Genomic DNA, 72,089 nt, shown 5'->3' with positions numbered 1-72,089 from the left:
AATGATGATTTCTCTTCATATATGCATTTGAAAAATAGTGCTTATCTAGATAAAGTTCTCAAAGTTTTACCTTTCATCAAGCTTTCAATGGAAGCTGAATACAGAATTTGAGATTGTACTTCCTGATAGGGACTTGCTTTTTGAAGATTTTTATGCCAGATGTACAGTGGACATTCCATGATGAAAATTGAGACCCCCAGATAACATTACCTACATGAAACACTCCTTGATTTCTCCATGGGAGTGGGCCACATACACTCAAAGGTAAAGACAGTAACTCCGTTCAATAACAGAAACATGTGTCCAGTAGGTCAAATAAATTGACCTAGATCATATTATTAATATGTGGTAGAGTTGTACTTCTCTCAAAGTTCTGACTCTAGGATCAGACTCTCTTCTTTATCATCGCAGCAACATTGATAAAGATATAAGATATTTATATAAAAAAGATGTATGCCCGGAATAAGTTCACAAGCATATAATCATATGCATGTGATTTACATATGTGTGTATAGTATTAATAACAATTTGCCATTTCTCTTTTGTTTAAAATGTTAGTTATTGGCTTCCAGCAAGTTTCAAGTTCTTAAAATTCCTAAGTCCCTTTGAACCCATTTTACTCTATGGCATTTTGGGGGAGAAAATAATCAGAAAGGTGCACAGATTGTTCTGAAAAGCTGTTCCTTACTATGTAACCTAGAACATAGATTTTTGTTGAAAAATTGGAACTACTCTCTGTTTCTATGAGTTTGACTTTTTTAAGATTTTGCATGTAAGTGAGATCACGTATTTGCTGTTCTGTGTCTGGCTTATTTCACTTAGCATGATGCCCTCTAGATTCATCCATGTTGTAATGAATGGCAAGGTCTCTCTTTATAAAGGTTTAATACTACTCGTGTGTATGTGTGTGTGTATCACATTTTTAAAATTCATTTATCTGTTGACAGACACTAAGGTTGTTTCCATATTCTGTCTACTGTGAATAATGCTGTAATGAACATGGGGTGCAGATAGCATTTCAGGTTAGTGATTTCATTTCCTTTGAATATGTACCCAGAGCTGAGGTTGCTGAATCATATGGTACAACCATTTTTAATTTTTTGAGCAAACCTCATACTGTTTTCCATGACTGTACCAATTTATTGTACCACCAGTAGTGCACAAGGATTCCCTTTTCTGCATAGCCTGGTCAATACTTATTTTTGACTTTTTTTTTTTTTAAGATTTCATTCATTTATTCATGAGAGACACAGAGAGAGGCAGAGACACAGGCAGAGGGAGAAGCAGGCTCCCTGCATACCGGACCCTGGGATCATGCTCTGAGCCGAAGGCAGATGCTCAACTGCTGAGCCACTCAGGCTTCCCGATAATCTTGTGCTTTTGATTTGCATTTTTATAATGATCAGTGATGTCAAGTATCATTTCATATAACTGTTGGACATTTATAGGTCTTTGGGAAAATGTCTGTTTAAGTCATTTGCCCATTTTTAATCAAATTGTTTTGTTGCTATTGAGTTGCAGGAGTTCCTTCTGTATTTTGGATATTAACCCCTCATCTATATATAGTTTGCCAGTATTTCCTTCCATTCCGTAGACTGCCTATTCATTTTGTTGATGATTTTCTTTGCTCTGTAGCTTTAGTTTGATGTCATCCAACTTGTTTGTTTTTACTTTTACTTGTTTTTACTTGTTTACTTTTACTTTTACAAAAAGCTGCTTTTGCTTTTGGTGTTAGATTTAAAAAATCAGATTAAAAAAAAAAATCATCGTTAAGACCATGTCAAGGAGTTTACCACCTGTATCTTCTTCTAGAAATGTTATTGTGTCAGGTCTAATGTTCCAAGTCTTTAATCCATTTTGAGTTGGTTTTTGTCCAATTTCACTCTTTTGCATTTGGCTGGCAGCTTTCCCAACACCATTTACTGAAGAGACCCTCCTTTCCCCCTTTTCAGCATGTCTGATATTTGAATATAGTTGCAACTGAATTCGTGGTGCAGATTGGCCTTTTTAAAAACAACCACCACCACAAAGGACAAACATCTCAATCGGGGTTATTGGTTGAGAATAATAGAAACTAATTGGTTAAATTAAGGCCACAAGAATTTACTGGAGGAATATCTAGAAGTTGACAGAGTTGACTTGAAAGCTGGTAATCTAGGTGGGGGACACTTCTTTAAATGATCCACAGTTAATATCTTTCTGTGGAGAGATGTATTTGGAGAAAACAAGTAAGATGTGTTTGCTGATGAGAAGTCTCTCCACCTCTAGCCACCATTGTCTGCAGATTGTCCAGATGATCCCTATCCCCACAGCTTTCCTTGCTTTTTTTATTGCTTTCCATGTAGAGCTACTCACTAAGGTTACTACAGAAACTATTGGGTTCTCAAAGTCGAAAAAACCTTTTTATCAGGCTACTACTATTGGGCACATGCATATGCTCTGGTCATCAGTCTCCTAATCCCCATGATTCTACCCTTCCACTCCTTCCTCTCCCCCCTTTCCACAGCCAATCTCAATCTCAGCCATCTTTTCCTGCTAACAGAAACTTGTTTTACTTCTATTGCTATGTGCTTCAGGCAGACTGGGGTGAATTTAGATTATTATAACACCAAATGACAATTTTATTCACCTTGCAACTGATGATTCTAGTAACGAGCATGTGGTGTAACACAAAGATCACTGTCTTCTGGCCTGTGGATGATATGTGAGTCCCTGGTGTCTGGAGCTGCTACAGCCCTATTGAGGCCACAGGAAGTTGCCAACGCGCTGAGGATATAAGGACAGAAAATTGGAAAGAACATGTCTTTGATGATGTCAATTCTTTTTTTTTTTTTAAGATTTTATTTATTCATGAAAGACATAGAGAGAGGGGCAGAGACAGGCACAGGGAGAAGCAGGCTCCCCGCTGAGCAGGGAGCCCCATGCAGGACTCATCCTAAGACCCCGGGATCACGACCTGAGCTGAAAGCAGATGCTCAAACACTGAGCCACCCAGGTGCCTTGATATTGTTAATTCTTAATGGTATTTGAGTAGTAGATCATCTGCAATTCTGCTTCACATAATTATACAGTCCCTAAATTTCTAACATATGTATGATTCCCTTTGTATCGCAGCTAATTTTACTTTGTCAGTGCAATTTGTCTATCATGTTTTTTCCTAACATGTCCTCATCCCTCTCTATTGATTTAGTTTTAGTGGTAGATATGGGATCAAACCTAAGTCAATAAGCATCATTTCTGGCATTTGCAATACTGAATATTGAGAAAGAAAATTGTTTCTTCATTGACCATAGATGTAAAATGTTGAATTTGTTGACTACCATGTTCTCTACCCTATGATGGAAGGTGGACTGAATGTTTTTGTTTTAGAGAGGGAGAGATAGAGGGAGAGAGAATCTTAGGCTCCATGTCCAGTGTGGAGCCTGATGGAGGGCTCGATCCCACAACCCTGAGATCATAGCCTGAGCCGATATCTAGAGTGAGTTGCTTAACCCGCTGAGCCACCCAGGTACCCCAAAGCTGAGCTGATTTTAGAAAGAATAAAGTTGAAGGAGAATTAGAGGGAGGAGGAATATATGGAGGAAAACAGATATAAAGGAACAAAACTATGAGACAGCATCCTATTGGCCTTTGATTCTCTGATCCCAAGTGTTCCTGGAGTCCAAATGACACACTGTACTTCCCTTAGCATAGTTATTCAACCCTTTCTTCTATTAGAGAATAGCCTGGGCTCTTCCCATTGATTTCCTATATTCTACAGAGGCTCCGGGGATCCACAAAGCTTCTCAAATGCCTCTGAAAAAAGTCACTGAAGTAGCTGAGAGGGATCTTTTCTTCATGAGGCAGTTGAAGTCTCAGAAAAAGTTTGTCTTCTCTTTTTACTATCCTCAGCTGAAGGGAACTTAATTTCTTTTGTATTAAGTAGAAGTCCTTTTTCTTTTTTTTTTTTTAAGTATTTATTTGTTTATTCATGAAAGACAGAGAGAGAGGTACAGAGACACAGGCAGAGAGAGAAGCAGGCTCCATGCAGGGAGCCTGATGTGGGACTTGATCCCGGGTCTCCAGGATCATGCCCCGGACCAAAGGCGGCCGTAAACCACTGAGCCACCCAGGCTGCCCAGTAAAGTCCTTCAAAAACCAAAGTTTATCTCAGAATATTAGAATTGATGCAAAGTAAAACAACATATCAACAAAAAGTATTTTGGAGCAGTTCTCTTCAATTTAGGCTGTAGCAAAATCACCCAGGACAATGGGCTTAGAAAACTTTGGCTGTAATTTGAAATTAGTGGTGTGTGTGTGTGTGTGTGTGTGTGTGTGTGTGTGTGTGGTGTGACAATAAGGAGGAGAGGGAGAGTTTGGGATGGTAGCAGAGGGCACTAGGCAATAGGAAGAGGGAGTTCTGGTTTATTTATTTATTTATTTATTTAGGAAGATTCCATTTACTTATTTGAGAGCAAAAGAGAGTAGGAGCAGGGGCAGAAGGAGAGGGAGAAGCAGACTGCCCCCTGAGCAGGGAGCCCCACACAGGGTTTGATCCCAGGACCCTGGTATCCTGACCTGAGCTGAAGGCAGATGCTTAACGACTGAGCTACCCAGGGATCCCGGGAGCCCTGGTTTAATATGACAAATTATTATGCTTTCATACTTGAAGGAAACTGGACATCACTATTTACACAGTGAATAAAGGAGGCTTTTTATTTTTATTTATGTTTTAATTTTTTTAAAGGAAACTTTTAAAAATCCACACTCTGCTATATGAATTTTTTAAGGGAGGAGTTAGGACTATTTTGAGCTTTTCTGTCTCAACAGCTCCTTGCCAGAAACAGCTAAAGCAGGAAGGCATTTCCTAGGGATAAATCCCTGCCATTAGATCTGTTTGGATTTGTCACTGCTTTTTATTACAGCCAACCCACCACCCCCTGCCCCCAAGGTTATGGCAAATGGCTGAATACACATAACAAACCTATAGACCCTGCAGGAGTTTCTAGCTCTTTCACAACTCTTCATTGCCTATCAACACATCATCTCTCCCCACATCACCCCAGTCTGGTGTTAGCAACCCACCTTGATTGCATCACTGCACTCTGTATGTCTCAGGTTGGATGGCACAAGATTGGAGACAGGGATCGTGTGAGGCACGACTTCTGTAGGTGTAGATGACAGTGACATGCAGGTGGCAGTAGGAGAGAAATGACAATGGTGTTTCTAATTTACAATTATAAACCTGATTCCTCTGAGATCTGAACTGCTGGCACTGACATTGAGACAGATTATAGTTATTTCTTCCAAATTACATGATACTTTACAAAATACCCTTTGGTACAGTTTGTTTTATTGACTTGATAATGTTTTCAAACTGAATAAAATTAAAATAGAAGATTTTCACAATTACGGGTCTTACTTAAACTAATATTATTGTGTGTTTTAGATCTCAGAAATAATCCTTTTGGAGTGAACTCACGATGATCTTCTGAGAGCTGATACAGTGAAAAATATTTCCTGCTAGTGTATATTGAATTGCCATTGACTAAATTAAGCTCTGTATAGATAAAAACATAATCTTTATTTACTCTGATCCTGGGAGAGCAGGAAGTGGTAAGTTTTTCAGCTCAAATATTTAATGAATTAAATTGTTACTGCTTGCAGAACGTGTGAACTGGCAACCAAGTGATAAAGTTAACCCACTGTCTTGCTTTGCCTGAAGAAGCTATCCTTACCCAAAAAATTTCAAGCAGGAGGGAACCTGGGTTGAGATTTTTAAATTTCTCCTGAGTCAAATTTCTATCAAAATACTTCCTTTATTATTTAGTTAAAAGTTACAGCTATCCAGAATATCAGGTCTATCAATAATTAGATTTTATTTTTTAAATTTTTTAAAAGGACTTATTTATTTTAGAAAGAGCACAAGTGAGGGGAGTGATAGAAGGAGGGAGAGAGAGAGAGAGTATTTCAAGAAGACACCTTGCTGAACACAGAGCCCTACATGGGGCTAGATCTCAAGACCTGAGCCGAAATCAAGTGTGACTCTTACCCTTCAATAGTTAGATTTGTATACAAACACTAAAGCCTCATAAATTGCACATATTATTCTTTTAACAAATATTATTGAGGATCTCTGATAGCCCTCACAGTGTTCTGGATGCTGAGGAACAGTAATAAACCCTCTTTGTGTGGAGGTAACATTCTAGCAGAGCTCTAAAACAAATGATTGAAATGAGCTATTTCATGGAAACTTGTTCTGGTGTCCTGGATTTCCCCCATAAAGTCACAAACCTGACCAGTATAAATAATTCTCTCTGTTATGAAAGGCATCGCTATGCCACTTATTTAGGACTCATCAAATATATTATTTAGGATATTTATAGCTGCTATAGCAGCAGATTTTCAATGGCTTAACACAATAAAAGTTTGTGATAATTTTAGCAGTCTAGTGCATTTGTTTCTGGTCGATGGATAGTGTCCTTCATGTTGGGATCCAGAGCATCAGGCTCTTTCCATCTTGCTCATCTTGTTCCATCACTAGAATCACATCGCTGGCAATTGTGCTGCCTGGTTGGGAGAGCAGTGGTAGGAGAGAGAAAATGTTTTCAGACTATTGTCCACCAAGTTTAGTCCATGCACTGTATTCATTACTATGACAATAAATCACTGAGATAAATTGACAATTTTGCAAATAAAGGTAGTCCAGAGTTTTGTTGAGAGAGGCATGAGGACTGGGGAAATGCACCCAGGTAGTGCAACTAACAAATGTACTAGCCCTTGGGTCAAAATAAGCTTGGTGTGAAGGGAGGTGTAGTAGGAAGGAACCCATTCCAGGAACAGAAAAGATGTTTGTGAGGCTGGAGCTTGGACAGGAATGGTGGCAAGTGGGGGATACTTTCAATCAGATGCGTTGGCAGGGCCACATCTTGCAGGACCTCAGAGGGCAAGATAAGAGATTTTATTCCATGTGCAATTAGAAGCCACTAAAGAGTGGAAAGAGGGTAATGACTTGATCTAGTTTATATTTTTAAAACATGCTTCTGGCTGTTGTGTGGAGAATAAATTATAGGAGGCATGAATAGAAAAATGGTGACCCAGTAGAGACAGTCACCAGGATGAGAGCTGATAGTGGTTTTGACTGGGCTGTTAGGGCGGCAACAAAGAGAAGAGGACAGTATCCAGATCCAATGGTTAAAACAGTAACTTCAGAGAGACATGAAGTCATGGGAAATTGGAGCAATGATTTTTATGGAGGTGATGCCAGTGGGTGGACTCTACCCCTCAATAATATCCTTTAGTAACATCCCACTCCTTTAGTGAGCAGCTTGCTAGGAGAAAATAACATGTAATTAGTCAGTTAACACAGTGCTAGTCCCTGTGGATATTCTAGTTAACAAAACCAGTATGGATTTTTATCTTTTTCAAAATATGAATGTCTGTTATAAAATAAATACAAATAAGATTTCAGATAGGTTTCTACTATCACATTTTTTGTTCAAGTATTTATTTACCCTACAGTCAGAAATTAAAGTAAATAAAGTCTTCAGCACTGGAAAAGCTATAATAAAGGCTCCTAATTTAGAATATTCATGTAAGCAATTTATTAACTAAACTCTTTGTCTTCTTCATATTCCAAAATTCTTATTTGGTCCTATTCTTTCTGGTTATCTTGAATTGTTAATATGTAAGACTTTGATAGGTAAATAGAAAGTAGGCTTGGGTCCCCTGCGTGGCTCAGTTGGCTAATCATACCACTTTTGGTTTCAGCTCATGTCATGATCTCAGAGTCATGAGATCAAGCCCCAGACTCAGCAGAGAGTCAGTTTGAGTTTCTGTCAGTCTCTGTCCCTCCCTTTGTCCCTCCTCTTCTCAAAGTAAATCTTTAAAAAAAAAAACAAAAGTAGGTTTGACATTTCTTCCAATCTCCGATCAAGGGGATATTTAAAGATAAAATGTTGAACTGTTGGGATTGTTTCAGGATTAAAACATAAATTTGAAGAGAACATTTTCATAAAAAAGATCTCTAGGTATTAACATAATTCACATAAGCATTTATTGTGCTTCTAAGAGTGTTAGAATATATGAATATAAACTCCCCAAGAGTGTTAGGGCAAACACTGAATTGGGCACAATGTATAAGACACAGACTTGAAGTAAAGTATGGGCTTCATTTTGTTGTTCTTGGTGTTCTCTAGAACAGTATTCAGAAAAAATATAATGGCAGTCATATCTGTAAGTTCAAATTTTCTAGTAGCTACATTTAGAAGTAAAAATTAACCAGTGAAATTGAATTCAAGAATATTTTATTTAACTCACCATAAAAATATTATTTCCGTGTGTAACCAATTCTAAAAAATTATTCTTGAGATGTTTTACATTCCTATTTCATATTATGTCTGTAATTCAGTGTGTATTTAGACTTACACCTCAATTTAGACTGTAAATATTTCAAGTGCTAAGAACTGCTATGAAATAAACTGAGGCATATTAAAATTTCTAAGTTTATTCGAGCAAAAATTGATTTGAATCAGGCAGCAGCCAATCTAGCAGATAGAAAGAAGCTCTGAGGAGTTGTACAAAACGAGACTTACAGGCAGAAGGGAACCAAAGAAGTTACAGCAGGGAAAAAAGTCAGGTGAGTTCCTGTGAGGTTACTTTCTTTCCTTTAGGGGATGGCAGGGGCCTATCAGGCAGGTTACCTAACTAGCCCCATCAGGCAGTTCATGATTGACTGGTCTAAGATTCCATTTCTGTAAGAGCCAAAACCATAAATGAGTTTTGCTTCGGGGACATGGGGCTTTCATATAAGGATTGCAGTGGGCCTCTTGTCTTGTTTTCAGCAGAGCACATGGCTACAGTGTTGGATACCACGTCCTTACTATTGATCTTTATCAATTACAAAGACAAAAGAGTTCCTAAATGTAAGTCTTCTGTTTATTTTTTAATTTTAATTTTATTTTATTCAAAGATTTTATTTATTTATTCATGAGAGACAGAGAGAGAGAGGCAGAGACATAGGCAGAAGGAGAAGCAGAGGGAGCCTAATGTGGGACTCGATCCAGGGACTCTGGGATCATGACCTGAGCCAAAGGCAGCCGCTCAACCACTGAGCCACCCAGGGGACCCCTGTTTATTTTTTTAGAGTCAGTGTATTGTCTCCAGTTTCTGTACTAAGGCCCACATGCAAAATTCAAAGGGATTCTCCTGCCTTGCTCAACTTGAACCTATAATTACTTTTCTTGATGGCTATGCAAGTTGCTGATAATAATTTAGAATGCAAATAATGGCTCTTTGATCATTTAGTACTAATGCCAGTCAAGTGAGTTCAATTCCTTTCAATCATCTGGATGGATAATACAATTGAATGTTTTGTAAAGATCTGTACTTTTTTTTTTAGAGATTTTATTTATTCGTTGAGAGAGAGCAGAGGGAAGGGCAGAGGGAGAAGCAGACTCCCTGCTGAGTGGGGGATCAATGATGCCATCAGGGCTCAAAGCCAGGGCTCTATGGGGCGAGCCCTGGGATCATGACCTGAGCCGAAGGCAGACGCTTAACCAACTGAGCCACCCAGGTGCCCCAAGATCTGTATATTTTAATCCCTGAATTAATTTTCAATCCCTGAAAGACAGGTATTCTGTTCAAATCAGGAAACTGGTTTATGCAGGCTTTCTGACTGAGTTCTATATTGTTGTTTTATTAGGAGAAAAAGCCAAGTATAAAAACACATTTGATTCATTTATCCAATATTCATAGGGCATTTTCTGGCTATTTTAGGGATAAGATACATTTTTCTGAATATACACTAGAATTTTTAAGGAAAATAAAGATTTAGAAAGGGAAGAAAATCTTTATGGAACTCTAAGTGATAAAATATTGGGATATTCCTTTCTTAAACCAAAATATTTTGAAAAGTTATTGTAATTTTCCTTTGTGTTATATGCCATAATTTTTTAAACATGTAATTTTTAATTAGAAATGACTTTTCTAGTGACCTCTAAAGTCATTGTTAAATTATCAGAGGGAAACAGGGTTTCATATAGCTTTGTTTAATTTCATAACAATAATAGACATAATATTTTTAGTGCAAAAATGATTAGGTTCTTCTTTAGAAAAAAAATCCCCCCTTAGTTTAATTAGTTGAAGTGAATATTAAGCAAGCAGAAATTTTCAAAGAAAGATTCTCTTTTCAAAAATAAGATTATTATGGAATATAGTTTATTCAGCCTTACAATATGCTCCTTGATTGGAATTTTCATAGAAAATGAATAAAGGGAAATCAGTTATATCTTTAATTTGTCTCTGTAGCTTGCTTTTAAAACAGTCATTATTCTAAAGCCTTTACCTGTTTTCCCAAAATTGTTCTCACTATTACGTATCCCAATGAGAGGTGGCACTCTCTCTGACATTTGCCAGCTAGGTGTGATATTCAGGTGGTCCATGCTGATAACTGCTGTTAATTATTGTTGTTTATCAGTGGCAACTGGTTTCTGTGTCAGTGTCCACCGACCAATCATTATTCTGAATACAACTCTTGTCCTGACCATCTATATCCAATTGAATCACTGTCTCTGGAATTCATCTACTTTTGTCTATGCTGCCATTACCTAATTTCACATTCTCATAGTCAGGGTCTTGTACTCGACCTCTCTTCCATTCAGCATTCATTATATTCTTTCAAAATAATCCATCTGATGATGAGGGTCTCCTAAAATATTGCAGTGGTTTTGCATCGCTTTTGGGGTAATCATCAAACTCTTTCATATACCCTAGAAGGTCCTGAACATAAAATCTTTAGTGTCTACACTCCAGCCACAAGGGCCATTTTTGAGTTCCTCTTAGGAATGAATGTTCTTTCTCTCTCTGCTCTACCTTTCCCTGCTCCCTGCTATTTTTTTGTCTACTATTTTTTAGAAGTCCATTCCCCAAGTGTAGGCCATTTCTAACTAATTCCCAGCTTCTTATGTCAAATGTTCCCTGTTGTATGCTCTCATGCCAGCGGGCTCTTTGTTGTAATTTACTACTGCTATGGGTAAATAATTACAATTATAGTTAAGTTAATCATTTTGTTTCTTTTGGTAATATGCAAACTTCACTAATGTAGGGAAGATCATGCCTATCCATTCGATTTGCCCTATTCTGAATGTCTATTGCAACACCTACACGGTTACACATTCAATAAATATTTACTGAAGAAACAAATAAGTGAAATATATTTTAAATAATACTTAATTATAATTTATTACATGTCCACAGCATGGTTATGTAACATTTATCATCCTATCAGAGTGCAATTTACATGTAATTAGCAAAGTGGTAAACTAGCAGGAAATAAATGTGAAACACCAAAAGCAGTTTTGTCATAGGTGAAAATTCCAATTTGCTTTTCTAGTGATTTAGAATTCTTTGTTAAAAAGTTTTAAACAAGGTGGAGTAGCATAAAGATTTCTAGCCTGGGAATAAAGGGACTTGGGTTTTAATCTAGCAGGGGCACAAACAACCTGTGTGAACATTAAGTCACACTAATTTACCTCATTTAACCAAAAAAGGGATTAAAGGAGGGTGCAAGTGTTAAGACAGGCAGTGTAAATGTGCCTTCTAGCTGAGAGTAAACCAAGCAGTGGTGGTGACTTCCCAGACCTCTAGAGGACCAGGCTGGTCCAGTGTCATTCAAAATAAACCCCCTGGGGTGGGGGGGGAGGCAACATAATTAAAATCCATTTGAGGGCCAATTTGGACCTTCTAGCTGGTAGTTTATCACTTAAATGATTTTCATACATAACAGGTTTTTTTTTTTTTAAGATTTTATTTATTTATTCATGAGAGACATAGAAAGAGAGGCAGAGACACAGGCAGAGGGAGAAGCAGGCTCCATGTAGGGAGCCTGACACAGGACTTGATCCCAGGACTCCGGGATTCCACCCCAGGCTGAAGGCAGCACTAAACTGCTGAGCCACCAGAGCTGCCCCATACATAGCAGTTTTAAGATTATGACTGATCAGAGAGTGCCCAAGTGGGTATTGCCCTGTTTCCAAGTTGACATGAAGTAGTGGAAAGGGAGAAACAGACCCCCAAGGCCTGGCATCCTGTCCTGAGGTGAATGTGTTACCATGTGACTCTAACTTTGTTGTTGTTTTTGAAGATTTTATTTATTTCAGAGAGAGTGCAAACATGAGCAGGGAGCCCGGCAGGGAGCTTGATCCCAGGACCCTGGGATTATGACCTGACCTGAGTCGAAGACAGATGCTTACCCCACTGAGCCACCCAGGCACCCTTGACTCTAACTTTAACATGGCACTTAGGACTTCTGGAATTAGGTCTTCTAGTCTGCAAAATGAGAAAACAGCACAGGGACAGCTTCATCTATTTTTCTTACTTTTATTGATTTGGCTCACTTCAATAAAAAATTCTTGTATTTAACTCTTTACAATGCAGAGAAACAAGAGACCTCAGCCTTTTTCACTAGTGCTCAAAATACTTGGAGGAAAACAGAAATGTAAAATAATGACAAGACTAAATCATAGCAAAAGCTACAAGTATTACTTGTACAACTGGAGTGCAATGGGAGTGTTAAAGAGGAAGAGTCAAATTTGTCTGGCTAGGAAAATCCTAGACTCTTAATTTTTTTCAAAATAGTTAAAGATAAACTTATATACAAAAAACATACCTGAAACAGAAATGTGTCATTTAACCATGACCCTAAGAAATAGAACATTACCCAGGTGTCTTTCTCATGCATAAACCCCTATCACCTTGATTTTGCCTTTTATGTTAACCAGATACCTACTTTTCAGATAATTTTAGAACCAAATGATATATATCTAAGTAGTATAGTTTACTAGTGTATGTTTTCTTAATTCATTTAATTGGAATCTTTATAGCAGCACTATGTTGTCAAGACTCAACCATGTTATTATATGCAGCTGTAGTTTTTTGATTTTCAGTGCAGTATAATAATCACTTTTAAGAATATGATGTTTGTTTATCCGCTCTACTGTTGCTGCACATTTGGATTGTTTCCACTTTCTGGCTCTTATATGTTCTTCAAGAGTTTTTCTAAGTATACACATTGCAGTGGAAATGTTGGGCCCAGACACTTTCTTATCTTGATCCTAACAAAGACAAAAATTTCCCTGTGAATATCAAGTGAGAAATGACAACTATACATCCTTTTTGTAATCTGCATGTATGTTTATCGTTGTAAACTGCATAAATTGTGAATGCTTTCTCACATGTTATGCATGTACTTTTGTTTTCTTAATTATGCTTCTCAAAGAGTAAAAGTTTTTAAGGTTAGTAAAAGTCCACTTTATCAATTTTGATGAAGGCCAATTTTTGATATAATTATTTTATTGTTAATGCTTTTGGGGTCCTTTCAAAGAAATCTTTGCCACCTGGAGAGCCAGGAAGATATTCTCCTGATTCCATTTAGGTATTCTATAATTTTAGCTTTTTCATTTGTCTATAATCCATGTTGGCTTTGTGTGCGTGGTTTAAGTTAGTTATTGAGGTTTTTTTGTTGTTGGTTTTGCATGCTTATTTATATCACAGCTATTCTAATATCATGTGTCCAAAAGGACTGCCTTTTCTCAGTTAAATTATGTTTGATCTTTGTCAAAAATCAATTGGCTGTAAATATGTCTAATTCTATAGCTTCTGGTATGCCATTAATTTGTACATGTAACTGCATTTTCTCAATTAATATACCACAGTCAGATAGTGTAACTTCTCCAGCTACTTAGTTGTTTTAAAATTCTTTGGATATTTTTCATTTTAATATAAGTTTTAGTTTCAGCTTATCAATTTCCACAAAATAATATTTGTTGATAATGTAACTGGGATACTTTGAATATATACATCAAATGGGGAGAATAAGCATCTTAGGAATATTATCTCCCACTCTCAGAACATGGTGTATTTTTCAATCTCCATACATCTTAGATTTCTCCCAGCAATCTCTCAGCAATTTTGAGTTTAGAGACATTGCATATTTTTTTATAATTCTTTACAAGTGTTTTAGAATTTTAGAGACCATTATGAAGAGCATTTTTAAAAATATTTTATTTATTTATTCATGGGACAGAGAGAGAGAGAGAGAGGCAGAGACACAGGCAGAGGGAGAAGCAGGCTCCATGCAGGGAGCCCGATGTGGGCCTCAGTCCCGGGTCTCCAGGATCACGCCCTGGGCTGAAGGCAGGTGCCAAACCACTGAGCCAACCAGGCTGCCCATGAAGAGCATTTTTAATTTCATTTTAAGCTCTTTGTTGCTAAAATACAGGAATGGAATGGATTTTTTTTTTTGGAATGGATTTTTATACATTGACCTTCTACTTAGCTAGTGATGTTGCTAAATTCACTTATATTTTCTAGCATTTCTCTTATAGATTTCTTAGGATCTTCTTTAAGGCAATCATGGCATTAATATGTAAGAAAAGTTTTTGTTCTTTTTTCAATCTTTAAGGCTTTTCTTCCTCCCTTCCTTCCTCCCTCCTTCCCTCTCTGTCTCTTTCTTTTATTCTAAGATTTATTTTTCTGAGAGAGAGAGAGAATTTTGAAGCTGGCTCCCTGCAGAGCATGGAGCGGGACTCCAGGCTTGATCTCACCACCCATGAGATGATGACCTGACCAGATGCTTAACCAATTGAGCCACACAGGCGTACCTCTATCATTCTTTTTTTGTCCTATTGTATTGAGTAGGACCTCAGCTATAAAATTGAATAGAAATGTTGAGTTTGGGTATTCTTATTTTATTTCTAAATCTTAGGGGGCATTTTCAATTTTCACTATTTAGTCATTATTGCTCTCTTACCAATCCCCACTTAACAATTGTCATTGGACAAATTACTTCTTAAATTTAATAACCTTATGTAAGTGTCATTTCCTTTGCCTGTCCCAACCTTTACAAATTTTCTGTCTTATTAGTTCATTGAGAATATTTCCAAAAATACTTTTCCTTCAAGTTCTAACATTGGCACCATTTGGGGTGTAGATACTGCTGCTTACTCTTTTTATCTTAATTGTAGAGAACAGTTTTCTTTCTTTTTTTTAAAGATTTTATTTATTTATTTATTTATTTATTTATTAGAGACACAAATTGAGAGGCAGAGACACAGGCAGAGAGAGAAGCAGGGTCCCTCTTGGGAGCCCAATGTGGGACTTGATCCCAAGACCCTGGGATCACTACCTGAGCCAAAGGCAGATGTTCAACCAGTGAGCCACCCAGGAGTTCCTGTTGTTGTTTATTTTTAAGATTTTATTTGTTTATTCATGAGAGACACACAGAGAAAGGCAGAGACACAGGCAGAGGGAGAAGCAGGCTTGGCGGGGCGGGGAGCCTGATGTGGAACTTGATCCCAGGACCCTGGAATCACCACCTGAGCCAAAGGCAGATGCTCAATTACTGAGCCACCCAGGCGCCCCTGACTGAATAATATCTAATAGGGAACTCATTCCCTTGTCTTCATGGGAAACATACTAGCTCTTGTTCCAGTAGGCACTCTGGTAGGCTGCTCTCTATGAACCTGTGTGCACATAGTTTTATACTTTACTTACAGTGCATCTTTGGAAAGCCCAAGGTGTTTACCAAGATGCTGTAACATCTGGGGACTTAAAGTTCCATGATGAGTTTACTATAGATCTTGTCACGGATTGGATTATAAGACAAATATAAACATTAATAAATGACTGAACAAATGTGCTCAAATGATTTTTGACAAAGGCGCAAAACCAATTTAATGGAAGAAAGCTACTTTTTTCAAAAAATGATGCTTGGGGCAATTGGAAATTCATAAACAAAAAGAGGAGTATCTCTACCTAGGTGTTACAATTTCCACAAAAATCAAATCAACAGATGACCAACTTTAATGTTAAACCCCAAATGATAAAATTCTTGATTAAAAAACAAAACAAAACAGGAAAAAAAAGGAATAAAATCTTCAGCACCTGTGTGTAGACAGAGTTCTAGATCTGACACAAAAAGCATGATTTAATAAATTGCACCTCATCAAAATTTTAAAAGTTGTTCTGAGAAAGACCCTGTTGAGTGTATAAAAAGACTGGGAGAAGGGATACCTGGGTGGCTCAGCAGTTAAGTGTCTGCTTCGGGCCAGGACTTGATCCTGGAGTCCCGGGATCGAGTCCCACATCAGGCTCCCTGCATGGAGCCTGCCCCTCTCTCTCTCTGTCTCTCATGAATAAGTAAATAAAATCTTAAAAAAAAAAGAAGACTTGGAGAAAATAATAATAAACCACATATCTGGAATGTATAAAGAACTCTTGAAAGTTAACAGTGAAAAATCAGACAATACAATTAGAAAAGTCAAAAATCTGAAAAATTTGAATAGATATTTCACTGAATGAGATCTACAAATGGTAAATAAGCACATGGAAATATATTTAACCTGTTATCCATTAGGGACGTGCAAATTAAAGCCATAATGAGATCTCACTATACACCTACAAGAACTAAAATCACTAAAATAAAAGATAAATTGTGTCAGCACCTGATGCTGGTGATGATGTGAAAAAAACAAACCACTCATACATTGCTGGTAGGAATGCAAAATATTATTAAACCTTTCTGAAAAAGTTTGGTAATTTCTTAAAAACTAAAAATGCAATTATCACAGAGTCTAGTAATTGTACCCTTTGGCACTTATCTTTAATAGCTGAAATGTATAAAAACACAAATACTTGTACATGAATGTTCATAGCAGCTTTATTTGTAATTGCCTAAAGGTGGAAACAATCCAGTGTCCTTGGCTGGTGAATGGGTAAACAAATTATGATAAATCCATACCATGTTATTACTACTCAGGAATAAAATAATGAGCTATTTATACAAGCAACAAAATGGATGAATATCAAGGGACTTATGCTGAGTATATAAAGCCAATTCCAACAGGTTGCATACTATATAATTACACTTATCTAACATTTTTGAAAATAAAGAATTTTAGAAATAAAGAACTGATTAAGCTGCCAGGGGTCAAGGATGGTGAGGTTGGGGGCGGGAAGGATGTGGGCTTCTTTTTGAAATGGCAACACACACACCTGCAAGCAAAAAGGAAATCTGAATAATAAGCTTATTGAATATTATATTAGTGTAAATGCCTGGTTATAAAAATGCATTATAGTTTTGCAAGATGTTACTATTGAGGAAAAACTGGTAAAAGATTATATCTGTTTCTATAACTTCATGCCAATCTACAATTTCTCAAAAATTTAATTAGAAAGTATTCTAGTGTTGACAAATTGTGTAGTGAAGGAGAGAAAAAAGACAGAGGAGGTATATATTAGGTTTTATCATTGCTTATGGTATGGAACTAAAAACACTCTAAAAAAGGGAATTAAGAGTACTCTGTTGGGGCACCTGGGTGGCTCAGAGGTTGAGCATCTGCCTTCGGCTCAGGTTGTGATCCCGGGTCCTGGGATCAAGTCCCCACAGGGAGTCTGCTTCTCCCTCTGCCTATGTCTCTGCCTCTCTCTCTGTGTCTCTCATGAATAAATAAATAAAATCTTTTTTAAAAAATAAGAATACTCTGTTAAGGTATGAATTTTTATTTTTGGTATGGAGAAGATTAATAACTAAAAACAAGCAAAAAATAAATTGGGTTTCCATGATAAAAATGTGTATGATATGATCTTAGGGATGTCAAGTGTGAATGTTTGTACTCAAAAAATGATTAATATATAAAGCAATGGTTACCCATATATAAATCACCATAAGCAAATTCATTAAAAAAGTCATGAATACTTAAGGTTAACTAAAGGACTTAGAATGTCTACAGTCAAGTAGAGCTCGAAAAGAATTCACCAAATTTCACACTATAGATTATCATGATCAATGTCTTAAAGGACTTAAAGGATATTTTCCCCTGGAGAATGAACTTGGTGAACGGAAGATTGGTTAAATTGCACATATGCTATGTAAAAATTGGAGAGAGGGGTAGTTTAAGAAGTTAAATTATGTGGTTATTATATGAAAGTCTATATCATATCTTTCTATCAGATCTCTAAATGAAGGCTAAAGAGACTTATTTCAAATATATCTGATTAACGTCCATGTCTAGTATATGAAGAGATTCCTGTGCAGGTTAATTCTTTCATTTGTCTCCAAACTTTTGCTTTAGTTTTTAGAACTTCCTTTATTTTGTGTTACTGATGATTCATTTTCTGTATCATTCCTGATTTATATGATATATACTCTTGGCCAACTTTTAAAAGGAAGACTTCAGGGGCTCCCCGGTGTCACAGTCAACTGAGCGACTGAGTCTTGGTTTTGACTCTTGGTTTTGGCTCAGGTCGTGATCTCGGGTTGTGGAATCAAGCCATGTTGGGGTCTGCACTCAGCACAGAGCCTGCTTGAGACATGTTCTCCATCTGCACCTCCACCCTGTGCTTGCGCGCGCTCACTCTCTAAAATAAATATTTTTAAAAAAGTTAAAAGGAAGACTTCATTATCTGAACAGAGGCAACATGAAGCTCAGTTAAAGCGCAGCGGTTTGGCGCCTGCCTTTGGCCCAGGGCGCGATCCTGGAGACCCGGGATCGAATCCCATATCGGGCTCCCGGTGCATGGAGCCTGCTTCTCCCTCTGCCTGTGTCTCTGCCTCTCTCTCTCTCTCTCTGTGACTATCATAAATAAATAAAAATTAAAAAAAAAAAAAATAAAATAAAACATGTCCTAATTCTACTGTTCCAACGGGAAGTAAAATTTTACTTCTAATTGGTAAAACTTGTTCTAGAAAAAGGAGGAATAAAACTCCACATACTACCTACATCTAGCCCTGCGAGCCCAGAAACCAGTGTTTCAGGTATTTGGAAAACATAAAATCATTAACTAGTTGGAGTTGTGTGTGTCATAATCCCAATATGAAAGAACTAAAATTACATCATTTTCTCGAAAGTTCTCTGCATGAAAATGAATTTTCTTTTTTCTAAAAAGTATAATAACACACAAATTCCTAAACCGTTCCCTGGAATTGCAGCTGAGTAATTTAATATGTGTCTGGAGTCTGCTACCTCACAAATCTTTCTCCTATTATAAGAAGGTAATGAACGTAAAAATTTTATATTTGTCACAAATACCTTACATTTGTTTGAAAATGTATAGGTCTTAAAATTTCTTCTGTAGCTTGTAAAATTCAATATATCTGTTTGTTTATGTATTTTTTTTTAAGATTTTATTCATCCATTCATGAGAGACACTGAGAGAGGTGGAGACATAGGCAGAGGGAGAAGCAGGCTTCCTGTGGGGAGCCTGATACGGGACTCCATCCCAGAGCCCTGGGATCATGACCCAAGCCAAAGGCAGATGCTCAAGCACTTACCCACCCAGGAGCCCCTGTTTGTTCATATTTTAAAATAGTATCTCAAACTTAATTTTTTTCAGTTTTCTAAATTTCAGCATTTTTTCAATGTCTTTATTTTTAAAATATCCTTATGTTAAAATCTGTACTCCTGTTCCACAAGATTAAATATACATGGTACAGTCTTTTCACAAAATATTATGAGAGATGGAAGCAATTTCTTTAAATAGGCAGAAATTCTTCCACATAGACCGTTGGAATACTTTGCTGGTTAAGCTATTCTTTGTTATAAGCAAGAGGAACATGTTGGACAGCTTATAAAGGAATGTTCTCTCATTGAACCAAAAAGACTCCATGTGAAAATGAAAGACACTTTGTGGAGTCACTGTGTGCAGTCATTATTTTACTTGTGTTTTGGGAAAAAGTTGACATAAATAGCAATAAACATGAATTAAAAAGTCCATCCACAAAAGTGGAGGAATGATCCATAGGTGAGCCATATACTAGACAAATACTCAAACATACTATATATAAACTAGTCACAGAAATTCAAAAGGCTTCATATTTGTATTTCCTGTATTAGAGCCATTTGTCATAAAATAGAATTGGGGAAGGATACCTTAGACAAGATAAACTTTTCACACATGATTTTTGTTTGTAAATTTTATCTTGCACGTTGTTTGCTCAAGATACTTAGGCATTTCTGGAATGATATAGTTAACATAAGGGAGATGGTCTGAGAATGAATTTACCGATTTTTGGCCATCTCATAAAACAATAACAAAATGTTTATTTACTTAATGAGTCTAATTTTTTAAAAAGATTTTTGTTTATTTATTCATGTGAGACACACAGAGAAAGGCAGAGACATAGGCAGTGGGAGAAGCAGGCTCCACCCTGAGTGGAAGGCAAATACTCAACCACTGAGCCACCAGGTGCCCTGAATTTAATATTTTTTTAAAAAGGATTATTTTGCTAGCATTAAAAATACTGTTAAGAAACTAATATTGTAATTAGTTTTGAAGTGACAATATTTTGGCAGATGGATATTTATTATAGAAGTTATTCATATAAAAACAGTTTAAATATATGATTTTGAGGGGCCTCTGGGTGGCTTAGTCAGTTAAGTGTCCGACTCTTGATTTAGGCTCAGGTCGATATCTCAGGGCTATGAGACCAAGCCCTGTGTTGGGCTCTGCAAAAAAAAAAAAAAAAAAAAAAGAGAGAGAGAGAGAGGGAGAGAGAGAGAGAGAGATGATTTAGATACTCATATTTAAACTTGGAAGAAGATTATATTGAAACTATATAATTTAGAAATTATTCTTACAAGTATGTTTGAGTTATTTACTTTGCAAGGTTTTTTTTAAAAAGTCTTATTTAAGTAATCCCAATGTGGGGCTTGAACTCACAACCCCAAGATCAAGTTTCACATGCTTTTCGACTGAGCCAGCCAGGTGCCCCTGTCTGACATTTCTTTAACTTTGTAGAGATTCATTTTACTTAATTAAAAGTTCAAAGTGGGTTTTGGTTTGTGTGTGTGTGTGTGTGTGTGTGTGTGTGTGTGCGCGCGATAAACAACACAACATTATAATTGCCATTGTTGAGCAGTTAGCTAAGTTACTCCATGCCTTTGCTTTCTCAGCGTCCATTCTCTTTGGCCAAACTGCCAATAGCCAATAGCCCCTTGTGCAAGTGCATGCCCTAGATAGCTGCTGGCAGAGTCTGAGGAAATGGAGGTTCTTAATAAGACTTTCCCAACAGTCCTTGTGATCAAGTGTCTTCCTCTTATATACCCCATGTATAAGATTCCCGTGGGGCTTACCAAAACACCGTTCTTTGGTTTGAGTTGGCCAATCCAGGCTTAGTCGGGAAACCTCAAAGCTCTACACCCATGAACCCATATTTAAGGCCTGTGCCCCATTCACTTCCAGTGTTATCTCTGTGGGCAGTCTGCCTTGACTACCTTGTTTGTGTAGCCTTTCGAGTGTGCCAGTTAGTTCCTGCAGGACCTGTGAGTAATAAAGGTCTCTTTCAATTCTTGTAGTCCGTTGTTGAACCACAGGCTCACCATCTGGCACCCTGTGCTCCACATAATAATTGTTAGTTTGACAAATCCCTAACAACTATCTTAACCATTTTCAAGTACACAGTTCAGTATTGATAAGTATATTTACATTGTTGTGCAACACAACTCTAGAATTTTTCATCTTATGAAACTGAAACTCTACATTTATTAAATATTCTCTTCCTCTAGCCCTTGGCAACATACCTTTCTACTTAGTTTCCATGATTTTGACTACTTTAGGTACTTCTATGAGTGGGGTCATAACGGTGTATATCCTTTTGTGACTGGCTTATTTCACTCAGTAATAATGTCCTTGTGGCTCATTCATGTAGCATAGGACAGGATTTTCATCTTTTTCAAAGGCTGCATAAAATTCCATTGTCTGCATATACCACATTATTCATTCATCCATCTCTGGATGGACATATGGTTGCTTCCACCTCTTTGCCATTGTGAATAAAGGTAGAATGAAATGGGTGTGCAACTATCCCTTTGAGATCCTCTTTCAAATTCTTTTGGATATATGTCCAGAAATAGGATTGTTGGTTTATTTTTTTTTTTAAGATTTTATTTACTCATGAGAGAGAGAGAGAGAGAGAGAGAGAGGAAGAGACATAGGCAGAGGGAGAAGCAGGCTTCCTGTGGGGAGCCTGATTTGGGATTTGATCCCAGGACCCTGCGATCATGACCTGAGCCAAAGGCAGACGCTCAACCACTGAGCCACCAAGGTGCCCCAGGGTTATTGGTTTATATGGTAATTCTAGTTTTAATTTTCTGAGGAGCCTCAGCTTTCTTCATAGTGGCTGCACCATTTTACATTATCAGTATTAGTGCACAAGAGTCCCAATTTTTCTACATCTTTGCCAACTTTTGTTATTGTCTCTTTCGATAGTGACCATCTTAATGAGAATGGAGTGATAGCTCATTATGGTTTTTGTTGTTGTTAATATTTTGTTAATTTATTTGAGAGACACAGAGAGAGTGAGTGAGAGAGAGCACGAGTGGGATCAGAGTAAGAGGGAGTAGGAGACTCCCCACTGAATAGGGAGCCGAATGTGGGGCTTGATGCCAGGATCCTGGGATCATGACCTGAGCTGAAGGCAGACACTTAACTAAGCCACCCAGGTGCCCCAAGTTCTGTCTATTCTGAACTCAATTCTGTTCCAGTGGTTTGTATGTCTGTCTTTATGCCAGTAGCACACCATCTTGGTGCCTGTTAACTTTGTCATATGTTTTGAAAGCCGGAAGTGTGAGGCTTCGATCTTCTTCTTCTTCTTCTTCTTCTTCTTCTTTTTGCAGACTGTTTCGTCTGGTCTCACTTCTTTTTCAGAGGTCCCCAACCTGTTTCACATTCCTGTCACATTTAGATTCAGGCAAGACAAACTAGTCTTTTAGGCAGCCCCTGGGGAAGTCAGAAGAGTGAATGTTGGCTATACGTTTCACTCTTTTCTTTTCCTCCCCAGTCAGAAGCTGGGAACTGAAGTTTTCCCCAATGTTATAGTGCTGCCCTGTGGAGAGGGTCTATGGAGAGTAAAGGCCACACATTTTCGTACTGGACTCAATATTGTTCCTCTTGTTGATGTCTCATCTGAGGTATAGGAACTTCCTAATGGGTTTCTGGGTTTCTCATGAAGGCAATTGTTATTGTTAAGTTGTTTCTGTGGGGGAAAAATAGTCTGGGGCTTCCTATTTCACTACCATGCAGACCACTCTGATTAGAAGCTTAAACTTTTAACTGTAATGAAAATACCTCTCTAGGATTCTAATGAATGTCTTATTTTAGAGACCTCCCAAAGAATTAAATTTCAGGGATTTCCAAGTGATTGCAGTGCTGGTGGCTCTTAATAACCCTTGCTGTCTGAAGGGCTATCCCATGAAGGATTTTGAAGGGATGCCCAGTCCTACTGATAAGAGTGAAGTGATCAGTTAGTGATATTTCCCATGTATGTGGCAAGAATGCTAAAGAGGTGGGGGCGCCTGAATAAAAAATATCAGAGAACATCACATGTAGTAAGGTTAGGAATTGTTTAGTGATACTTTTTGAAAGGTGTGTGTATATGGACTGGATCATGATATAGAATAAATTACTCTGATTTGTGGTAAAAGTATTAGATAAGAACTGATGGCTAGGGCAATAAATTGTCATCCTGGCATAATCCTTTGTTTTATGGTTGTTGATTTGTGTGATCATTGGCAACTTCCTTGGAGGCTGAGTCCCACACTAGTTTTTATAAAGTACGCTAGACTGAGTAGGAAATTAGCCATTGTCCAGTATTTCACATCTTACATTTTGAATTTTCTTTATTTATAATCAGAGCATTGAATATTTTACTATAGTTTTTTAAATGTCCATTTGTCTTATGAATCCATGCTTCTAATATCTCCTGTAACTATTGCAGTCATTTTTGATTATTTTTTCAAGTAAAACTTCATTATAATAAATTATGTTTGCTCATGTTATTTTTTTTTTTGTTTGCTCATGTTAAATTGTAAATGTGTAAATGTGTAAATCCTTCACTTCCATCTTTTCTGCCCAGATGCTATTCATTGCCCTAAATGTTGTCTCTATTTGAAAATGGACCATTTATTCATTTATGTGCAAGAATATTCATATTTTCTGGACACAGACCAAGCTGTAATGGCCATTTTAAAGATATGTTTTCTGAATATCTCTCTTGTCACCACCTTAGTGTGAAAGTTGTATTGTTACCTCTGTAATGTGACTTGATAATTGTCCAAATAGCTTCTTGCTTGAAATTGCATCCCTTACCACTTCCGATTTATCCCTGAAACGGCCATTCTTCATTTATTGTTAATGTTACTTACAACTGGTCCTTGTTAAAAATTAAAATGAATCCTGCCTAATAATCACCTTATTGAATATTGAACTAAATAATTCTTAATTTTTGTTTTTGCTCTCACCTTTTTTTCATTTCACTTTCTGAGAATAAAAAATAGAACCAAATGAGAAGATTTATACCAAGAGGATTGAACTTCCCAATTCCCTTAATGAAAATTAATTTTCACTTAAATTCTCCAAAAATCACATAGCACCCATTTGTGCTAGAGCAAGAAGGAATTTAAATTAGAAATGCTGACAGGTGGATGCCTGGGTGGTTCAGCGGTTGAGAGCCTGCCTTTGGCCTAGGGCGTGATCCTGGAGTCCCGGGATTGAGTTCCACATCAGGCTCCCTGCATGAAACTTGCTTCTCTCTCTGCCTGTGTCTCTGCCTCTCTCTGTGTCTCTCATGAATAAATAAATAAAATCTTTTAAAAAATGCTGACAGGTGCACTTTTAGCATTTATTTTTGAAAAATTTATTTTTGAAAAGACACAGACATATGTATGTGTATGTCTGTATATACACATGAGGAATTCAATTACTGTAGTAAAATAATCAACTTTATGTGTTTTGAAATTAACTTCCCAATTATTTATTGCTACTTCAAAGTCTACAAGTGGCTTAGGTATGGTTTGTGTATTGCATTTAATTTTATTCCATGAAAATGCCCTTTGCTATTTTATAAGCTCTTTCAGGATCATAATAATTCATATCTGTTCCCCTAGAACTGATCTGTCATATAATCAGAACCAAGTAATTACCATCTAAATGCATGAATAAATGACTTAATTTGTGAAATTTTAAAGGGTGAAACTATTTTGCAATTTGAAGCAAGAAAATAAGGATATAACTTACTATAATGGGTATTCTTTGATAAATTGCCACTAGAAATGTAGCCTTCTCTCATCTCCTGTATTAGTTTCCTAGAGCTGCCATAACAAATTACCACAAACTGGGTGGCTCAAAACAACTGAAATTTATTGTCTCACCATTCTAGAGGCCAGCTGTCTTAATTCAAGGTATCAGCAGGGTCATAGCCCCTCCGGAGGCTCTGTGGGAGAATTTCTTGCCAATTCAAGCTTCTGTTAGCTGCAGGCATTTCTTGGCTTGTGTCTCCATTGCGCCCCATTGGTTGTCTCGTGGTCACCCTGCCTCTGCCACTTCTGTGTGTTTTCTTCTCTACCTCAAATATCCCTCTGCTGTGTTTATAAAGACTCTCATAGTATTAAAGGCCCACAGGAATAATTCAGGATGATCTCCTTATCTCCAGGCCCTAAACTAATTGCATCTTCAAATTATCCTTTTTCGAAATACGGTAAAATGCACAGGTTCCAGGAATTTGACATGGATATATCATTTGGAGAGCCACCTTTCAGCCCACTGTACCTTCCCTGTGTGATTATTTGAACTTTGTGAGCAGAGACCAAATCTTGTGTTTTCTTCATCAGTGTACATTAATCTTGGCTAACACTTCTTGTCTAGTCCATTATCTTTACTGTGGGAGATATTTACACATATACACACACAAAGTTCCCACAACACTTATAATAGGTAGGAATGCATCTTATCGTTTTATAGAAGATGGAGCTGAGGCTTAAAGATATTTTTTTAAAGATTTTGTTTGTTTGTTTGTTTGTTTATTTATTTATTTATTTATTTATTTATTTATTTTAGAGAGAGAGCATGTGCCAGGTGGGAGAAGGGCAGGGGGAAAAAGACAATCAGACCTGGCACTGAGTGCCGAGCTTGAGATTGCTCTCCATCCCACAACCCTGAGATCATGATCTAAGCTGAAATAAGTCTGATGCTCAACTGACTAGCCACCCAGGTGCTGCCTGAGGCTTGTAGATCTTAATTTACTTGTTCAAATTTGCACAAATGAATTGTGACAGAGCCAGGAAACTAGTACAGTTATGCTTTTAGAGTGCCATCAGCTTTCTCCATTGGAGCTGAACACATGTTGATTACAAATGGAGCCCTCCAGAGATGCATGTCACTTGATAACATTTATGTGAAAATACACATGCATTCAATTCAACAAACCAAATTTGACTTGATTACATTTCCTGTGTCAGTTCAGGCAATAGATTAAAAATAAGTTGAGGGGCACCTGGGTGGCTGAGTTGGATGAGCATCCAAGTTTTGATTTTGGCTCAAGGTTGTGGGATAGAGACTCACGACAGGCTCCTGGCTCAGTGGGGAATCTGCTGGAGATTCTCTCTCTCCCTCTCCCTGTGCCTCTTCCCTGCTCCACTTTCTGTCTCTCTCTGAAATAAATTAATTAAAACACGCAAAAATAAATTCATTAAGTTGAATAAGTGTTAATGCTAAATTTGCCTTGAACAAGAAAGATGAAATAATCTCACCAAAATAAAAAATGTCAAAACAAAATACACCACCATGAGCACTGAATGTCACAGTGTAGTTATCAAGAGTGCACTTTAAATATTGGAATTCTAACAGTTTTGTGCATTTTTCTATCAAGTTTACTATGAAAACTAAATGTAATGACAAGATTGTACACATATGTCTCCTTTAGTTTTTGTTTATAGTCTAACATGTTAAGATTTGAGATATTTCCTGAGATTGGCTATTGAAATACACAACCAACCACAATACCAGAAATAAGTTGTGACTTGGAAATAGTTTGTTTTTATGCCAGGAAAAAAATAATGCATTAGAGCAGTCAGTTAAGTGAAGTGAGCCAGCAGTTCAAATCACATTAATCCAATCAGGAATTGAGAAGCTTTGAGGTTTATACACTTAATCTCAGAGTAGGTTACTTTATGGTTCCAGTGGAAAGTCTAGGGTCTTTTCCAGGACTCATCCTCCATGATTGACCCTGAAATCCATTCCCATGCCCCCTCTCTTCTCCAGACTATAAGTCACACTGAACGTTAGCCCCCCAGATGGTACTTGCAGGATAAATAAAAACCTGAACTGAAAAAATGGCTTAAATAATTGGCTCTCATTTCTTTAGTCACATTTCTTTTCCTTTTTTTTTTTTTTTAAGTTTTTAAGTAATCTCTACACCCAATGTAGGGCTCGAACTCATGACACCGGGTTCAAGAGTTGCATGCTCTTCTGACTGAGCCAGCCAGCTGCCCCTATCCTTTTAGCAATTTTTTAAAAAGATTTATTTATTGAGTGAGAGCCTGTGTGTGTCCCCCACATGAGTAGGGAGAAGGGCAGAGGGAGAGAATCTCCAGGCATACTCCCTGCTGGGCATCAAGTGGGATGCAGGGCTCTACCTCAAAACCCATGAGATCTTGTACTGAGTCGAAACCAAAAGTTAGTCAAGTCAGTCGCTCAATGGACTGAGCCACCCAGGGGTCCCCCTTTGGCAAATTTTTAAGTGCACATACATTATTGCTAAGTATAGTTACAACGTTGTACACAGAGTTCTAGAATTTACTCATGTAACTGAAACTTTATATACTTTGAACAGCAACTTCCTATTTCCCCCTCCTCTCAGCTCTGAGCAGACACCATTCTCTTCTCAGGTTCTACAAATTTGATTATTTTAGATACCTCATATAAATGGAATCCCTCAGTATTTGTCTGTCATTAACCTATTTCATTGAGCATAATGATTCAACAATCCCACTTCTGGGTACATATCCACAAAGCTGGGGCATCATTTGGCTCAGGTCGAGATCTCAGAGTGCCAGGATCCAGTTCTGCATCGGGCTCCCCGCAGGGGGCCTGCTTCTCCCTCTGCTTGTGTCTCTGCCTCTCTCTCTCATGAATAAACAAATAAAAACTTAAAAAAAAAAAAAAAGCTAAGGCATCAGGTGTGTGTATAAGCTCATTCTGTGGAGATACTGGTGACTTGGAATGGGCTGGATGAAGAGGGCAGGGAAGGTTCACAGGCTTCCCTGGTGTCTGGGGAGTATCACACCCAGCCTCTCAGTGTCCGCTATATGAGAAGCCTGCCAGTCAGGCAGCACTTTTTAAGGGATGCAAATAAATTCTGGTTCAGGAAAGCACTGGGGAATGGGTGTTTTTTTGCCTGCTACCTCTGAGCTTTGGGGCTACAGCCACAGAGAGCCCTTTAAGAACTGTTAATTTGTTTGCTGTAATATTATGGGTCTCCCAGATGCAAGACCAGCTGACATTCAGAGCTAGGTGTTTTGGGGTCCTGTTCCTCGGGTGGGTTTTTTTAAACTTGGGGCACTAGATGTGGGATCCAAACTCCTCAGGGAGAAGCTTGGAGTTGGGAGTTCACTTTCAATTATATGGCATGTGCTGGGAGTGAGGTTTATTGGTGAGCGTCTCGGTTTTTCCTACCCATTTCGATGTGGGTGGGTATTTCCTCATTTGTCAGATGTGTAATTGTTGCTTCAGGTAGTTTCTGGATTTCTTTTAGAGGGAATTGCTCTGTGACTAGATTCTGTATGTTCATGTCAGAAGGTGATTTTAGAATACTCTTATCTTGCCATCTTGGACTAGAACTGGTGTGAGGTGATCTCTCACTGTGATTTTGATTTGCCTTTTCCTGATGGTAAGTGATGTTGAACACCTTACAGGTGTCCGTTGGCCATCTCTATGTCTTCTTTGGGAAAATGCCAAGATTCCTGTCAGGTTAATCATGTAACTCTGTTTCATTAGGGTTGGTTTCTGCAGATTCTGTTCCTTGATTTGTAACATCTTTACCTGACTCTTCAATTTCCTTGACTTTCTGTGTTGGTGTCTGTACCTTAGACCAAGCAGGCTTCTCTGTCAGCAATTATGGCCTGGCCTGTACAAAAGATCTCCACCAATCAGCCCTGACAGAGATTCTAAGGGTTTCTCTGAGCTCTTTCCTTCCCAAGGAAGAAGCAGGAGCTGTGGTTTCATCTGTTCACTTGTGCTCATCCATAGGTTGGGATCCTATGGCATCTACCTGTTTAAAACACCCATTTATGTTGTCCCTAAAATCCCACTTGTGTTCTTCCCACGTGGCTGGACTAGGCCATGCCTAACATCTTTGTAGATGCCAGTTCAGATGCCATATCTAAGATGCAAATCTGATGCCCGTTCTTTGCACAGCCCTGAAGATAATGGGTCACAAGACACCCGCATCAACTCTTTCTCTCCTAGGGGAAGTTGATTGGGATTTTTTTAATCCACTCACTCTTTACTGAGCAGAAGGCATAATCTATGGCATCTACCAGCCTCAGCCACCTCAGTTGGCTAAACGGCTGGATCCATGAGAGCTCCAAGAGTGGCAAGACAGAAGCCAGTCCTGTGTGGAGTCTTCTAGCAAAGGTTGGAGTGTTGGACTTGTGAGCCAACCACTTTTTTCCCCTGGGTGGAGCTGGGAGATAGGGAGTCTCTCCCTGATTGGTGCTGCACCTGGAGAAGGGACTCTAGCAAGTGGCTGTCCAGAATCTTCCTACCTGCTTTTGAGATTCTGGTTTTATATTCACCTGGGATGCAGGAGCATTTCAAATAGCTTCTGAATTTCTCGGAAAGGAAATACTCCCATGAATTGTTGTGGAATTGGTGTGTTTATGGCACGAAGGAGGGTCTAGGACTTACTACTCTACCATCTAATTGACATCACTTCTTGACAATTTTCTCCTTGAACATTTTGTTATGGAAAATTTTCAAACATATATAAAAATAAAAAGAATAGTATAATAAGCTTGCAGGGACTTGTTATGCAGCTTCAACAATGTTAATATTTTGCCAATTTTATTTCACTATTTCCCCACATATTTTGAAGTTTTATTGCTTTTATTATTTTGATTTTTGTTCCAGTCTATATATCGTTTGAAAAAGTACATTACTACAAAAGAGATTTGGAAAAAAGGTGAGAGGAGACAAGTTCAGACAATTAAAAAAAAATTACTGTAGAGAGAAAGCAAGAGTTCAGGAGACCAGAGTGTGATCAAGAATGTTTTGTTATTAAGTCACTCTGTGAGGCAGTGGCGACGGCGGTGGTGAGAGGATGAACAACAAGTTCGATGCATTGAAAGATGATGACAGTGGAGACCATGATCAGAATGAGGAAAATAGCACACAGAAAGATGGTGAGAAGGAAAAAAACAGAATGAGACAAAAGTCAGGGCAGCAGTAAGAGGAAGGGTGTTGTCCCAGCAGAGCATCCCATGCAGAACAACTATACTTTCTGGAACTCCAGAAGAACCCCGGCCATCCCACCAGCTCACAGAGCTATGAACAGAATATCAAACAGATCGGCACCTTTGCCTCTGTGGAGCAGTTCTGGAGGTTTTATAGCCACATGGTACATCCCCAGGACCTGACAGGCCACAGTGACTTCCATCTCTTCAAAGGAATTAAGCCCATGTGGGAGGATGATGCAAATAAAAATGGTGGCAAGTGGATTATTCAACTGTGGAAGGGCTTGGCATCCCATTGCTGGGAGAATCTTATCCTGGCCATGTTAGGGGAACAGTTCATGGTTGGGGAGATGATCTGTGGGGCTGTGGTCTGGTTTCAGGAGGACATTATTTCAATATGGAATAAGACTGCCAGTGACCAAGCAACCATAGCCCACATCCAGGATATGCTTCGGCAAGTGCTTAACCTCCCTCCCAACACCATTATGGAGTACAAACCCCACACCAACAGCATCAAAATGCCAGCCAGGCTGGGCCCCCAAAGGCTCCTTTTACAAAACCTCTGGAAGCCATGGTTGAATATGCCATGACCCTCTCCTTCTCTGGATGGGACCATCATTGAAGCTGGCATCATCAGAGTCTTTTGTTCTGTTGGTGTGCTACCTGTAAGATCCTTCTGTCCTGGACAAGAGGAGTTAGAAGAGCATTTTATATTTTAAGAACAGGCTGACACGCAGCAGCTACAACAACAGCTGAGATCACTTAATAAATAGTGCTAAACTAAAAAAAAAAAAAAAAAAAAGTTTTGCTGTTGAGGTTTTTTTTCCTTTTTTTTTTTTTTAAATTTAAGTTCAATTTACCAACATATAGTATAACACTCAGGGCTCATCACATCATATGCCCTCCTGAATGCCCATCACCAGTTACCCCATCCCCCCACCCACCTCTGCTTCTGCAACCCTTTGTTTGTTTTCTAGAGTCAGGAATCTCTCATAGTTTGTCTTCCTCTCTAATTTTTTGCCACTCAAGTTTCCCCTCCTTCCCTTATGGTCCCTTCACTATTTCTTATACTCCACGTATGAGTGAAATTATGTGATAATTGTCTTTCTCTGGCTTATTTCACTCAGCATGATACCCTCCAGTTCCATCCATATCAATATAATGGGAGGTATTCACCTCTTCTGATGGCTAATATTCCAATTATCATATGGTCCCCCTTTCTCTACATCCTCTCCAACATTTGTTGTTTCCTGTCTTTTTAATGTCAGCTGTTCTCACTGGTGTAAAGTGGTATCTCATTGTGGTTTTGATATGTATTTCCCTGATGACAAGTGATGTGGAGCATTTTTTCATGTACCTGTTGGCCATGTGTAGGTCTTCTTTGGGGAAATATCTGATCAAAATCAACATCCCAAAAACCAACAATCTAGTAAGAAATGGGCAGAAGACATGAACAGATACTTGTTTTTATTGAAATGTTTTTAAAGGTTCAGATGCTGCCTAAATTCAACATCTTAAATATATCGCATTTCACTAATCAAGTAGGTTGCTGCATTTAAATTCTTGCCAATGATATTTGTTTTTCTTTGGAACTGTGGAAGACATGTTTTCAGTGAATTTCAATGAACTTTTGGCAAAAATGAGGGATTTTAGATTGAATTACGGATTGGTTATATATATGCTACTTTAGTTAATTGTCAACATAGACCATTCATATAGCTATAGAAGAGGAAATTGAGGCCAGGAGGCCAAAATACTTAAACCAGATGGTTGGTAAATGGTGGAACTAGAATAAAATATGAGTTTATGTAGTGATTTATCTTCTTTCCAATGAAGTAGATGGGTCTCTATATTTACAACATAGAGAGACTAAGAGAGATAGAGTCAGAGATAAAAGAGAAATACACACACACCCCAAGAATTATTTTCATATTTACTAAATTACAAGAATGTATAAAATGCAATTTTTCTTATTTATGTTTAAATTTTTTTTTTTTTGCTAAAGCTGACAGTGAAATTCATTTACACCCAAGTAAAGTATACTATAGCTTTGAGGTGTCAGAGGGGGAACCTGTGTGTAATGAAAATATTTGCTGTAGATCAACTATTCATATAACAAGGAAGGTGACCCTACTATTAATGTAAAATCTAGTTTTCTTTGTATTTCATGATAATTATCAAAGTGTCTTTGGTATCAAGTGCTATAAAGATCAAATTATACCGATAACTTGTAATTTTATTTTTTGAAAAGTCATCTGGAAAAATACATTAGTGAAAATAATTGACTTTTGAAATATATATCACTCATTCTGTAAATGTTGATATTTAATATTGTATTAATCCCACTGCAGTTTGATTACAAGAGATATTCTAGCTCTCCTTATGTTGTGATGGAGTTGCTGGCTCCTTTCACAATTCCTAAAGTGGAAACTTAACCTAATAAGTTTCAAATTATTGAAATCAATATTGAAATATTGGTGGAAATCAATATTGGTGAAATCAATATTGAAATATTGAAATCAGTGTCAAATTATTCCAGCTGATCATATTAGCACCCTGCATGGCATGTGATAGAAGGATAAGGAAAAACTTCATTCCATCTATGCTTAGAATTCCTTCATTTCATTTTTTTTCTTCTTTTTTTTTTTTTTGAATTCCTTCATTTCTTATGACTCCATCAAATCCACATTTGGAACCTAATACTTTGATAGGTATCATGGGATGGACAATACATTATGAACTTTAAAATAAAAGGCACATTATTAGCAGGAGAGGTTGTAAATCATCTTAAAACATTCATCCTGTTTCCCCTATATACATCCAGTGGTTCCATGTGCTTAGTGTGCTGTGAACACCACTAAACACTGTTTACCAGGGGCTGCTTTATCAGTATTCATCAAGTAGGCATATGCTGAGAATGAAGGATATATACAGGGCAAGACATCCAGCTCATGAACATCAACCTTACCTATACCCAGTACACAAAGATGCTGACTGAAACAAAAGTACTGATTGTTGCTTCTCTTTTGCTTCTTTCCATATTTGCACAACTGATCCTATCTCTTCACTTCACCAGTGGGGTATTTTTTTTTTTTTTTTATGATAGTCACACACAGAGAGAGAGAGAGGCAGAGACATAGGCAGAGGGAGAAGCAGGCTCCATGCACCGGGAGCTCGACGTGGGATTCGATTCCGGGTCTCCAGGATCGCGCCCTGGGCCAAAGGCAGACGCCAAACCGCTGCGCCACCCAGGGATCCCTGGGGTATTTTTTTCACTATCATCCTTGGGCACTTACGAAGGTTGTTCATCAAACTTTAGTCAACTTCCACTGTGCTAAGATATGATAGTATAGTCTTAGAACAAGTCAACTTAATTAAATTTCAAAACCAATAAATATTTGAATGAAAAGATTGCTTGAATCAAGTAGAACCTACACCCAGATGCCAAACATAGGTATTATAATATAAATGTCAACTTACTGGCATTTAAATTAATTTTCTGGCTTGGGTTTTACTACTCTTTTCACGAACGTACTTATAAAAATGTAGAACGTATGATTTTTGCACATACTGTGTTATTTTTCACTCCCATTGCATCTGCACGGTACTCCTGAGTAATATATTTTGAAAAACAGCAATGGTTAATCATTTCCAGAGCATCGCTAAATGTGTCGCATACCAGCCTGAGCATCATCTCCATGTGTTCTCACCACAATCTTATCGTGGAAGTGTTGCTTCCAATCCCATTTTGTGGGTTAGGAAACTGAGACAGAGAAATCGATATGAGGTAGCTAGTAAGAGTTTGAGTTGACAACTAAACCAGGATATGGGACTTCAATTTGTCTTCATGATGATTTTTACAAGTATCTATAGTTCGCCAAGCGATTGTAACACTGATAATGCCAATGAAAATTTTGGATCGCATTTTAATGTTACTGTTATTCATTTTCACCTTTAAGTCTTGATTAGGAAGAAATTCAGTGGAGAAATATACTTTGTATCTTGGAGAACACCAAAGAGCTCTAAAAATTGCCATCCTAGAGGCAGCGGAATCAAATGTAACACAGGAGTCCTGAAATCAGTTCAGGGCTTGTGGGTGACTGAAGTGTATTCTTTTCCAAAAATAAATAATTTACTTTTAGAAGAATTGTTCTGAGAGTAACAGATCTCTGGCTTACATATGGCCTGAACCAAATATTTTGGAAATATTCTTGATTGTCCAAATATTAAAAAAACAAAAACAGAACCCCAGTAATCCTTGTACAGAAGGGAAAATATAGAGATTTGTTTCTTTTATATAAATAGATCAGCATGGTGATAATCAGTTCTGAATCTTAATAACCTTCAAAAATCCAAGTCTGAAAGTTGAAAGTGGAATTCTTTCCCAAACAAAAGAGAAATGAAACAAGTAAATAATTAACTCCAATCTTTTGTGGGCCACTTGAGTACTGGTGCTTGATTTCATTCTGAGCATCTTCTTCCACGTTGTAACAAATCTCCAAGGATTCATCTGAAGCTGGACTTGAATCAATAACTCATCCTTTCAGCTGCTGGCTCCAGACTCTTTCAACCTTTTCAATATATTGCTCTAACCTTTGCAATTTTTCCTGCCCTTTTCATACTTGAATCATTTGGGTCTTCTTCATTTATTAAATTCATACAGTTGGCATCCTTTTTGAACAAAAAAAAAATAGTTCTTGCGGTGTTAATTGAATGAACTTGTGAATATGTCTTGTAAGTGCAGGCATCTCAAGGAGTTTTTTAAAATAAAACTTTAGGGCTTATTTTTCCAGGTCTAAGAGTTTGAAATAATTTTTAACCATTATAAAAAAAACTCAAGATTTTATTTCTTCTCTTCATTTCACTGCTTAAATGTATCTGGACTAACACACACAACTGAGTCACTAAAGAACAGAAAATCATCTAATGGCAGTGCATATAGCATAAACTTTAACTATTTCTGATCATGTCTCTTTCCTGAACTGTGGGAAATGGCTGTGGATTATCTGCTTTACTTGTTTGTAGCTTACTTTCATTTCAAGAGGCCTGCATTGCAAAAATCTTCAGGCTAGAGTTTTTTTTGTGCAGATTTTGAACCTTGAAATTAATTTGGTTAAGACCTCACAAGTGCAAATATCATGAACTCCTATTATGCTACCAGAGGTTCTAAATGAGATTGCCTTGCTGTTGCATAAGAGAATTAAAAGAACAGTAGTAAACAGCAAATGTGGGAATTAGTGGCTCCCTTTGGTCTCAAACATTATATTCTGATATTTTCTTTTCTGGTTTTTGGGTTCTCTATTTTTAATTTTGAAAGACTTGGCCTTATTTATTTGGTTCTGATTGTTTGACTCCTTTACCTAAAGGTCAGAATTGGAAAAAATTAAGAAAGATATAAAATCAGAATGTTTTAATAATCCAGCATGATTCTAAGATCCTTGCAGCCTGTGTCTATGGAAAGCTCTGTTGATTTTCAGTAAGTTTTGATATCTGGAGCTCTGCTCAGTGTGCAAACTAGATTTGCTCTTTCTCCCTTTACTTTTTTTTTTTTTTAAATCTTTTAGAAACATTGGAATTGGAGCTTTAAAGATTTTACTGCCTCTCCTTTAGAAGAACTCTGCAATTAAGATGGACTAAATATATTACTTGTATTTTAAAAATGTATAAGCTCACTGGGTTACTTTTTAATTTTCCTCTATGTACCCAAGTGGATAATTTAAGCAATATCTAGGGGATTAGTAGATATTAGTGTTCTACTGCTTATTGTATTCAATAATAGCAGAATGCATCTTAGGAGAGAAGCACAGAAGAACTTCATTATTTTAGGACACTTGGGGAAACAAGAAAACATGATTTTCTTCTTTCTATAGCTTGTCTTATTGCAATGGTTTCAAGTTACCTGATTTCTGTCATCCAGGATTTATTTTATAAAATAGCCAAAAAGTAAACAATCATTCGTTAGCTAATTAAACCTAAGCCTTTACATAATTATGGAGATACTCGACGCGCTTCTAAAAATATCTTAACATATCTGTAATTTAAGTCCCTTAACAGATAGAGGCTTCAGAGACAGATTGTTGCAATTGCAAAAAAAGTGAAAATATGCCAAATATCTGCAATGACTGACTCCTCATGCCGGGGCTCAACAAACTTTATCTGTAAAGGGGCAGATAGCAAATATTCTGAGCTTTGCAGCCCATATGGTCTCTGCTGCAACTCCTCAACTTCATCGTCGTAGTGCAAAATAAGTCATAGACAATATTTAAGTAAATGATCACAACTGCATTCCAATAAGATTCTATTCATAAAAAACAAGCAGTGGGCCAGATTCAACCTATGGGCACTAGCGTGCCAACTCCTTCCTTATCCTTTTGATGGTAGACCTTTCATTTTTATATATTACTCTATAAATGTGTGCTTAGCCCATTTACACATAAGCTGATAGTAAACAAAAATGACTTACTATATTAAATGTTTTAGATGTTCTTGTGAAACTTTTAACAGAGATCAAATAATAAAGCCTTAGATATGAAAGTGTTATAAAATACAGTTGGATCAATATTTTAACATTAAGAAGACATCACGAAATAATTTATGTCTTCCAACTAGTTGCTACAAGTGGTTGAAATCTTCTAATACATATCTAGAAAAAACCATAAACTTGTCAATCAAAGGTATACCAGTCTCTTTCTAGTTCTAATAGTTTTTTTTTTTTTTAAGTAAACTCGCTCTCTCTTGGATAAATAATTCAACCCTCAGAGTGTCTTCCCTCTTTTCCTTCAGAGAATGGTGTGGGTGGGAATGAACAGTAGACAGCTGGAGTGTTTTCCAGGGATGGGAAAGGTGTCTTTAGATAAACAGGTGAATTTTGTTGCTATCCTCTTGGTCCTTGGTAGTCTTCTTTATTTAAATCCAAGGCCGATGAAAGGCATGGCTTTTCTCTTGTCATAGATGAGCTATAAGTATTGGTAAGGCTTTACTTCAGCATGAAGATTCCCATGAAGCTGACTATAACTCCATTGGAATCACAGAACAGAGATAACCTGGCCCAGTAGTATTCAACCAGATGGGCTCTTTGACCCACTTTGTTGTTCCCCTTGCAATATCTCCAACCTATACCATCTGCTATTTTATATGACCTCAATATGTGGTAATTAGGAAATCATGGATCAATCTCACACAGCTGCCATAGGGGACCCTGTGGTTCTAATTCCTTCTGCCTGAACTTCTACTCTTCATGCTTCTAATTTTATACTCTGATTTGGGTGTGATGTGTTCACACAATGCTCACTGTGAGGTGCTTCTCACTCAGATTCCCAAACTCAGTGTGGCACAAGATTGTCTTTGAGGTTGGTTTGTTTGGGAACAATTATCTTGTTTTACTAATTTACTCATCCCCCTTCCCCTCTGAAATTCAATATAAGGATCAGACACCAACCTCTGGTGTCTCCTCTCTCTTTCTCTGTCTCCCTCTCCTGTATGCAAAGGATCCTCCTCCCTTTTCTTTGTGAGGAAATCTCCCTCTCTGTAATAACTTTCTCTTTCTCTCTTGTTTTTTTCTATGTATATTCTTGTACTCATTTTCCTTGGTAACAAAATCTCATAATTTGGCCTGCATTTGTTGAAGGGCTACAGGGAAACATGATTGACTCGAACGGTAAAGATGTTTCATGTATATGCCAAAGGTACTCATTAGAAAAGGTACTAAATTAATAATTTCTCATTTAAATATCTGCAAATGTCTCGCTATTATTTCATGATAAGACCGTGTTCCGTCTATCATTCAATGCACCATGTGAATGTACCTTACGATGCTACAGAATTCACAGAATCTCTGTTACTGGGAGATTCAAGATTCATAATATATTACCAAGAGGGACATTGGGTGTGTATGAGCTCACAGCATTTCAGATCCTGCATCTTGCCCCTCTGTTCCCCTCTATACACAGATAGACAGACATGACACACTATACTACTATTTTTCCAAGAAGACAGAATTTTTGGATTGGCAAAATTGTTATCAAATATGCAGGTTGTTTGTTTCCTAACATCTTTTTTCCTCCTGACATCTTGGCTATTTGCACTTTTTTCATGTGTCCCAGAAATATTGCTATTTAAAATTCAAGGACTCTTTTCCACTTTACTTCTATTTTGTTAATTAAAGGTCTAGATATGTACAATATTTTATTCATTGTCTAGTTTTCCAACAGACAAACATTGAAGGACTGCTGTGTTCTCTTTGCATACAAGTGCCTAATACACCAACCCTGCCTGCAAAGATGTCACAATACAGGGGGAAAGACAACAGTAACTAGAGTAAGTGGGGGAAATACTGCAATAAAGGTGTGAACAAGCAGCCACACAATTCTAGTACGGGAAGTAATCATTCCAGGCTTAGCAGATGCAGAAAAGATCTGGAGAGAGATGGCATTTGTGCTGGTACCATGACTAAAGTTTGGCAGATAGAAAATGTGGGGAAAAGCAATGAAGGCAGAAGGAGATGATGAGTACATACAGGAGAATGATGCACATGTCATGGAAAAAGAGAGTGAGCACAAAAATTTGCCATTCTCTGGGAAATGGATAGTTTTTGCAATAAATGGTGCTGGGATAAAAGGTTATTTTCATGCAAGAGAATGAGTTTGGAACCCTAGCTCTTAGCATATACAAAAAATAACTCAAAATGGTCCAAAAAACCTACATATTGGAGCTAAAAGTATAACTCTTAGATGAAAACCTGACTACAGATTTGGTAATAGAGTCTTAGATATGATATCAAAAGCATGAGCAGTAAAAGAAAATAATAGGTAAATTGGACTTCAACAAAATTTAAAATTGTGTATCACAGAATATTATCAAGAGAGTAAAAAAGGCCAAATACAGAATGGAAGAAATTACTTGCAAATTCTGTATCTGATAAGACACACAATGGCCAACAAGTACATGAAAGGACGATTGGTATCAACTGTCATTGGGGCAGTGAGATACCACAATGAGAAACCACTTCACATAATTAAAAAAGGAAAAACATAAGTATTGGTGAGGATGTGGAAAGACTGGATCTCTTGTTAAATAGATGGTGGAAGTGTAAAATGGAGCAGTCACTTGGGAGAATCTTTCAGCTGTTCCTCTTTCGTAAAGATAAACACAGAAAAACCATATGACCCAGCAATCTCCCTTCTAGGTTTAAATACAAAAGAATTGAAAAAGGATACTCAAATACTTGACACAAATGTTCATTATAGCACAGTTTACGATAGTCAAAAGGTAGAAACAGCCCAAATGCCCTTAATGGATCAACAAAGCATGTGGTTACTATACAGCCATAAAAGGAATGGACTAAGACTTGCTACAATGTAAACAAACTTTGAAAACAGTAAGTGAAAGGAGCCACACACAAAAGGTCAGATATATTGTATGATTTCATTTATGTGAAGTATCCAGTATGGGTAAATCCACAATATAGAAAGCATATTTGTGCTTGCTGGAGGCTGGAAGAATGGGCCTTGGGGAGTGATTGCTTCATGTGTACAAGGTTTTCTTTTGCAGAATGATGGTTTTGGAGATAAAGAGATGCTGACTGCACAACACTGTGAATGTACTAGGTACCAGCCAAATGTACACATTAAAAATCACTCATTTTATATTATCTTGATTGCTGCTCAACTAAGAAAAAAAAATCCCAAGCTAAAAATCTTCATGGCTGTGCTAATTGGAGCAGAAATTGGAGGCTTTGGTCACACACTGGCCTGTTTACTAAAGCAGACTCACAATTATTTCTTAAGGAGAATGTTGGCCCCATTCACAGGAACATCCCAAGTTGGGTGGGTTGCCTTCAACTCAGGCAAAAATCCTTGTTATGCTTCTCAATTTCCACATGAAGATGTGAACCCAGTCTTTAACTCAACTGATAGTTGTGGCTTATTGTTTAACTTATAACTAAATGGATTTACATGGTATACAATACTTACTATTTAAGGTTGACTTATGACTTGTACTTTACAGATCACTTCATTTTTATCCCAGGACATTGCAGGTTTCCCATATGGAATTTAGCTGGTCCACCTTCCAATCAGCAGTAGCCACAACTCTTTTTCCTAGAGTCCTTCTTTGGATGCCAGAGCCTGCTCAGTCCACTGGGGTTAGCCTGGAGGTACCACTAAATTAACCTCAACCAAGACAGGGCAGGAATTGGTAGATAAATACCATACTTCCCATGCCCTTGAATGGACTACCTTTAAGGTGAGTGTTCTGCACTGGTTCCACAGTTCTTGAGCAGCCTGTAGCCTCATCAACCATGGTAGTAACTTAGCTGATAATGCAGGTATTCCTTTATTGGATCCCTTCCATAGTCTGTCTCACTTCTCCACTGCCCTACCTGGTTCTTTAGATTACTTCCCAACAGTGGCTTCTGAGAGAACTCTGACAAAGACAGAAATCCTCTGAAATAGGCATCGTTTCCATTTTTAAAGATGAGAAAAACTGGGGTGTACAGAGGCTTAGCAATTTGCTCAAGATGACAGAGCTAGGAAGTGATGTTGCTAGGATAAAAATCCAAGACTGAAAAGCTGGATCTCTCCATCATTTTGCAAATGGCCTCTTAGGAAACAGGCAGAACAGTACCTTACTAACTGCTCCCAAGACCTAAAATCTCTACTGAATAAAGAATACTAGTATATGATTAGAGGAAAGTCTTGCAATCTGTCTATTCCTTTAGGGGCTCTAAAATCTACTCTGTGATTAAACTGAATAATCCCAAAGCCCTGTACCTGAAATCTATCATATCTCCCCACAACCATGCAAAGACTGCATTCAATGAGTTTTCGTGTTGCAATGTCATCTATCAACAACATCAGATGACATAGAAATATTCTAAGGGATTCATTGTAATGTGTGGGTAGTAATGTTATCAAAGGTTTCCTTGATCCATTCCAATCTCTTTTTTTTAAATGAAATATTTGGGAGAAATGGCTTTCAGATGTTAGCAGCAGGAATAGTGGATGACACAAGCAATTGGTTGGTTTTTGACCTATGGAGCATGACTGTGCCACTCTTCATTTTTCCTCCATACACTAGTAACTAGAAAAATATTTTGACTTATCCAGAGCAAATGACAGGACTATATCTCCTCCCTGATGGCAGGTGATGTCCCTAATGTTGTTTCAACTTCCTAAAAAATTTACTTGTAATTCATCTTTTCTTGTGTTTAATATCTTTGTGACAACCTCTAAAAGTTTTCGTAACAAATGAGGGCATAAATAAATGCCCTTAATGAGCCACTAGCACCATAGTTTATTTTAAAGCTTTTGATTGCTTCAGAAATTACCTACTCATGACATGATACATGAATTGGACCAAACTGTAGCTCTCATCTTCATTTAGATTTCTCATGCCTTACCCAGCATAGGAACCCAGTTTAGGAACAGAAGACTAGACAAGGATATGTAGAAAGTATAACAATAGGAACATAGACTTTCAGTTGAGTATTATGTAAGGCAATGTATAGTAAAGATTATGTTTCAGAGGTCCATACATCTCTTATTGCCTATGAACTTCTAAAGGTGGATGGGATGGAATGGTTGGATGGAGACTCAAGGATGCATCAACAAAGCCATAACCAAATGCATACTTCCCTGATTATTCATTTGGGGAATTTCACTTCCATGCTGGGTTTAGCAGTGAAGCATAACAGAATGCACTCAAAATTTCTCGTTCTTGGAAGATTAGTAGCTGTAATCACTTAAGTGCATGAAACCCATTTTATCTTAGGTTATTCAAGTATGTTATTAGTGGGGGCAAGTGGATTCATTAAATTATAAGTGTGTACTTATTGTGGGCCAGGATAGAAACTGCGTAGACAGCATAGAATTTTGTTCATAGGAAGTACAATGATTTTCAACAATCTAGCAGTAAGTCCTCAAAATGCATTTCTTCTACTTATGTTATTTCTGGTGATCATTGACGTGCTTTATTAACCTCAACAATCAACAAAATGCCAGGAAGTTACGCATTGAGTCATCTGTGTAAGAGATGACTCATTTGCCTGTGCTGTCACACCCATTTTCTTCAATTCTGACTGCTAGTCTGGTTTTAGCAGATGTAATGCACAGGATGCCAATCAGAGTACAGGATATTACTTTGAACTAGGCTAATACTTTCAACATAACTTTTCTCTGTAATTGCCTTACTGTTTTTTTTTTTTTAATTGTATCTCCAGTTATAAGGTCAGGAGTATACAGGAAAATAATTTCTTGCAAAGATGAATGACAGTTATTTGTCATATTTTGTGCTTAATTATGGTATGCCAATCATGCTGATTCACAGTGACATAGGCCCTTAGGGCCCAAAGAAATAATCTGGCACTGAAAAAGTCATGATTTGAACATCAATTAAAAGCGTAATATAGCATTATTAGTTCTGTGCAACTTCAGAATTCCAATAGCATTGGTAACTAAAGTTCTGTCATTGCATCTGCTGAATTATTTTTGAAATTTGCATGAGGCACAGGAGAAAAAGTGATAATTGGACTTCATTAAAATTAAAAGCTTTGTCCCTCAAAAGACATTATCAAGGAAGTGAAAATATCACCTACAAAATTAGAGAAAATTTTCGTAAATCATGTATTGGATAAAGTTTTATTTATTTATTTATTTGTAAATATTTAATTTATTTATTCATGAAAGACACAGAAAGAGAGGAGACATAGGCAGAGGGAGAAGCAGGCTCCTCAAGGGAAGCCTGATATGGGACTTGATCCTGGGACCCTAGGACCATGCCCTGAGCCAAAGCAGACACTCAACCACTGAGCTATCCAGGAGTCTCTGGATAAAGTTTTAATGTCTAGAATATATATATATATATAGTGTTTGTGTGTGTATATATACATATAAAAGGGTACAATTCCATAACAAATTGACAAAGAACTCAATTAAACATACAAAGGATTTGAATACTTAAAAGTTAAACATAGTATTACTACTATGTCCATAAATTACACTTTTAGGTATATACACAAAATAACTAAAAAAATGCAGACACTGTGCACCATTATTCCTTTCATCATTACTCAAAATAACCAAAGGTAGAAAAAGAAAATGAAGTGTCTGTCCACCCGTTACAGGATACACAAATGTACATACATAGAATGGAATATTATTCAGCTCTAAAAGAAATGACGTGTTGATACTATTACATGGATAAATATTGACAACATACTAAGTCAAATAAGCCAGACTCAAAATGATATATATGATTCTACTTATGTGAAATAACTGGAAAAGAAAAAACATAACTTTAATGTAGATAGAGGTTATCAGGGGTTGGGTGGAGAGGTGGGCATCAGAATTATTGAGGAACGGCTACATGATTTATGTTTGAGGTAAAGAAAAACATTTGGAGGTAGTGACGAGCAATGATAGATCTGCAACACTGAATGTTATCAATACCACTGAATTGTACCTTAAATAATGGGTAAAATTTCAAATTTTGTGTTATATATACATAATGATAAAAAAACAAAATGTATAAAATCTGCACACATTAATGTAACAGTGCACAATCACCTTCCCATGGAGTCTACCTTCATTTTCAATTTTCCTCCCACCAGCCTGGTGTTCTGAAAGAGCTGGCTTTTTTTTTTCTCCCCTAAAGATTTTATTTATTTATTCATGAGAGAGAGAAGCAGAGACACAGGCAGAGGGAGAAGCAGGCTCCATGCAGGGAGCCCAATGTGGGACTCGATCCCGGGACTCCAGGATCACGCCCTGGGCTGAAGGCAGGTGCTAAAACGCTGAGCCATCCAGGGATCCCAGAGCTGGCTTTCAAACAAGTTGGGTTTATTAAGTAATAATTAATCACTCACATCCCCCCCCCCCCATCTTCTAATTAAGCTTTAAAATTGCTCAACACAGTTTCTGTAGAGGTAAGGGAGCAGTCATTTTCCTCACTGAGCTCCTGTAATTTCAGCTAATACACTTCACCTTCTCATTTACTTGCATGGCCTTTTTACGGGGAAATGGGTGATTGATTTTTATTTGAGCTTTAAATATAATGCCCTTTTTGCTTCCTTCAACTATCCCTAGGGATCTAGGGTTCTGAGTTTCCAGGGATGGAAGCTTCTAGTACAAGAAGCACTTGACTAGGAGTCAACAGCATTATGTTCAAATTCTAGCTCTATCACAACCAAAATAGGCTTAACACGTCTATTACATATAATATCCAATTTGGCTTATAATTCAAGATACAAGCATAAACATTTTATGTATTATGTATTAAACATTTTGATTCATAAAGGCTAAAATAAAGGGACATGTCAAGGTGGATCAGGCAAAAGGAAACAATAAGAAATCAAGAACTTAATACCTGTTATCAAATAAAATATAACTTGAGCCTATAAGCATTATACATGGGAAGGTATAAAAGTGCTAAAGTCAGAATTACTATATATGCATATAGAGTAAAAAGTATGAATTAAAAAACATTGCAATTACAGGAAATGCAAGAGAATATAATAGATAAAAATACAGTAATATTAGACTACTTCAATACTTCACTAAGGATATAGTCGATGAAACATATTGATGTATAGCAAACTTGACATGCCAATAATAAAGAATATTGACTTCTTAAGTCGTGGAATACTTACTTTTTAGTTTGGCAGCATTTGAAGGTTTTAAAAAATATGCTCATGATATCACTACACTAGTCATATTTTCATATTAAATTTAAAATACGGGGTTTGTATGCCATTAAAATGGACACTGTAAATACGGTTGGTCTTGGCATATAGGCTTTAGGACTTGGGGAAGGCCTCTATAGCAGGTGATACATAAACAAGCCAAAGATGGCCCACAAACCTTGGCTGTATGTTGTTCACTTCTTCACAGCAGGCAAAGATCATTAGCTCAAAAGCCCATAAGCACCAAACTTAAATGTTTATGCATCTAGCTGTTTAAATATAGCACAAATAGCAGATTTTTAGCCACTTAGAGCTTTCCTATTTTACATACCTCCACAAAACCACACCCAACATCTGCTATATAGAGAGGAGATAAATTGTGGCCATTAAAGACTCCAAGTCATTGCTGCTTTTCAGAGTTCTCTGAGAGACCCTCCTACTGTGCTACTGAGCAATATCACCCAGACGCACAAACCTGTCTGATTCCTCTCTTCCCCTGGGAGTTCTTTCCTCCTGAAGGTAGCTCTGTTCTATTGCTTCAGGTGGTTTTCTTGCTGTGAGAGACTTTCTCCTTCAATGCAACCTATCCCATTTCTGCCCAAATAAACCCCACTGGTCGCTATGCCCCCTAGTGATCATATCTTTCTCCTTGATGAGCCTTGAAATCCTTCAAGCTCACTGCAAGGTGTAAACAGGGTGGTTATTACATATGGGTTGCTCCTGATCTGGTGCCATAGAAAGTATTCTAAAAGTCATGACTTAAGCTAATGCTACCCCTGGTGTCTTTCCTTTCCAGGAGCTCTGAAGTTCTGTGGAGGCACTTAGGTACCACCCAAATAACCCTTCAAAACTGAATCCCAGCTAGTGGAAGTACTGCCTCATGAGAGCTCACAGCTGTCTGCTCTTTTGGAGAATTATCCTTGGCCCAAGCAAAGAGAGCACGCTTGCTCAAGGCCGGGACGTTTTTTCCATAGGCAGACGGTATCCACTGTCTGGTTGATGCAGGGATATAAAGTCTTGATTACAACACTTGAATTTAGGACTACTTTGAAGAGCCTTTCTCGTTTCAGACCATCATATGAGGTCCACTAAGACTTTTTTTTTTTGTGATTGAGTCACAGCCCACCCTCTGCTTAATCTTGCTTCATTCTTTTTCCCCACAGGTGTTGCTCCTGAAAGTACTCCTTAATAAACTTCCTGGGGATTAATCTCCTTTTCAATATATGCTCCCTGACATTTAGCAGTGTTGGTTAAACTAATTCTGAGTGGCAGAGAAAATATTTTTATTATTTTTCATTTTTTGGGGGGAAGGGATTTGTTGACAATGTTACATTAGTTCAGGTGTACAGAATATTGATTCAGCAACTCTATGTTATGCTGTGCTCACCACAAGTGTAGCTACAACCTGTCACCATACAGGGCTCTTAAGATATTGACTATATTCCCTCTGCTATTACCTTTTATTCCTATGACTTATTCATTCCATAACTGGAAGCCTGGGCATCCCACTCCCCTTCACCCATTTTGCCCATCCCCACTTCCCCTCCCCTCTGCAAGCCATCATTTCTCTATTTACATGCCTATTTCTGTTTTTTGTTTATTCACATGTTTTGTTTTTTAAATACCACACATAAGTAAAATCATATGGTATTTGTCTAAAATTTATTTTATTAGTTATTTATCAGTGTTTTACAGCTATATTCTATTTATGACAGTATTGTTTATTGGGTAAGGGCCCAGATCCTGAGGCTAGACAATGCATTCAAGTCCAGCTTCACTACTTACTACCTGATTACTTAAGACAAACTGCTTAAACTTATGAGTCTCAGTTTCATTGTCTTTAAAAATAATAATAACTACTGCAGACAGTTCTGTGAGGATGGAATCAATATATTTATGGTGCTTAGAAGAGTAACACTTAAATGCAATATATATGTTTATTTAACAAGCAAGCAAAAATAAAGTTAGCCAGCAACGTTGTGTATGAAATTATTAGATACAAAGGAGTGACATTTTATAATTCAGACATTTATGTAAAGGACCTGGATCATATTTAATTAAGGAATATCTGGGGTGCAATTCAAGGGCATCATTTTTTTAGAGATGTGATTCATGGAATCATAATTAGTATTAATTAAATGGGAAAGCAAAGTTTTACTTTTTGATCATTCAGTTAGTCATTAGACCTCTATGAAGAGCACTGTGTGTGGGAAATTGTAAGCATCTCAATAGTAAGGTCATAACCAGCTATTGCTACAAATATGCTGCAAAACCACCTAAAACTGTGATTTGAAACAAGAGTACACTAACCCACATTACATAACCTAACATGTGTTGGTTACCTGGGCTTTCGGTGATCAAGGTTTGGCTTTTTTTTTTTCAAAGATTTTATTTATTCATGAGAGATACACAGAGAGAGAGAGAGAGGCAGAGACACAGGCAGAGCGAGAAGCAGGCTCCATGCAGGGAATCCGACGTGGGACTCGATCCTGGGTCTCTAGGATCACATGCTGGGCCAAAGGCAGGCACCAAACCGCTGAGCCACCCAGGTTGCCCAAGGTTTGGCTTTTTGTGTCCTGAGAATCCATAGAAATAAAAAACTCAAGTCAACATTTAATATTACAGAATGGATGTTTCATACTTTTCTAGTTATTTCATGTAAGGGAAATAATAAATGCATTTTATGAAACTAAAAAAAAAATCTGTCCTAAGATTTCCCTTTTTGGGCCAGATGCAACCACTCAAGACTTAACTTGTTTATTCTTCCTGAATTGTGGTACCTAAAATGGATGTCCTTTCCTATAGCAACTGGGTATAGCAGCTGAGGTACTGGGAATTCTTCCTCCTTGACAGAAGTAGACAGAGCTTTACTGAGTTATATTTATCTTTTTATCACATGTAAATGCTGCTCCGATATTAACAATAAATTCTAACGTGAGGAAAACTGATAGGAGGAAAAGAGCAAATGGCATATTCATCTTGTATCCAAGCATACAATTCCTGGGTACGTTAGCAAATTCCATATATGATACTGGTTTATTTATGAGAATGGGATTTTGAGCATACAAATATGCTCATATATAAAAAATTCTACATATTAATAATTATATGACATCTAGTATATAAAATTATAATACACATAAATTATATAGAGAGAATATAGAATTTATGTATAATAAATAATTCTATGCTGTATATATTTATATATAATACAATATGTATATGTTATATGTATATATGGACATAGACACATTTGGGTAAAGAGTGTTGAATAATTGGTGGATTACTTTCTAACCATTGAGTTTCTTATATGTGATTTATGTTTACAGAGCTCTCCATTCTTTCCCATTTCCAATGACTCATCCCCTAAAACAGTGGGGGTGTGAGATCCTACTTCCACCATTTATTGTTTTTCCATCAGAAAATGTCTCATTGTAGATTTATCTCTGTTGTATCTATCACCACAAAGGGCAGTTCTTCCATGACATCCCTCATTCTCTGAACTCTAATCACCAAGGTCAGTGTACATTTCTTTTCTGACTATAATTCTCCTCCATTCCCAAATCCTAAAACTGTGCCACACTGTCTTCTGGAATTTTAGTCCCTCATCAGGAAAATCACTTATCCCCTTGGATCAACTTCTCTAATGTTCTCTGTACCTTCTTGATCTACCTGAAACCCCTGTAAGGACAGTGCTTCCCCCAGCCCAGCCATTTCATATGATGACTCTTTTTTCTCCTATACCTTCCTTCTCCTAAAATTCCCCTGCTTTGAATCTTAGGCCATAAAACAAAATTACCTTTTAAAATTAACTATTAACTCTAAATCAGTCTTTCATTTTTCAATGGTTTTTAAATTCCAGCTCAAATATTGCTCTTATAATCCCTGGGGATTTCAACATCCTGTCTATAACTGTCCCCAATCATCTTGCTCTCCATCCAATCACAGCCACTCACTCCTGAGTTCATACCCTAGAGTGAATCATTCTCAATAACTGCAATCCCTCCATGATGATGTCAATTTCAAGTGTCTCATTCTCTTACTAGTACCCTGTATTACCCCAGTTCCAGAAATTCTTTAAATCTCTTCCCTCCTGATAACCTTACATCATATAACGAATTTCATGGTCCATAATTACAATAACTTTCTTGCGTATACTCTCATCTTCACTGCTTGCCTCCCTGACTTGCTTAATGTACTTACTAATGGTAAACTAATTCAAGCCTGCCTCTGTTCTGATGAATGTGGCTGGGAAAAAAAAAATCATGCAATCAGTTGGAAGGTCTCATTTTAAATCTATGACCATTAATCTCAAATGGGTCCCACATGGCACCTTGCAATCATATCACATTTCCTGAGCTTTCTCATCCTAACAGTTTCACACCTTTTTCTCTTCTCATACAGCCAAAACTTTCTCCTACATCTTTAGTCTCAACTAATAATGGATAGTTCTGATTTATCAAGAAGACAATCAAATGAGAACTTCCAAAAGCTTTCACTATCTCAGTGAGCCAGAAACATGTTCGTTCAACCATATGGTATGATTGTGGAGAAATTTTCAGAATTCTTGTTCAGGTCATTCTTTCTGCCTGGCCACTAGATACCATTCCTACTGGCTCTAGCAATTCTTTATAGCTATCCTCAACAATTTTACCCCTTCTAAATCATTCTCATTTGCATAGAAAATGCTATACATTCTCCAATCTTTAAGAGAAACTATTACGCCTATATCATTTCAAGATACCTCCCCATTTCCAAGCCCCCTCATTTATAACAAAGCTCCTCAAAAAGATTTGAGACCTCAAAGAGTTCGAGTTCCGATTTCTAATTTCTCATTTCCTTTTAGCCCGTTTAGTCAGATTTATCATTGCATTTCACCAAAGCAACCATCATCATCAAGGTCACTATGATCCCTATGTTGCCAATTTCAATGATTAAATCCCATTTCTCATCTTTCCTCACTTAACAGATGATTACCTCTCCCTCTCTGAAGCAGTTTGTCTGGCTTTCCAAGACAATATTGTCCTGGTTTTATTGCAGCCTTGTGTCCCACAAGGTGCTGTTTTGTTTTGTTTTGTTTTGTTTTTCTTATTCCTCCTCTTCTTACATCCTCTAAATGTTGGAGTATACTTGGTGTGAAATAATAAGAAATATATGTAGTGGTCTCTGCCTCTGTTCCTGGAACAGAGCCCCTAAACCTTGTAAATTCCTAAGTGATAAGAACACTAGGAACATCTCTTGTAATATTTGTCTTTGACTCCATCTCTGACGCAGGGGTCCCAAATCCCTTGTGATTTCCTAAGTGATTAGAGCACCCAGGGCATAACTCTTTCTAATGTGGTGACTCTGGGTGGGCTCCTGGATGGGGGCTTGTCACCTAAAAGACCAAACAAGCCATGATTAGAAGCTTAGAATTTTCAGCCTCATGCTCCCCAATCTTCCAGAGATGATGGAAACAGAGTTAATAATTGATCATGCCTACACGGGGAAGCCTCCTTAAAATCCAGATATAGGAGGCTTGGGGAACTCCCAGGTGGGTGAACACATCCACCCAGGGAAGGTGGTGTACCCCAACTCTACAGGGACAGAGAGGTCCTACATCTGTGGCACTTCCAGAAGTGTCAGAAGTGAAGTGTCCTGTGTGAGAGCAAAGAAAGACTCACAGGAAAGAAACACACACAGTAGGAAAAACCTGAAGTTTTCTACTTTACACTAGGCCCTGTCTTTGGTGATCTCATCAAGACTTGAGGCTTATATCACCCATATACTAGTGATTCTCAAATTATTTTTCCTCAGCCTACACACATTTCTTAAATTTGGAATTAAAAAAAAATCACCTACACATGATCTCTTTGTATATCTAATAAGAATCTCAAAAGGTAACTTGTACCAAACCAAACTCCTGCTCTGTCTATAAACTGCGTCCTCCTCCTATATTCTTCCCTAGCTTATTAGTGGCAACTCTTTTCTTTTCCCTTGACTAATCTGTCAACAAATCCTGATGACTCATATTTTCAAAATAGATCCAAAATCACCCTTTTCATACCACCACATCTCCTCCTACCAACCACCCTCATGTGAGCTACCATTTCATGGCTCACCAATAGCTTCCCAACTGCTCCTTCTGCTTTTCTTCCAAACTATATTCTACCAACTGCAATCAGAGGGAAATATAAGAAACTTAGATCAAATCAGATCTCTTCTGTGCCTTATGCCCTCTCATGACTTCCCATCTCATTCTTGAGTACACCCCAAAATGACCTCCAAATTCCTACACCATTAACCCAGTGGTCATTTAATATTGTGTGTTACCGGCCTGATATAAAGCACAGGAAGGTCTTTTGGATAATTGCCATGAAAGTTTATTAAACACTGTTGGCATCTGAGCGTGGATTTCGGATGTTTTATAAAATTTTCCTTCCCATTATATCTAATGAACAATTTTCCACCCAACTGAGTTCAGGTTCCAATCATACAGATTTCTAATTATGATTTACAGCATAAAGCAGTTGTGTTTCCTAGCTAATAAGTGAAGCTGCTGATTTTATTGTAAAGCACAAAGCTATAGCATTTGTTATGCAGAGATGTATGGATGCCTGCCCTTCAGAAAAACCTATACTCTGAAATTTAGATCTACTTATATCAGTAGAATATTTTTTATGAAGAGTACAGGAATTGAGACTTTTAAAAGTTTATAAGTAACATCTAGGTTTATGAAATGCATCCTAAGCCACAGTATAGTTTCTCCTTTATATTATTTTATGCATTTTGCTTAGCTTCAGAAATGCAGGTAAATATACTGTAACAGTGGACTAATACTTGCTTAGGAGATTATAGAATTATCAGGTTTACAAGAGGTAGATTGGTAGATGTATGCATAGATGAGTAGACTAGGGTGAGAGAAAGGGAAATATATATACATAGCCCAATTGTGAGTGCTTGATGACCTTTTAGGGCAGATGGTTTTCCTTTAGTAAAAGTTGCTATAGTAAAATTTCTTACAGTAAATTGAGATCACTACTAGTGAAGCCCATCACCCCATTTACTTCTCAATCTGAGCAGACATTGCACCTTATTTCGCTAAGAATGTAGTGGGAAATGAGTCAGATTGGTCCTTTCATTACATCCACCATCCTAATTTTATTTGTATTTATGTGCTTTGCCTTTCCTCCATTTCTATGAAAACAAATAAGCAGTTCTCTTTGCTCTTATAGCTAGGCCCTCACTAATTCACTGAATCTCACACTTTCTCATTGACATAGAGCCCTCCAGGAGTTCTCTTTGTCTTCTATATAATAAATTACTTCCTCCTTCTGGGATTATTTCTATCAACATATACATGTTCTAATTGCTCGCCATGTCAAAGGGCATGCCTCCCCTTACCCTTTATCCCTGCCAGCTATCATCACATTTCTCTGAGCACTCTTCATAGCCTAGCAACTTGAAAAGTCACGTATACATACTGGCTCACTTGTACCATTATTTTTTAACCCTGGCTTATCCAATTTTATTTTTCTTCAGTCTATTGAGACTGTTCTTTACGTTCAACAATGCCTAACACTGTCAGATATATTTTTTTAAGATTTTATTTATTTATTCATGAGAGACAGAGAGAGAGAGAGAGAGAGGCAGAGACACAGGCAGAGGGAGAAGCAGGCTCCAGGCAGGGAGCCCGATGTGGGACTCAATCCTGGGACCCCAGGATCACGCCCTGAGCCAAAGGCAGACACTCAACCGCTGCGCCACCCAGGCTCCCAACACTGTCAGATCGAAACATCTATACTCAGTTCTCATTTTGCTCAACCCGTGAGCTCCATTTGACAAAGTGAATCTGTCACTGCTTCTGAAAGCCTTGGCATCTGGAAGTCAATTTTCCTTTGATTCTTCTCTTATCTCTCTAGTAAGCCCTCCTCATTCTCTTTTGCATGTTTTTCTCCCAGTTCCTGTCCTCCTGATTTCTAAGGGCTCATTCTTCTGTCCTCACTTTTTTTTTTTTAATCCACCCTCATTCCTGAAACAGTCCCATAGAGTCTCACACAGATACCAGTGAATTCTAAATTGATAGCCCCAGCCTTGACCTCTCCATGAAACCAGACTCATAGAGGCACCTGCTTATCTCAGTATTCCTCCCATGGATGACTACAAGGCTTTTCAAACTTCCTTTGGTGATCTGCTCAACTGATACTATTGGATAAATCTTCCTAGGCTACCTTGTATTAAATAATACCCACATTTTTTCTAACTCATTGTTTTATTTAACAATGCCATAACCATAAACACTTTATTTCTTGTTTTACTTAAACCTGCCCTGCCTCACCAACACAATCTGGAGTATCTGCTCCAGTAAAGCAGGGGATTTGTTTTCATCCTTATTTTATCCCTAGCGCTTTTTATAGTGAATAGCACATGGTAAGTACTTGATAAATATTTGCTGAATGGGTAAAATAATAACAAAGTATAGAATAAAATCAGTATATAGATTTTCATCAGTGACATTAGCAAAAATGGCAGAAAATGGAGCTCATTCTTCCACAGAAATATGGAAAGAACAAGCAAAAATTATAAAAATCAGTGTTGCCAGAACTCTGGAAAAACAGTCAAAGATTAGAGCAACCAAGGAAATGCTGAAGAAAAAGCCAATTCAAATATGATAGGAGAGCTTTGTGGTGTTTTAATGTAACCCTGCCACATCTCCTCTTCCTGGGATGGTAGCTGTCTTAAAGATGGCCCCTCATGCTCATAGTGTGATTATCTGGTTACTGGGGGAAAGAGAGGGGACTTCGTTACCAGGGAATTTTTATCTGTCTGTTTTGACCTATCTTGAGGTTCCCTGAAGGATGGATGCACTGCTCACCTTTGCTTCACCTAATTGGGAACATCGTTAGAGCAGAAAATCTGTTCTTTGGAAACCTTGAGAAGTAATGGAACACTCTGTTACCTGCTAGGACAAAAAATTAAAGTTTAGTTAAACAATAAACATGCTGAAAGTCTAAACAGAAAAACTGGAGAGACAATTACTACGCTTAATAAGTGCTTTAAGAAAGCTCCCATGTATAATGGTGGAATCTAGAAAGACATCTTGATGCCCAGGTCAAGTTTCACACTCAGAAAAATTAAGATGATATAAGCTTTCACCTAGGCTGATCTTCACACTTAGGGCAAAAAGGATGAACCCTAAGTGTTATGAATGGCCTGGCTGAATGCTAAAGAATTGCCCCAATGTGGTCAATCTGCAAAGACTGGGAGAATTTAGGGGGGAGGGTTGTCCAGGCATTTAGGAATTTCTCTGTAAAACCACTGGCTGACCAAACACTAAAAGAACAGAGGTCACACATGAAATGAATAAAATCTTCTTTTTTAAAAGATTTTATTTATTTATTTATTTGAGAAAAGAGAGAGAGAGAAGCACAAGCAGGGGGAGAGGGAGAAGCAGACTCTTTGCCAAGCCAGAGCCTGACATGCGGCTGGATCCCAGAACCCTGGGACCATGAGCTAAGCTGAAGGCCGAAGCTTGACCAACTGAACCACCCAGGCATTACAAGAATAAAATATTTAAAACATAGTTTTGAAGAGTCATTACTTAAACAACCACAACCCATATTAAATGACAACAAATCCCAAGGAGGAGGAAGAATCTGATTTTCAGAGTACATCACTGTAATATTAAAAACAGTTTTGTTAAAGGTCATGCAAAGAAACAAGACATTGTGGTCCATCCATAGAAAAAAGTAAATAAACAGAAATGGTCCCTGAAAAGCACAGACAATGGACTTACTAGACAAAGCTTTGAATCAGCTCTTCTTAAACATATCTGTGGTAAAAGAAACCATGGAAAAGAAATAAACTAGGAGGGCAGCCCCGGTGGCTCAGCGGTTTAGCACCACCTTCAGTCCAGGGCATGATCCTGGAGACTGGGGATCGAGTCCCATGTCACGCTCCCTGCATGGAGCCTGCTTCTCCCTCTGCCTGTGTCTCTGCCTCTCTCTCTCTCTCTCTCTCTGCCTCTCTGCGTCTCTCATGAATAAATAAATAAAATCTTAAAAAAAAAAAAGAAAGAAACTAAGAGAATGATATTATGAAAAAGTGGATCTTCATTCACTTCTATGATGCCCATTGTGACTCTGGTTTTCTGGAGATAACCATACTTGACAGTGAGTGTCTTCATTTCTTTGAGGGTGAATTCCAAGCCAGGTTGAATGTAAACATTGCTTATTATGAGAAATTTGTATTATTGTGTGGTTGTCTCCATTCTCCATTCCCAGCCACACTATAAGAATAAACTCATAGACCTGCTTATATACATAAGTTCAGAAAGTTTGTTGGCTATTTATCAGCTCTTAATTGGTTTTTATGACATCTGTCTCCTTAAAAACACAATACTGAATGATGTTCATAATGATGAAGATGACAACTGAAACATCCCAAAACATTTGGAAATTTCCAAATAGTATCCCTTTTTTTTTTTTCTCCAAACTCTGCCAATATCAGATTGAGCTCACAGAGGCAGAGGTCTCATGATTTCGTTCCTACATTTATTCATTAGGGCATACTATGTAATGAATGGACAGAGGACTTTAAAATAGCTACAAGGACATGCTTTCCTTTGAAAAAGCATGTGAAAAAAAAAGAAAAAGCATGTGTTACTTTCAAAAAATTAAAACACCTCTTAGATTATTTAATTCTTTCATCTCTTAAGGTGTATAACCTTGGTTATACAATATTTAATATACATCTCCACTTTCTGCTCAGAATGTTGGTTTACAATATTTAATATCCATTGGTTTACAATATTTAATATCCATCTCCACTTTCTGCTCAGAATGTTGCCAAGAAGAATTTAAAAAAAACAAAACAGAAATGTTATGTAATATTTATTGTTATTAGTGAGACATTAAGTAAACTTGATAAAATCTCAGTTATTTTCAATTTCAAGATTTCATTATTTCTTGGAAGTTATGAATATTGAACTACAATTTCACCAAGAACATTGATTCTTACTATTCAAAAGTATAACTAAAAGTAATGAAATCCTATGGTAAATTTTGGGTCTAGTTGTCTTGGCAAGATCCTTTTATATTCAAATATTATAAGCAAACATGGTATAAAGTATGGATAACCTTACCTCTATCTTGTCTCCTTAGATTGCATAAATGTCAAAATGTGTTTTTAGTAATAAAATCGCTTTTGTAAGTTTAAATGGTATCTTATAAACTTGATTATTTAAAGATGCACGGTATACTTGAATCAATTCTTACTGTTTTGTGTTCCAAAATTGTTTGCAATGAACCAATCTTTTATTGTAGCATAATAAAAAAAGAGGTGAATTTTCATGAACTATATATACTTAATCAGATTTGTACTTGTGACCTTAAAAATATGAAGTCAACTACATTACTCTTTCAAAACTTTGCAAGGAAATTCATAGAGGTTAAATTTGTAATATGAGGTCTTTTTAATTTTGCTATGAATGATCAAGAATCATAAGTAAAATGTTAATAAAAATGGAAAGTGGGAACTGAGTTTGTTCCCTACACAGTTTTCTAACTTGTTTTTTCATCCATAATGGACATCTTTATCACTAAAATACTCTTATACAGCAGCTTTTATATTTTCTATTACATGGCTGCATCCCAACTGAAGCAGTCTCCTGTTTCGGGACAGTTTTTATTTCCAGTTTTACTATTTTAAGCAACTTTGCAGTAAGTATCCTTCTAGCTATATCTAAGTGTATATCCATGATTATTTTAGTTATTTTGCATTTTAAAAAGTGAATTACAGGGCACCTGGGTGGCTCAGTGGTTGAGTGTCCGTCTGCCTTTGGCTCAGGTTGTGAGCTGGGGTCCTGGGATCAAGTCCTACATCGGGGTCCCCACAGGGAGCCTGCTTCTCCCTCTGCCTATGTCTCTGCCTCTCTCTCTCTCTCTCTCTCTCTCTCTGTGTGTGTGTGTGTGTGTGTGTGTGTGTCTCATGAATAAATAAATTACATCTTAAAAAAAAAGTGGAGAAATATGGAAAATGGGTGCCTGGCTGGCTCAGTCCATAGAGCATGTGACTCTTGATCTTGGGTAAGTTCAAGCCCCATATTGGGCCTATAGCTTATTTTCAAAAAAAGAAAAAAGGGAGTTTTAGAGTCAAATGATTCTTTCAAGTATATATGAAGATTTTAGTGTATGTATAATTTAATCACAGACCTAATATTTTATATTGTATTTATTTTTTAGAAATACATTTCTTTGGCTAACTGTATGGTATATCACAAAACAATGATTAATGAAAACTGTAGAGCTTACAAAGACAAATTTGAAGATAAAAAACCTTACCCTAGTTAACCGCATTCTTTTATGGATATTTCTGAAAAATTATGTTGTTACTATAACAGACAAGGTTTGTGGCCTTGTGCAATTTTTTTATCCTGGTATTTCAATTGCCCTAATTATAAGATTGGAAAATTATAGCACTTAACTCATAGGGATTTTTCTGATCATTAAATGAGATGATACAAGCCTAATACCCACAACAGAGACTAGTATATATTAAGTACTCAATAGTTAGTTACTATTAATTACTATGTGTGGTACATTTAGTAATAGCAAGCTTGATAAATTTGCATTTATTAAGAAATAAAGTTAACATTTTGTGGAATTATAAGAATCTTATACTACCGGAGCATATTGAAGAAAGGGAATTTTTCTTTTTCTTTCTTTTACTTTATTAATGGTTTCACAAGTCTCAGCTTTCGCGAAATGTCTGGGTTTTTTTTCATGAAATGTCTTTGAATACTGTATGTCTCATTGCAAAGAATAAGAAAAGAATATGGACAACAACACTTGGTATCAGAAGGCAGATGTCATTCTTTTTGAATTTGCCACTGTTACAGATAGTAAAAACTCATAACTTCTGCAATCTCTAAGTAGCTGTCATAAATACATTGTTTTTCAAAGTATGGCCCCATGATCATTTGATTCCGAATCCCTTAGCTGCTAATTAAAGCTTCTGGTTAAAATAGCAGCTTCCTGAACACCAGCCAAATTGAATGAATCCGACTCTCAGGAGGTAGATCTAACCAGACTCTCTTTTTAGCTAGCTCCATAGGTGATCTTTACACATAGTAAAGTTTGAGAAATTCTAATCTAGTACAACATAAGGAACTGTTATCAATCATTTTGCCTCTTGGCTTTCACAAGAATGAGGATTTTTATTCTTTATTTCACAAATAGTTATTGATCTCCAACTTGGATCAATGAAGAAAATGAACAGTGATTACTGGCAGCAATTTTGAAGCTTCAAATGGCAAATCCAGACCTGTTGTAGACTGGAAATAAATACCAGAAATCAAAGTTTCTCTTTCTTTTAAAAATAAAACTAAAGGGTTTTGATGTAATTTCTCTTTGTAAAGTGTGATAGACTTCATGGGTTTTATGGTTCCTTATCTAAGAAATACCATTGTCCCTTATGACATTTCCAAAGAAACCGTGGGACACTGATATTTTTTTGTAAGTAGGTTCCACGCCAATGTGGGGCTGGAACTCACAACCCGAGATCAAGAGTTGCATGTTCTATGGACTCAGTCAGGCTCTTCCAGATTGATTTTTAATAGGGCTGATACCTTCTTTTTTTTTCTTAAATATTTTATTTACTTATCTGAGAGAGAGAGAGAGAGCACAAGCAGGGAGGGACAGAGGGTGAAGGGGACCTGAGGTGGGGCTCGACCCCAGGAACCTGAGGTCACCATTGAGCCTAAGTTAGGCACTTAACTGCCTCAGCCACCCAGGTGCCCCATGGCTGATTGATATTTTTTGAGATAAAATGGTAATCATGCACTTGTAAACCATCATACTATAATTTTTGCAAAAAAAGTGATTAAAAATGTTACTGTTTTAAGAATATTTAACATAATCCACCTTTTAAACAAAGTTTTAAATGTACAATACATTATTATCACTGAATATAGGTACAATGGGGATCCCTGGGTGGCTCAGCAGTTGAGTGTCTGCCTTTGGCTCAGGGCATGATCCCGGGGTCCAGGAATTGAGTCCCACATTGGGCTCCCTGTGAGGACCCTGCTTCTCCCCCTGCCTATGTCGCTGCCTCTCTCTCTGTGTCTCTCGTGAATAAATAAATAAAATCTTAAAAAAATATATATAGGTACAATGTGGTACAGCAGATCTCTAGAGCTTTTTCATCTTACTTAACTGAAATTTTATGTCCATTTATTAGTAACTTCTCATTTCCCCCTTTCTCCAGCCCCTGGGACATTCCTCTCTGATTCTATGAATATATTTTAGAGACCTCATATAAGTAGAATTATGCAATATTTGTCTTCCTATGACTGGCTTATTTAATTTAGCATATATTTTTCAGGTTCATCCACATTGTCACATATTATGGAATTTCCTTCTTTTAAAAGGCTTTATTATAGTCCGTTGTTGTATATACTACATCATTTTTATCCATGCATCATCAATGGGCATTTAAGTTGTTTCCAACTTAATAGTGAATAGTGCTGCAATGAACATAGGAGTGTACACATCTCTTTAAAATTCTGATTTTTATTCTTTTGGATAAATATCCACAAGTGAAATCACTTGATTTAGAAGAGATGTTGATAAATTGATATCACTAAAGGGTTTGGATTATTTATTAATGCTGCTATATTGGTGTCCCACAAATATTTATCATATTAATTTTTGTTTTACAGATATCATATTATCTCCAGAAGAAAATACATATATTCTATTGTGATTTAGCTCCAACTTTATGAAATTTACACAATAATGGTGGTTATTCAGATGATAGTGCAAATGGCAATTTTGATGAATTGGATATAAAAAGGCAGCATTTAGGGGCACCTTGGCAGCTCAGTCAGTTAAGCGGGAGACTCTTGATTTTGCCCCAGGTCATGATCTTAGGGTTGTGACATCAAGCCCCAGGTCATGCTCCTTGTTGGTCATGGAGCCTGCTTAAGATTCTCTCTCTGCACCCCCACCCCCCACCCTTCCTCTCTTGCTCTCTCTCTCTCAAAAAAGGCAACATTTCAATAAGAACATTGAAGGGAAATAGTGATTTTTTAAAATTTTATTTGTTTATTTATTTGAGAGAGTGAGAGAAAGAACACAAGTGGAGGGGAGGGGCAGAGGGAGAGGAAGAAGGGGACTCCCCACTGAGTGAGCAGCCTAATGCAGGACTTGATCCCAGAACCCTGAGATCATGACCTGAGCTGAAGGCAGATGCTTAGTAGACTGAGCCACCCAGGCGCTCCAGGGAAATTGCTTTGACTAACTGATTTGGTTACTTTTGCATGCTATGCACATACAATATAAGATTCATGATGTTTTTGTGGTGATGAATTTATTTCATGATGTCTTAAATGATGAAATTTATATTCTCAGAGGGGGAAAATATATGTCTTATATGAGTAGAGTATATGTGATTGCTAATTTGAAGTTCAAAGAGATAAACAAGTTTAATCATCAGTATCATTAATAATAAATCATAGTCACAGACACTCAAGGAGACACCTTTTAAATTGAGATGTTAATGACTACTAACACAATTAGTATCCAGAGGGCAACCTCAAACAGGTGGGTGTGGGAAAAGTACAGGACTTAAGATGCTGGCATTTACCAAGTGATGGAAATCCTAATGAAACACTGCCATGACTGGGTGATACTGTGTCACTTTTAATGTGACTCAGAATGTTTCCTTGTACACTTTTATAACTCTCCTATTTTGTTCCAGTTCTAATCTGCTGTATAAAAAGGCAGCATTTAGGGGCACCTTATTCAAAACTTCTTACCTTCACAGTGAGCACAGCACAGCATGTACCATTGACCTGAGCAGTACGGATGTGGCTTGTTGGTTATCTTGCTTCTCCAAATTGTAGTTGTAGCCTCCATGCATAGTCATTCCTCTTCTCTAGGAGGAGTTTTTATATTTATCATCCCAAATGCAGTGATTGTTCACCATTCGCTAAGATCCACAATGGCTGTTTTCTTCTCCCTACAGATTTTTTTTTTTTTTAAGAAAATGGAAGCCTGCTTTTATTGATGCACATATTGACGGACCTGCGATTGGAAAGGGCAGCGACGTTAACATGACACTCGTGGTTAACGCAACGGAAACATGAGGGCAGGAGATGGCTTTGCAGGGGCACGATGCCTTCATAAGTTAGGGAAACGGACTGCTAGCTGGCTGCCCTTTCATTTCATGTTCTTCACAAACTCCTCTCTCTTTTTGATGGAGGCCTTCAGCTCGGGGATGGCTTCTGCTATCATCTTCTCTTCAAAAGGGGAGATCTTGCCAATGCCTAGATTCTTCTCAATGCCCTTTTTCCCCAGCAGTAACGGTGTGGAGAAATAGGCACGGTCGGCTTCCTGGGATTTAACAAAGGAACATTCGACAACTCCTTCCTTCCCATTCATTGCATCCACAAGGGAGAAGACAAACCGAGCTCCAGCATATGCCATGGACAGGGTGGCAGCGCCTGCTCCAGCTTTGGCCTTCACCACCTGCGCCGGCCTCCTGGGTCCGCCCAGTGACGGCTGTCAGCGGGTCCTGGGGAAGGTCCCCCTTGGAGTGCACTGAGAGATCAGGGGGATGATGGTCTTCCCGGCATGACCGCCAATGACCGGAACATTGACTCGCGCGGGATCCAAACCCTTTAGTTCTGCAATGAAAGTGTTGGCCCTGACAATGTCCAGGGTCGTGACCCCGAAGATTTTATTGGGGTCATAAGCTCCGTGTTTCTTGAAAACCTCCGTTGCATTTGGGATGGTGGATTTGACCGGATTTGAAATGACACAGATCATGGCCTCGGGGCAATGCTGGGCGCAGGCAGCCGTCAGGGTGGCCCCAACGGAGGCAGTGGGGTTGAACAGGTCATCCCGTGTCATGCCTGGTTCTCTCGGGACTCCGGCTGGAGTAACCACCACATGGCAGCCTTTGAGGCAACCCGGCAGCGGCTCAGGTCCGAGGTGGCCTTTCACGGTGGCTCTGGTCTCTGCGTGGCTCAGATCTGCGGCCACTGCGGGTGTATGAGCAATATCACGGAGGGTCAGGCGGCTCACTAAGGGGCTGTTCTTGAGAAGCAGCGCAGGGGCTGCCCAATTCCTCCGGAAGCCCCAAGCACAGCTGCTTTAGCACTGTTCTGGCCCGAGGTGCTGAAGCTGCTCGGAGAGCGGCGCGGGTGGGGCCGGTGAGGGCGGAGGGCATGGTTGGTTGGAGCCCGTGGGGAGCCGAAGAGCAGGCGCAGGAGCCGGCGGCGGGCAGGTGACACCAACCTTCTCCCTACAGATTGAGGCTATTGTCCTGTGCTGGATCTAGAGAAATATGTTGGTAGACTTTCTTGTCCTTCCCTTGTGGCTGTGGCTTCCCTCCCACAGGCCTGCATCACAGTGGGTATTTCTCTAGGGTCTGTCCAGTCTTTCCGTGAGAGCCTTTTGGGTTTTGTTGGAAAAGGACATGTAAGAGTATATGGACTCCTCCAATTTCCGATGTCAGTTTCAGGGGTTTTGCATTGTCTCACCAGGCCATGTTTGATCTTCACCAATTGCCATTGATTCCACCTCAATTCTTCTTAGCAGTGTCTATGTCTAACCCAGGCGAGTGCATATTCTTTCATTCTCCCTGCAGTATCACGATCTTCCTTTAGATTTGGGGCCATTGACCTCAACTCTTGTAGTTCAAGAAAAGCCATATAATTTAAACTTGGTGTAGCTCTTTTATTTTATTTTATTTTTTTATTGTTGGGGAGAAAGCAGCACTCCTTTCAACACACTAAAACCCAGGACAGATGGAAGCCAAAACCATTATTTATATAGTTTTAATTATTTTAGCAAGTGGAGTGAAAATCTACATTTCTAACAGTGCCTTTGACAATGATGCCACTTGTTTTTATACTTACAGTATTCTTACTTGGGTTAAAAAATACAGCTTGTATAAATATTTCATAACTCCTAAATTATTTTCAGGATGTTTCAGAAACATTTCAAAATGTTTTCTTTTTATTTCTAGAAGATAAGTGATTGTATAGTTTCCATAGAGATGAAATTTAAAATTTATAATACCCAGTCATCTGATCAAAGTGATATAATAAAGCCTAGATATTGCTCTGTTGGAGTCTGAACAGTAAGGTTGCTTTTATTTTCTGCACTCCTCTTTTTTTCCAAATTAAAAATGTAAAGCAAAGAATTTCAGTCTAAAATTAGGCCATTGAGAACAAGAATATATAAATTTCTTGCACACCTTTTTTTCACAAATGTTTTGGCACAAGGTCTAGGATGTTGTAGATGATGGTAGACATGTTCTACACCCTTTATTCATTTAGCTTCATGATTACTTATTTAGTTAAATGTGAAGTCTTTATCTAGACTATGTTGGATTATAGTACTAGAAACATAGTAATGGCAATGTTCTGAAAGAGATTGTGTAGTAGGAATTGAATCATTTTATGAAGAATTCAAACACAGTGAGAAGTTTTTATCTACAAATGTCCTTAAGAAAATTGATATAACTGTACAGCTATGTATTACATAAATTTTATATAGCTTAGTGGCCATTATTTACTTAGTAGATCACTGGATATTATCTGTAGGGCTTTCCCTTTCAAGTGGAATCATATGTTGATATTTTATTTTTACTTACATATTTTTATTTTTCTGTACCTCACCAGTGTTCCATTCAAACCAAGGGTCCCTTTATCGTTGTTGTCCCGTGAGCCACTTTTTCTCTTTGTACATTCTGTTTTCTCCTATCCACTGTGACAGATAATTAGAAAAGGACTCCATTACCCGTTATACTGGAAATACAATGGAATGTGAATTCATTGTGATGGAGTGATGCATGCGATGTCAGGGCATTAATTTCTTTCTTTTTTTTTTAAATTTTTATTTATTTATGATAGTCACAGAGAGAGAGAGAGAGAGGCAGAGACATAGGCAGAGGGAGAAGCAGGCTCCATGCACCGGGAGCCTATTTTTGAGATAGTTACAATTATATTTATCTTCCACAATTAAAGACTTACTAGCCTGTTTAGCTTATAAATGGACAAGGAATTCAGAAAATGAAAATTTAAAATATTTAATTGTTAGTTTAAATATACATTAGTAAGGGGTATTTGAATAAGTAGTTTGAGTAAGGAATTGTTTGAATAGGAAAAATATTTAAAGCATAAAAACAAACAGAACATTTGTTATAGTGTCACACTAATTTTTGCAAAATTATAGAGATTGTTATTGTCCCAATGGGCAAAGTCATTGGTCCATGGTGACCAGCTGAATTAGTCATATATCACACTAATTTTTGCAAAATTATAGAGATTGTTATTGTCCCAATGGGCAAAGTCATTGGTCCATGGTGACCAGCTGAATTAGTCATATAGTTCTATTCATGGAACAGATTCCCTGTGTACTAACCTAGTAACCTAGTCTTCTTTAATATAGTCTGTATCTTTTAGCTACAGTTTGTGTAGTAGTATCTCTTTGTGTATTTACTAGTCATTACTGTCATCTTGTATATTTTTTTCCCCATTAGCAGTCATCTGTTTTGGGGAGAAGAGGTATGTGTGTGTGTGCATCCATATATTTATCGATACTCATTTTATATCAGTTATTTGTTTGTTTATGTATAAATATCAGAAAAATGACAGGATAATGCATACCAAGGAAGTTTTATATTTCATAGCTGACATAGTCTGACATAGTTTATTTTCTGCTATCTCAAGTATGATCATATAAATTAAGAGTCAAAGTACCTGAAGATATTTCTCTGTGGCAATCAGGTAGAGAATAACATATTTGTCATACTGACTGGTGAATTGTTGGAACACCCCTACCTCAGAACTGATTAATTGTGCAGTGTTTTTATTTTTTTTTTGTATATTTTTTTATTGGAGTTCCATTTGCCAACATATAGTATGACACCTAGTGCTCATCCCATCAAGTGCCACCCTCAGTGCCCGTCACCTAGTCACCCTATCCCCCCGCCCACCTCCCCTTCCACTACCCCTTGTTCATTTCCCAGAGTTAGGAGTCTCTCATGTTTTGTCACCCTCCTTATTTTTCCCACTTATTTTCTCTCCTTTACCTATAATCCCTTTCACTATTTTTTTTATATTCCCTGTATGAGTGAAACCATATAATGTTTGTCCTTCTTCGATTGACTTAACTTCACTCAGCATAATACCTTCCAATTCCGTCCACATTGAAGCAAATGGTGGGTATTTGTCGTATCTAATGGCTGAGGAATATTCCATTGTATACATAGACCACAGCTTCTTTTTTTTAAATTTTTTTATTAATTTATGATAGTCACATACACACAGAGAGAGAGAGAGAGAGAGAGAGAGGCAGAGACATAGGCAGAGGGAGAAGCAGGCTCCATGCACCGGGAGCCTGACGTGGGATTCGATCCGCAGTCTCCAGGATCGCGCCCTGGGCCAAAGGCAGGCGCTAAACCTCTGTGCCACCCAGGGATCCCAGACCACAGCTTCTTTATCCATTCATCTTTCGATGGACGCCGAGGCTCCTTCCACAGTTTGCCTACTGTGGATGTTGCTGCTATAAGCATTGGGGTGCAGGTGTCTCAGTTTTTCAGTGCAGTGATTTTAAAAAGAAGTTCAGATAATAGTAAGAAAGATGTCAAGGTAAGAGAACCACAATCATGAATATTTTTAAAAACATTACAGTGTGCTTGAGTCGAAGAGTGCTGATTGTCCACTTTCTTGTTGTTTTTTTCTTTGCTTCATTGAGCTATAATTGATACATAACTTTTGTGTAAATTTAAGGTATACAGCATAATGGATTGATGCATGTTTAAATTGTGAACTTATCACCATAATAAAGTTAACCCATAAGCTAGAGCATTTTATTTTTTTAAAGATTTTATTTATTTGACAGAGAGAGAGAGAGCACAAGAGAGAGTGAGCAGAGGGGAGAGGCAGAAGCAGACTCCCTGCTGAACAGGGAGCCCACTGTGGGACTCTATACTAGGACCACAGGATTACGATCCAAGCTGAAGGCAGATGCTTGAGCTAAAGGCAGATGCTTAACTGACTGAGCCACCCCGGTGCCAGGCTAGAGCATTTGAAAGCAGGGGTTCTTCACCTTTAGTAGTCTGGTGAAGTCTATGGACCCATCCCCAACCCGCCCCCCCCCCCGCAAATTTTCTCAATACAGAAAATAAAAGACCCAGGATTTTAAAAGGAGCTACTTATATTGGAAAACAATTATCAAAATATTAAACAAACTTTTGATATGGTAATATGCATACTTCTTGATTGCTTTAACTAACAAGATTCAGTGGTGTTTCAGATAGCCACTTTGACTTTGAAGTATAATGGAGAAATTTGTTTTTTAAGAATTTCATTTATTTATTTGAGAGAGAGAGAATGTGAGAGAGAGAGCACGAGCTCAGGGAAGGAGCAGAGGGAGAGGGAGAAGCAGATTTCCGGCTGAGCAGGAAGCCTGATCCTGAGCTCTATCCCAGGACCCTGGGATCATGACCTGAGCTGAAGGCAGACACTTAACGGCTGAGCCACCCAGGCACCCTGGGGAAAGATTTTGTAAGACATAACATCCGTTTACTTATACATAATTTGAGCAGTGCTTGCAGAGTGCTCAGTTCTTACATTTGTTGTCTTCACTTAGTTGTCATAGCCCCAAATGGCAATAATTAAAATTAGTAATAGATTAACAAGGCAGAGATTATGATTCTGTCAACAGTAAACAGAAAAATCTGTAATAACTGAATTTTCCACTTCCAGACAGACGACCTAATTTAATTTTTCCTTTCTTTTTACAATTTCCTTTTCATTTTAAGGACTATGACTGAGACCATGTGTTACAGCCCTAATTTTAGAAATACAAGCTTAGATAAAATGCCTCCTTTTTAAAGAAATGGAAGGATTCACATAAATTAGCTTTAATGCCCAAACATTTTTTCTACTTGTAATAAATAAATACGCCACCAGCAAAATGAAAAGTACATTTTGAGCAAGCTGTGGATTGCTCTTAAAAGTTTTGTGCTTTTGAATATATATGAAGATATTGATTTGGAGCAGTTCATCTCTTAAGGCAAGCATTTTGGTAATGAAATGTTTTAACCTTGGTAGTATAATGATTTATTTTTGGGCCAGTCCTTATTTTTAGATCTATCCGATGCCTGCTAGGAAGTCAAGTTTACTGCTATAATGTTTGTGTTTTGTATAATACTGGTAAAAAGGGAAATAATCTGTCAAGTGCTTCCACAATGGCAAGGCAATCTCCTTCGCCCTCTTCCCTAAAGTGATGATTCTTCTGAGATCTGTAGTGTTCCTCAAGCAGTATTTGTTGTTTAGCTGCAAATAGATGATTATAATAATTAGAGGAAGATCTGTTTTAAATAAGTTCAGCTTTAGGATTCAAGTATTTTGGTCAAAGTTGTCTGAACCTGAGTTTAGTAAGGAGTGAAAAGTGCCCACAGGTACAGAAGGACAAAATCATCCTGACTTGAATTTCTGACAGTGAACTTGGGCCCTTGTAGTCCTTCTGACATTTAGTCTTACAATTTCTCAAAAAGTCAATATGATGATCTGGCAAAATCAAATACCAATGATGCAATCTTTATTTTTTAATTGAATTCCAGATGAACTAATTGGGAATGAGTCTAATCCTTATGGAAAGGGAAATTCCTGTAGCACTGTATCATTAAATTCAAGGGTAAAAGAAATCTATGTTTATGTATTATTCAGAAAGCAAGTTGACCACAAAATTGAACATTCAATTCCTTGCAGGAACAAAAATATCTTCCCTAGTGTGATGAGAACATAGCTATTATGAGTTGCTGCCTAGGCATTGACAGTATGACAACCCTGCTCACCACCCCTGGTCTGGACCTTGAGATAAGGACCGGAGCTTAGAATTCTTACCACGTGCTTCTGCTTTGCTTTTATCAGGGCACCTTTTAAAGTAACTACTTGGAGTTAAACCCAGGAAAAGTTAATGACCTGTGCCCCAACCACCTATTTAATAGGTGTTTGCTCCTCTGCCCTCTATCTCCTTCCTGATGACTGGTGACTCAGGAGGAGGAAATGCCCTTCCCCAACCTCACTGTGTCCCCACCCTACTCTTGTTTCCGGGGCTTGTAAGTAGTAAATCTTTACTTCCTTTGTGTGGGTATAATGAGAGTGCATTTTCAATGCAAATGATCCTGGGGTTTTCATTTCTCCAGAATGGGAGCTGGGATGCTGACCAATCCCTTATAGGTGGCTCTGGGCCTCCTCATTAAGCACGTCATATTCTGAATAATTTTAACTTAAACCAGTGACAGGCCCTCCAACACACCTAGTTTGCTTCATACAAATCTATTTGTTTTACTTTGATTCCAGTTTTATCTGCTGTGTCTCTGATCTAATTATTTCAATGATAAAAGAATATAAATGAGATATAACTGAAGGAGTTAGAGAGGGTAAAGAACAGTTGATTCTTGAACAATGCAGGGGATAAGAGCCCTAACCTTTTGCATAGAAAATCTGCACATAACTTTTGATTGCCCACAGTCTTAACTACTGATAACTTACTGTTTACCAGAAGCCTTATCAACAAAATACACAGGTGATAAACAGATATTTTGATTGTTATATGTATTATATACTGTATTCTTACAGGAAAGTAAGATAGGGAAGATAAGTGTTATTTAAAAAAATCATAAGAGGGGCACCCAGGTGGCTCAGTGGTTGAGCTCAGGTCCTGATCCCAGGGTCTTGAGATTGAGGCCCACATCAGACTCCTCACAGGGAGCCTGCTTCTCCCTCTGCCTATGTCTCTGCCCTTCTCTGTGTCTCTGGTGAATAAATAAATACAATCTTTAAAAAAGAAAGAAAATCATAAGAGACTGGGGTGCCTGGGTGGGACAGTTGGTTAGGCATCTCTCTCTCTCTCAAAAGATTTTTTTTAAAAGATTATTTATTTTAAAGAGAGAGAGAGAGAGAATGTGTGCACATGAGCAGGGGGAGGGACAGAGGGAAAGGGAGACAGAGAATCTCAAACTGACTCCATGCTGAGCACTGAGCCCAATGCATGGGGCTTGTTCCCATGACCCAGAGATCATGACCTGAGCTGAAATCAAGAGTCCAGTGCTCAACCAACTGAGCCTTCCAGGATCCCCATAAATAAAATTTAAAAAAATCATAAGATATTTACAGTACTGTATTTTTCTTTAAAGAGCCATGTATGAGTGGATTCACACAGTTCAAACCCATGTTGTTCAGGGTCAACTGTAGTTTTAATATTATATAATAATGGCTGTTTCTATTACTTAACTAAAAAACATTCATTATTAACAATTCATGAACTTCCTGAGGTAATATGGATAGCCCCTGGCCATTTAATCCAGTCCCACTTAGATGACGTTATACCATAATCAGACATACGATCTTCCATGCTTCTATACATACTTGGGGACAAACAATTTTTAAATAGAAAACCAATGAGTCATCTTTACATTTTTCTTTATTTTTTAAGTACATTCTCATGTCCGTTGTGGAGCCCAACGTAGGCCTGAACTTACCTTGAGATCATGACCTGAGCTCAGATCAAGAGTCAGATGCTTAATCGACTGAGCCACCCAGGTGCCCCGAGTCATTCTACATATTAATGCGGAATATACTTCAGTTGTTTTAACAGTGACCAAATGACAATGACAATTTTTTTATTTCTCTTTCACAGGAAAGCCTGGACTTATAGGAGGTCCAGGGAGTTGGTGTCTATGCCCTTTAGATCATCCAGGGACCCAAGTTCCTTTTCTGTTGTTGCTTCACCATCCCCTGTGTTGTCCTCCTCTGCATGTCAATTGTGCTGTCACATCTGCAGTGGAGAGCAATCTGGTTTCCTTGAAAGCCATGACTCAAAGATGCACACAATATTTATATTTATATGCCATTGGTCAAAGTCAGTCATATGGACACGACTAGCTGCAGTTGAGGCTGGGAAGTGTTGTCTCTTGACAGATCAAGATAAAATTGAGGGACTTTTTATTACTAACAAAGGAAAAAGAAGGAAATAAATATTGGGGAGACAATTGGCAGTCTCTGCCATATTTTATTTACTTTAGATTTATGAAATCTATTCATCTATTCATCTATCCATCGAAAAGTACTCATTGAGAACCTGCAATACATGAAATACTTTTCTGTGCCTGGAAACACCATGGTGTGAGAAGCTTGCCCTCATATACACCATCTCTTACAGCAAGGAGTGCTGTCTCCAGGCTTTAGGATAGAGTCGTGGGCAGTTTCTCGGCAGTATGTCAAATCCCTTACTGAGACTAGAAAAATCTTCTCTGAGCTCCACTACACTGGACTAGGACTAACAATCCCTGTTCCCTGAGACTAAAACATTTCCCAGGACACAGAACTTTCAGTGAGTGCTGTTCCTTAGTGCTACTTCCAAAGAGTAGTCTTGACAATATACATGGAAGAGTACAGGGACTATTAAATATTTCCTGCAGTAATCTGCCCCTCTTATTTTCCCAGTCAGTGATTTTGGGAAAGTGTTTTTCTTGTGCAACCCACTGCCTGCTGCTTTTATCTCTTGTTCTCACTTTTTCTTTCTCCTCTTTCCCTAATTAGGGCTCCCTCCACTCAGCAGCACCCATGATTCTTTTCTCCCCCAAATCACATCTTTGCACCTCCTACCTTCCACGTTATGGCCCCTTTTCTCTCTATAGTTATGTGTAGTTTGTTCTCTCGGTCCTCATATTGATTTCCTGGGTGTTCAAAATCATTTGATAATATGATTATCAAATGGTCCTCCTGCTACTCCGTCATCTTAACTTAAGGCAGAGGGTCCTCCTCTACTCTGCCATCTTAACTTCTCCTCCCTAAATATTTCTTAATAAACAAACAAAAAAACATTCCCAGAAAAATTTTCTTCCCACATACCCGACTACATCCCATAGGTTCTTAGGAATTACAGAAAAAGTGATATCTCAGAGAAATTGCATTCTTTTTATTTACCAGCTAGATATAAGGAATACTCATTTTGCAAAATAAAGGATACAGTATTATTAAGTCATACCATTAAATTTTATTAATACTATTTTTAATAGTTGCTATTTTCTTTAATCTGAGTAAATTTTAATTTTGTAATTGCAAATGAGTTCAAATTAATCACAGAAGTCATAAATTTATAAACAACACTGGAATATAACCACATGGAAAGTACAGACTATCCTATTGGCAACATTCCCAATTATTTTTTATGGAATTATTTCTTCAAATTAAAATTAGACAGATGGAAACCAATCCCATTTATCTTGGAAATATTATTATAACCTGGAACCAGAATTTCCCTCAGTAAAATACTTAGGGGAATTTTGGAAATTTAATATTTTTTAAAGATTTTTATTTGTTTATTTGTTTGAGAGAGAGAGAGCCAGGGGAGGGGCAGAGGGAGAGGAAAGAATTTCAAGCAGACTCCTCACTGAGTGCCAAGCCCAACATAGGGCTTGAGCCTAGGATCCTGAGATCATGACTGAGCTAACATCAAAAGTTGAATTCTTAATGGACTGAGCCACCCAGGCATCCCTGGAAATTCAATTTTTAATATATGAAACCCTATAAGCTTTCCTTCCTTCAAATAATAGTAAAAACTGACTAACAAGCAAATAAGGGAAGCAGATTTTTTTTAAAGACTTTATTTGTTTATTCATGAGAGACACACACAGAGAGAGGCAGACACACAGGCAGAGGGAGAAGCAGGCTCCATGCAGGGAGCCTGATGTGGGACTTGATCCTGGGACTCCAGGATCATGCCCTGGGCCGAAGGCAAACACCAACTGCTGAGCCACCCAGGTGTCCCATGGGAAGCAGATATTAGAGTGGATTAGCCTAAGAGTTCAAATGTGTAACACTTAACTGCCAAGTTTCAGGGCTCAAATAAATTTTTAAGTATTTCATGATTAAAATGGAACAAAATTTTATTTTTAAAAGATTTTATTTATTTGACAAAGAGAGCACAAGCAGGGAGAAGTGGCAGAGGGAGAGGGAGAAGCCGACTCCCCACTGAGCACAGAGACTGATGTGGGGCTGAGTCTCAGGATCCTGGAATCATGACCTGAGCCCAAGGCAGATGCTTAACTGACTGAGCCACCCAGGTGCCCCTGGAACAAAAATT

At 37.7% G+C, this 72,089-nt stretch overlaps 2 pseudogenes; one reads left to right on the top strand and one right to left on the bottom strand.

Moving 5' to 3' along the window:
- The first annotated feature begins 30,109 nt into the window (after positions 1–30,109).
- LOC121482386 lies at positions 30,110–30,853 on the top strand (annotated as a pseudogene).
- A 30,286-nt stretch (positions 30,854–61,139) lies between these two features.
- On the bottom strand, positions 61,140–62,151 carry LOC121482384 (annotated as a pseudogene).
- Positions 62,152–72,089: the final 9,938 nt, after the last annotated feature.

The sequence above is a fragment of the Vulpes lagopus genome, chromosome X (genome assembly GCF_018345385.1).
Source record: "Vulpes lagopus strain Blue_001 chromosome X, ASM1834538v1, whole genome shotgun sequence".
NCBI classification, from domain to species: domain Eukaryota; kingdom Metazoa; phylum Chordata; class Mammalia; order Carnivora; family Canidae; genus Vulpes; species Vulpes lagopus.
The sequence above is the reverse complement of the archived record's forward strand: the minus strand, read 5'-3'. Positions and strand labels throughout refer to the sequence as shown.